A 72,089-nucleotide genomic window follows, 5' to 3' on the forward strand; every position below is an offset into this window, starting at 1 on the left:
ATGTGCACAGTGACTGCACCAGCAGAATAGTGAGTGCAGCTCTGGAGTATAATACAGGATGTAACTCAGGATCAGTAATGTAATGTATGTACACAGTGACTGCACCAGCAGAACAGTGAGTGCAGCTCTGGAGTATAATACAGGAGGTAACTCAGGATCAGTAATGTAATGTATGTACACAGTGACTGCACCAGCAGAATAGTGAGTGCAGCTCTGGAGTATAATACAGGATGGAACTCAGGATCAGTAATGTAATGTATGTACACAGTGACTGCACCAGCAGAACAGTGAGTGCAGCTCTGGAGTATAATACAGGATGTAACTCAGGATCAGTAATGTAATGTATGTACACAGTGACTGCACCAGCAGAACAGTGAGTGCAGCTCTGGAGTATAATACAGGAGGTAACTCAGGATCAGTAATGTAATGTATGTACACAGTGACTGCACCAGCAGAATAGTGAGTGCAGCTCTGGAGTATAATACAGGATATAACTCAGGATCAGTAATGTAATGTATGTACACAGTGACTGCACCAGCAGAATAGTGAGTGCAGCTCTGGAGTATAATACAGGAGGTAACTCAGGATCAGTAATGTAATGTATGTACAGTGACTGCACCAGCAGAATAGTGAGCGCAGCTCTGGAGTATAATACAGGATGTAACTCAGGATCAGTAATGTAATGTATATACACAGTGACTGCACCAGCAGAATAGTGAGTGCAGCTCTGGAGTATAATACCGGATGTAACTGAGGATCAGTAATGTAATGTATGTACACAGTGACTGCACCAGCAGAATAGTGAGTGCAGCTCTGGAGTATAATACAGGATGTAACTGAGGATCAGTAATGTAATGTATGTACACAGTGAATGCACCAGCAGAATAGTGAGTGCAGCTCTGGAGTATAATACAGGATGTAACTCAGGATCAGTAATGTAATGTATGTACACAGTGACTGCACCAGCAGAATAGTGAGTGCAGCTCTGGAGTATAATACCGGATGTAACTGAGGATCAGTAATGTAATGTATGTACACAGTGAATGCACCAGCAGAATAGTGAGTGCAGCTCTGGAGTATAATACAGGATGTAACTCAGGATCAGTAATGTAATGTATATACACAGTGACTGCACCAGCAGAATAGTCAGCGCAGTTCTGGAGTATAATACAGGAGGTAACTCAGGATCAGTAATGTAATGTATGTACACAGTGACTGCACCAGCAGAATAGTGAGTGCAGCTCTGGAGTATAATACAGGATGTATCTCAGGATCAGTAATGTAATGTATGTACACAGTGACTGCACCAGCAGAATAGTGAGTGCAGCTCTGGAGTATAGTACAGGATGTATCTCAGGATCAGTAATGTAATGTATGTACACAGTGACTGCACCAGCAGAATAGTGAGTGCAGCTCTGGAGTATAATACAGGATGTAACTCAGGATCAGTAATGTAATGTATATACACAGGGACTGCACCAGCAGAATAGTGAGTGCAGCTCTGGAGTATAATACAGGATGTAACTCAGGATCAGTAATGTAATGTATGTACACAGTGACTGCACCAGCAGAATAGTGAGTGCAGCTCTGGAGTATAATACAGGATGTAACTCAGGATCAGTAATGTAATGTATGTGCACAGTGACTGCACCAGCAGAAGAGTGAGTGCAGCTCTGGAGTATAATACAGGAGGTAACTCAGGATCAGTAATGTAATGTATGTACACAGTGACTGCACCAGCAGAACAGTGAGTGCAGCTCTGGAGTATAATACAGGATGTAACTCAGGATCAGTAATGTAATGTATGTACACAGTGACTGCACCAGCAGAACAGTGAGTGCAGCTCTGGAGTATAATACAGGATGTAACTCAGGATCAGTAATGTAATGTATGTACACAGTGACTGCACCAGCAGAATAGTGAGTGCAGCTCTGGAGTATAATACAGGAGGTAACTCAGGATCAGTAATGTAATGTATGTACACAGTGACTGCACCAGCAGAATAGTGAGTGCAGCTCTGGAGTATAATACAGGATGTAACTCAGGATCAGTAATGTAATGTATGTACACAGTGACTGCACCAGCAGAATAGTGAGTGCAGCTCTGGAGTATAATACAGGATGTAACTCAGGATCAGTAATGTAATGTATGTGCACAGTGACTGCACCAGCAGAATAGTGAGTGCAGCTCTGGAGTATAATACAGGATGTAACTCAGGATCAGTAATGTAATGTATGTACACAGTGACTGCACCAGCAGAACAGTGAGTGCAGCTTTGGAGTATAATACAGGAGGTAACTCAGGATCAGTAATGTAATGTATGTACACAGTGACTGCACCAGCAGAATAGTGAGTGCAGCTCTGGAGTATAATACAGGATATAACTCAGGATCAGTAATGTAATGTATGTACACAGTGACTGCACCAGCAGAATAGTGAGTGCAGCTCTGGAGTATAATACAGTAGGTAACTCAGGATCAGTAATGTAATGTATGTACAGTGACTGCACCAGCAGAATAGTGAGCGCAGCTCTGGAGTATAATACAGGATGTAACTCAGGATCAGTAATGTAATGTATATACACAGTGACTGCACCAGCAGAATAGTGAGTGCAGCTCTGGAGTATAATACAGGATGTAACTCAGGATCAGTAATGTAATGTATGTACACAGTGACTCCACCAGCAGAATAGTGAGTGCAGCTCTGGAGTATAATAGAGGATGTAACTGAGGATCAGTAATGTAATGTATGCACACAGTGAATGCACCAGCAGAATAGTGAGTGCAGCTCTGGAGTATAATACAGGATGTAACCCAGGATCAGTAATGTAATGTATGTACACAGTGACTGCACCAGCAGAATAGTGAGTGCAGCTCTGGAGTATAATACAGGAGGTAACTCAGGATCAGTAATGTAATGTATGTACACAGTGACTGCACCAGCAGAATAGTGAGTGCAGCTCTGGAGTATAATACAGGAGGTAACTCAGGATCAGTAATGTAATGTATGTACACAGTGACTGCACCAGCAGAATAGGGAGTGCAGCTCTGGAGTATAATACAGGATGTAACTCAGGATCAGTAATGTAATGTATGTACACAGTGACTGCACCAGCAGAATAGTGAGTGCAGCTCTGGAGTATAATACAGGATGTAACTCAGGATCAGTAATGTAATGTATGTACACAGTGACTGCACCAGCAGAATAGGGAGTGCAGCTCTGGAGTATAATACAGGATGTAACTCAGGATCAGTGATGTAATGTATGTACACAGTGACTGCACCAGCAGAATAGGGAGTGCAGCTCTGGAGTATAATACAGGATGTAACTCAGGATCAGTAATGTAATGTATGTACACAGTGACTGCACCAGCAGAATAGTGAGTGCAGCTCTGGAGTATAATACAGGATGTAACTCAGGATCAGTAATGTAATGTATGTACACAGTGACTGCACCAGCAGAATAGTGAGTGCAGCTCTGGAGTATAATACAGGAGGTAACTCAGGATCAGTAATGTAATGTATGTACACAGTGACTGCAGCAGCAGAATAGTGAGTGTAGCTCTGGAGTATAATACAGGATGTAACTCAGGATCAGTAATGTAATGTATGTACACAGTGACTGCACCAGCAGAATAGTGAGTGCAGCTCTGGAGTATAATACAGGATGTAACTCAGGATCAGTACAGGATCAGTAATGTATGTACGCAGTGACTGCACCAGCAGAATAGTGAATGCAGCTCTGGAGTATAATACAGGATGTAACTCAGGATCAGTAATGTAATGTATGTACATAGTGACTGCACCAGCAGAATAGTGAGTGCAGCTCTGGAGTATAATACAGGAGGTAACTCAGGATCAGTAATGTAATGTATGTACACAGTGACTGCACCAGCAGAATAGTGAGTGCAGCTCTGGAGTATAATACAGGATGTAACTCAGGAGCAGTAATGTAATGTATGTACACAGTGACTGCACCAGCAGAATAGTGAGTGCAGCTCTGGAGTATAATACAGGAGGTAACTCAGGATCGGTAATGTAATGTATGTACACAGTGACTGCACCAGCAGAATAGTGAGTGCAGCTCTGGAGTATAATACAGGATGTAACTCAGGATCAGTAATGTAATGTATGTACACAGTGACTGCACCAGCAGAATAGTGAGTGCAGCTCTGGAGTATAATACAGGATGTAACTCAGGATCAGTACAGGATCAGTAATGTATGTACACAGTGACTGCACCAGCAGAATAGTGAATGCAGCTCTGGAGTATAATACAGGATGTAACTCAGGATCAGTAATGTAATGTATATACACAGTGACTGCACCAGCAGAATAGTGAGTGCAGCTCTGGAGTATAATACAGGATGTAACTCAGGATCAGTAATGTATGTACACAGTGACTGCACCAGCAGAATAGTGAGTGCAGCTCTGGAGTATAATACAGGATGTAACTCAGGATCAGTAATGTAATGTATGTACACAGTGACTGCACCAGCAGAATAGTGAGTGCAGCTCTGGAGTATAATACCGGATGTAGAGCTTACGCTATTGTAATAACCTGATTATTGATTTCTCATCTCACAGGGAGACTCTGGAGGACCTCTTGTGTGTAAAGTCAGTGGAGCCTGGTACCAGGTTGGCATTGTGAGCTGGTCAGTGGGTTGTGCTCTTCCAAATCTTCCAGCGGTGTTCACCCTGGTGACCTCCTACCAGTCATGGATAGAGAGTTACATCCCGGATATGACATTTGCCAAACTGACAAACATCCCGATGCCGCCTGTGAAAAGTTCAGGGACCCTCAGCATCCCGGATCCCATGTGGGCATTGCTGTGTCTGGCGGCATTAATAATCCATTACATGTAACTCATGTCCATCATCTTTCTCAGTGCAGAACTTCTGTCCCGTGATTTAATATTCACCATAAATAGTAATCAGTCCCTTCAGTCATCTGTGAGCGCCGTCACTGTCAGACTCATGGAATCTGTGACTATCCATCCTGTCTGCTCCCTGAATTAATAAACTGTTTGATACTTTTGCTTTTCACGCTCGGCTTTTATATTTGGTGGAGTTTTTATAACAACCTGCAGACTGGGCAGCATCACCAGCAGCGGCTGTAGTGTGTCCTCAGGCTGGATATCTGCCGCCATTACATCCTGCTAATCAGACGTCCATCTCACCTTCACGATGGAGCCAATGGAAACCAATGGGAACGCTACCGAAAACCAAGAAGTCACAGCTAAGATAAGAGCAAGTGTGAACAGCGGCAGAGAAAGTCTCAAGGAACGACAGAGGAAATGTGGAATCTCCCAACATCATGTAAAATCACTGCTTTGTGGGAAGAACGACTTCTGCAGAACCGACCCAGATTGTGTAGTGGTCTCCCTCCCAGCTCTAGCTTACATTTTGGCTAGTCACTCACCAGCAGCACACTCCACTCTGCTCAGCAGACTGATACCTCTAGTGTACACTGCCCCTGGTTCTCGTAAAAATCTAGCATCTAATCAATACCTGCAGTGCTAGGATTTAACTCAGTCTTACCTGTCTTTGCTCCACTGTCCATTGTCATTGTAGCTTATTCTTTTACAATTCATTCTCTACAACACTATAACTATAATTACCTTTTAACAATGTTTTCAACTCTAACAACCCCCATCAGGAACGGTGTAACAAGAAATGCTAGATATGCACTTGCAGCGCCGGCGTCTCTGCATTCTCCCTTCCCCTGCAGAGTCGCTGACTCATTCACCACCGCAGCCTCTGTCTCGCTCCTCCTATTTCTGCTGCTGCCCAGGTTCTGCGCACTGCTTGCAGATCTCAGGGCACTGTACTTAAGGCGCTTCCTCCCTCTTAAAGGGCCAGTGCTCGCCATCCTAAAGTGTCCTCAGCCAATCGCTGGGAAACACTTATTATTTAAGGAACCTCCACCTGGTGGGAGGTGCCTCAGCAATGTTGTTAGTCTGCTCCCTGCATTCTGCCTGTACTTGCCCGTATTCGCTTGGTCTTGTCTCGTTCCTACCTGTCCTTGCTTGTGCCTTCCAGCTGTACCTGCCTGTGCCCACCTGTTTACCAGCCATCCATGCTCAGACCTGCCTGAACCCAACAGTATACCAGCCATACCTGCCCGCATCTACCTGTATACCAGATGCCCCTACCTGTATACCAGCTGGAACTGCATGTACCAGTCTGTGCCCACCTGTATACCAGCTGTTCCTGCCTGAACCTGCCTTTGCCCACCTGTATACCAGCTGGACCTGCCTGTGCCCACTTGTATACCAGCCGTACCTGCCTGCATCAACCAGCACCTGCCTGTCTACCATCATGTCCCACCTTACTGGCGAAGCTCTGGCATGGCTCAATCCCCTATGGGAGAGATGGGATCCTCTAGGTTCTAGTCTCCAGTTGTTTCTTGAGACCTCCCACAAGGTATTCAATGTGCCAGGCCACATTTCCTCCTCAGCATCCTTCCTCCTCAGATTGCGCCAGCGAAACCTCACCATGGGCCAGTACGCTATCTGAATTCTGTCCTCTGAGCTGGCCTGCAACAAAGAGGCACTAGGCCTTCTAGGAGGACTTTCTGGGAGAATTTAGGACAAGCTGGCCAGTCGTGATATACCTACCTCACTGGATCACCTGGTTTCTCTGGCAACTCAGATCGACATCATGGTTCAAGGAGTGCTCCAAGGAGGCGTCCCTCGAGAGACCTGTGCCTTTGGCATCTGTTACGCACACACCCAGACTGACTGGCGTAAACATGGTTAGTGATCCCACTGGACCATGAACCGAGGAGTGCCTGGAGGGGCGTGACTAAGTATCAACTTGGTCTGACCAAGGTCGCACAGCAGCTCAGTCGACTCCGTGAACCAGGGAGGAACCGAGCAGAGGGACCAGGTGCCACTCCAGGTCAGACCCCGGTCACAGCTGTTGACCCACACCGGGGAATGCAGGAATGGGCAGGCATGGCTGGTATGCAGACAGGTGGGTACTGGCAGGCACGGCTAGTATGCAGACAGGTGGGTACTGGCAGGTACGGCTGGTATGCAGACAGGCGGGTACTGGAAGGCACGGCTGGTATGCAGACAGGTGGGTACTGGCAGACAGGAACGCAGGCTGGATAGGGACCAGTACAGATTGGGATACAGGAACAGAGCCGCAGGTGCAATAGACAAGCAGAGCAGAGCAAGAGCCGCAGGTGCAGTAGACAAGCAGAGCAGAGCAAAACCCGCAGGTGCGGTAGACAAGCAGAGCAGAGCAAAAACCGCAGGTGTGGTGGACAAGCAGAGCAGAGCAAAACTGCAGGTGCAGTGGACAAGCAGAGCAGAGAAAAACCCGCAGGTGCAGTAGACGAGCAGAGCAGAGCAAAACCCGCAGGTGCGGTAGACAAGCAGAGCAGAGCAAAACCCGCAAGTGCGGTAGACAAGCAGAGCAGAGCAAAATCCGCAGGTGTGGTAGACAAGCAGAGCAGTGCAAAACTGCAGGTGCGGTAGACAACCAGTGCAGAGCAAAACCTGCATGTGCGGTAGACAAGCAGAGCAGAGCAAAACCCGCATGTGCAGTAGACAAGCAGAGCAGAGGAAAACCCGCATGTGCGGTAGACAAGCAGAGCAGAGCAAAACCGCAGGTGCGGTAGACAAGCAGAGCAGAGCAAAACCCGCAGGTGCGGTGGACAAGCAGAGCAGATACACACAAGGTACTTACAATGAAGTAGCGAGTGGACACTAAACTCAAAAACAGAAGTACAGAGACAATGACTTGGAGTTAGGTGAAAGCTCAGACACTGCAGGAAAAGGGAAGGTACGGACATAGAGACAAACAGGTAACGGGCTAGGACACTGTACAGACAGGAACTGAACCAGGATCAAGATACAGGAACGAGCCTGGGAACTCAGCCCCCAGGGAGGCGGAAATAGACTAGAAGTCACAGATACAGGTAACGGGCCTGGGTATACAGACCCCAGGGTGGCAGAAACAGACTAGCAGTCACAGGTACAGGTAACAGGCAGGCCTGGGTATACAGCCCCCAGGGTGGCAGAAACAGACAAGCTACAGGACAGGACCTGGTAACTCAGTAGCAAGGAACACACTGAAAGAAAGTGTTGCTCAGGCACCTCCTACTGGGTGGAGGGGGTTTAAGTATCCAGTGACTCATAGCAATAGGCTGGGGACGCAGTAGGAGTGCACACACAGTAACTTTAAGAATCAGGCAGTAACCGTGCGCCACCCTAAGCAATCAGACAAGAGACATGCACACAGCAAGTACTGGAGCAAAGTGTGCAGCCTGGACAGATAGGTAAGATGGCGGTCTTGCATGGTATGAGGTGGTAAGCCATGCCAGCACACCGCCAGAGAAGTTACAGCTTCTACCTTTCCTCTCCTTCACTGACTCATTTCCTGCAGCAACATCCAATTTGTTGAATCAGCCTATCTGGACTCTAGTTCTACAGGAAATTTCATTCGACAGGCCCTTGTGGAGCAAAATAAAATCTTGCCCCGACGTCTACAGAATCCATTGGTAGTGTTATCCGTAGATGGGAAACTCTATTCGAGGCCGTTCTTCTGGTTTCCAAGCCGGTGGAACTTCGGGTCAAAATGCTGCACTCGGAGAGAATCTATATTTATGTTCTGTCTGGTCTATCCCATTCCCTGCTCCTGGGCCTACCATGGCTACGAAAACATGAGCCTGTCTTAGATTGGAGATCTGGAGAAGTACTCTGTTGGGGTCATGCCTGTCATTAGAGGTGCCTTGTCCCCATTCACCCTGCCATTCCTACAGCTACTCCATCAAATTTACCTGGCCTGCTTCCCGCATATTGGACTTACCCGGATGCCTTTGATAAAAAGGAGGCAGAAACACTACCCCCACACAGGCAGTACGGTTGTCCTATATACCTCCTGCTTGATTCTTCTCCTCCTTGAGGCCGTATCTACCCTCTGTCCTAGGCTGAGACCCGAGCCATGTCCAAATGTATCAAGAAGAACGTAGCTAGGGGGTTTATCCAGAAGTCCACCCCCCTGCTGGAGCAGGCTTCTTCTTTGTAATGAAAAGTGATGGTTCACTTACTCCCTGTATTAACTACAGGGGTATCAATCTGGTCAAAAAGAAATATTCCCTGCCTCTAATATCAGAACTGTTTGATTACCTCAAAGGTTCCAGAGTCTTTACCAAACTTGACCTGCAAGGTACATATAACCTAATCTGACCGCAATCCACGGGTGGCGTAGTCGGACATTCATAACTCTATAAATAGACTGCCACAGCATTTGGTCTGACCACCCTGAGCCACGGGATCGGGTTGCCACTACTACCCCCAGCATCGCACAGAAGCCCGATTCCGGGTGCCCCACGGCCCAGGGGGCGAGTCATTTGCCTTCCTAAAACAGGTCTTCTCCTCCGCTCCAGTGCTGCGCCGGGCAGACAACAACAGGCAATTCTTTTTGGAGGTGCCGAAGCTGTCCTCATCCAGAAGTCTCCCTCTGGCAGTATGGTGACCTGTAGTTTCTTCACTAAAGCCTTCTGAGCTCCTCAATAGGCGATCGTGAACTGTTTGTCATAAAACTAACCCTGGGAGCTCACTTGAGGGAGCAATTTATCCTGTGATTATCTACACAGATCACAAGAACTTGGCCTATCTGAAGTCTGCACCATGCCTAAAACCGCACCAAGTCAGGTGGTCTTTGTTCTTTTACTGCTTTGATTTTGTCCTCCACTTCCGGCCAGCACACAAGAATATCAAAGCGGACGCACTTTCCTGGTCTTTTCTGTCTTCTGATCAGGAAGAGGAGCCTCAGAGCATCATTGAACCCTCTAAGATGCTTACTGTCGCTCCACTGGACTTATCACAGGTCCCACCTGGAAAAACCTTCATCTCTGAACTGGGCAGGAAGCTGGTGCTTCACTGGGCTGGTCAAATTGGCTGGTCATGCTGGGCAGAAGAAAACAGCTCTACTCATTTCACGGCACTCTTGGTGGTCATTAGTGATGAGCGAGCGTGCTCGCATCTGTTCGGTACTCACCCGAGCATCTCACTGCTCGAGATGCTCGGCGTTCGGCGAGTACTTCCGGGATGCTCGGGAGGAAGCTCGGACCCCCCTCCACATGGCGCTAAACATGCAGGGATTACCTGCCACTCATTGTAATGCCCTAGCCAAGTTGGTTGTGGCATGACAGTGATTGGCTGGCCACATAGCGTCATTGGATCTATGTAAGACCTGGTGGCCCTATGCTCGTCACAGTGTACCCCGGAAACAGGCTGAGTAGGGAGAGGTGCTGCTGAGTGAAGGAGAGAATTGGCGGTTTATTAGTTAGGTATAGGTATAAAACAGCAAGAGATATATCCATCTGCACTAACAGTCCTTCTAAGGACTAATCCAGCTGCATATATTATATTATATAATTATTATTATATATTATTATACCATGAGGAGGAGAGCATAGACAGTCATCCTCTTGGTCAGAACAGGGAGGACTTGGCTGTTAGCAGTCTGGCACACATGGCTGACTTTAGGTTCTTCTGCCTTTATCGTGACCCTTGCGTTGTACAGATTTTGGGTGACAGTCATTACTGGTTGGTGACACTTTTAAACCCACGCTACAAGAAGAACTTTCTATCTCTCTTTCCTGTGGCAGAGAGGTCTAATAAAATGTTGCAGTACCAGAAGGCCCTTGCTGCAGAACTATTAAAAAAATTCCCATCTGAAAACTCTGGCGGCAGAGGTCATAGTTCCTTGAACAACCAAGGAGTACAGGCGAGGGAGACACAAATACAATGCAGCAGAGGCAGGGGAACACTGTCAAAGGTGTGGGACAGTTTTCTCAGCCCCTCCCAGTGCCCAGGCCCTGATGCGCGGGGTACTCTGACAAGGAGGGAAAAGTTTTGGAAGATACTGAAGAAGTACCTTTCCGACCGTACAAACATCCTCCGTGATTCCTCTGTGCCTTATAATTATTGGGTATCCAAGCTGGATACGTGGAATGAACTGGCTCTCCACGACTTGGAGGTCCTGCTCTGCCGCTAGCGTTTTGTCAGAGAGGGTTTTTAGTGCCAACGGGGACATTATAACTAGGCATCCGCCTGTCAACTAAAAAGCCACCAAACTGGTAAGAGCAGTGGATCTGTGGAGTCGATTCCTCGGGAATATAATCCTCATTGGATTGTGGATTTAGTTTGTTCATCACTTGGGATTTTAGGGCAGATTTTTCAATGCCTCGTGGGTTTTTTGCCTGACCATTTATATGGGTGGCACAGTGACCCTGTTCTCTTGGTTGGTGAGGCAGTGCGATCATAGACCTATAGTAAAATCCTCTTTAGGGTTCAAGATTAACCAATAGGAGCAAAAAAAAAGCAAAATGGTCCACCAACAAGAGATTCAACATTGCAGCTCTCACCTACCATGGTCTGGCCCGACACACAAACTGCAAACTGATAGATCTGATGAATAAACTATGGATTTGGAAAACTATCTCTGATGAATATTCCTCCTACGTTGTAAGTTTGCAGAGAGAAGGGGGTTAACATTATGGAAAATAGGGGATAATTGATGGTTGACACTTTTTATTGACAAGTTTCTAAAATATATGGAAAAAAATAAGTTTCATAGTTATTAAAATTGGCCGTATTTACAGACATGGGACAACTTCTTACACAACCTCCAAAATTCTGATCAACACAAAGACCCCGAACAAAAGACTCATTGGCGTTTGGAGCTTCTTTCCAGTTGCGAGGGTGCCTCGATTGGTCACTTTAGATGAGGAAACAGTCTGAGGGTCTACTTTTGTCTTCTCTGTGATAAGGGTGGACAGGTGGACAGTTTGAGGGTCTACTTTTGTCTTCTCTGTGATAAGGGTGGACGGGTGGACAGTTTGAGGGTCTACTTTTGTCTTCTCTGTGATAAGGGTGGACGGGTGGACAGTTTCAGGGTCTACTTCTGTCTTCTCTGTGACGATGGTGGACAATTGTTTAGTCATTGCATCCTTGTTCACTGCTGAAACTGAAATCATGCCAGATTCATTTTGTATCCAGGAGGAAAAGTTGCTGACTTTCGTGTAGACTCCCGGATTGCCTGGCCGGGCACAGCCAATGCCCCAACTCACAATTCCAACCAGTATCCAGGATTCCCCATTTTTGCAGACTAAGGGTCCTCCAGAATCCCCCTGCAGAATGCAAAATTATAAAGTTATATTGGGTAAGTCACACAGAAGGCGATCTACCTGTGTAAATGAAGTGCGCTCACCTGGCAGCCATCTTTCTTTCCTTCGGGATAGCCAGCACAGATCATGTCTTTTTTTACAAAATTAAAAGGTAAACTCGTGTTGAAAGCCTTTTGGAACATTTTATTACAGTCCATATAATTGATAAGAGGGAGGTCGACCTCCTGTAACGTCTGTGGAGCCGCCAGTTTAGCTGAAACCAAACAAAGGACGTATTAATACCATGCGCCATGCGATGTGCGGAGCACGTCCTGAGGCTATCCTATATACAGCATGGAGATGGGACCGGTGATGACAACTATCCCTAAAGCCTTGGACAGTCCATAAAAGAGGGGATTTGTTAAAAAAAAAGAGTCATGTTAGTGATTATAGAAGTGACCTGGGTTTGATTCCCTTCCTAACCAGACACATTTTCGGGTTTCATCCTACATGTGCTTTTAACGGGTAGAATTTTTTCTTTTTATCTTTTTCTTTTGATATATGGGGCTTAGTTATTATGTCATTTTTGTGTTCTTTTTTTCAGATATTGGGGTCAAATGTAAAAGAAATATCTCAAAGTTGTGTCTATTTTTCACATTTTTTATTTTTTGTTTTCAAACCCCAAAGGACTGTTAAAAACATTTCTTTCCCGTAGAAATTATTTTTATATATTGAACAATTTTTATAGTGATTTAGACTGGCAGGGTCTCATTTTTTTAAAAAAAATTGTGCTTTTCTCTATTTTATTGTTGCTATTTTAATTTTTGTTTTCATTTATTTTATACTTTCTGCCTCCCGTAAGATGATAAAAGACCTTTATTTTTTTTTGCAAGGGAGGGGGCTTTTTACATATCAATACTTCCTTTTCTTTGCTGACTTCCCCTGTAACTAGGGCTGGTATATTATCCCCAGTTACAGGGGAATTTCAGTCTTCTAGCTACATAACAGCTAGGTTTCAGCAGCTCCTTATCCCTCGCTACATCCAGTAAAGGTTGGAGAAAGCAGGGTAACCTGCAATCAAGCCTCATTCAGATCACATTGAATACATTGAATTTCATCGCCAAATTTGAGTTTTTGGCTCATTTGCTCTTGTGACAACTAATTGTATCTAAAAGCTAAATTCAGTAGATGGGAGTCTGACCTCTCGGACCTTCACCGATCCTGAGAACAGGACCATCCACTTCCATATGGAGATAAGGAAGTATATGGGGACACGTTAATGAACAATGGCTGACACCAGAATGTGGACATCTCTACGAGACAAATGTCCTTTCACTCAGCATCGCATTGGAAGAATCAGAAGAAAATTTAAAATAATCAAATAAGTTTTGGCTGTTTTTTTGGGTTCTGTTCCTTTAGAGCACTGGAGACCACAAACCAACCAAGGTCGACTTCTCCATGGAGCTTTCGGATTCTTCTCAAGTTCACTTTGAATTTATCCAATTAAAAGGAATCTGTCATCAATTTTTTGCTATGTAATCTGACAACATAATGATGTAGAGACAGAAACACTGATTCCAGGGATGTATCACTTGGTCTACTGGGTGGAGAAGTTGTAACAGAATAGCAGTATTATCTGCTGCAGATCTAGCAGAGCTTGAAATGCTGAGCTGTGTATAACCCCGCCCACAACACTGATTGACAAAAAGCTGCCAATCAGTGGTGGGGGGGGCGTGGTTGGACTAGGAGGCACAATGCACCTAGTCCTGTAGTGATAATATCAGTGTTTAATCAGCAGGACTAGGTGCCTGGTGCTACCTAGTCCAACCACGCCCCCCACCACTGATTGGTAGCTTTTTCTCAAATCAGAAGGCTTCCAATCAGTGGTGTGGGCGGGGTTATACAGAGCTCAGTATTCCAAGCTCTGCTAAATCTACAGCAGAGAAAACTGTCACTGACTAGGCTGTGTGATACATCCCCGGAATCAGGCTTTCTGCCCTTACATTATGGTGGTTGATTGTCTTTTTTTTTTTCCTCTTTCCAGAATAATCAAATGAGAAAATAAAAATAACAGAAACTGATACAAAAGGTTTTAGATTTTTTTGCTTCCCCACCTTTTTCCCCAGTCTGTCCCCAGCCGGTCAGCCAGCAGACCTTTCCATCTGGAAACTCCTGGTCTTGGTATGGAAGAGTAACAGGCTGTATATAACTATTATATGTGGCGGGGGAGGCCAGTTGTAGTAGCGCCATGTCTCCACTGGTTCCATCGCCTTCGAATATGGGATGTATGATTATTTGTTTTACTGCCACTGATACTTTGGTGGGACTCGCTCCAGTGAGGTTCAGCACCCCCAATATAACTGTGAATTCGCTGACATTTCTGTAACTGAGATAAAAATAACAAAGAGCAACGTCAATATACACGATAAAAAAGTCATTGTGATGATCATCATTGGTGATTGTACTTGTTGGTTGAACCAAAACAATCAGAATATTCTGAAAAATATACTGCAGTTACCTTACTACCACAAGGTGGCGCTTTAGAGTGTTGTACAACATGAGCCCCAATGGAAACACTTTGTACCCCATATGGATCAGAAAGTTGATTCTTCCTAACAGCACACCAGGTGGCCAGGAGTGGTATTACATGTTAATATGATAGGAGCCAATCATATGAAGTCTTATTGCTTAAAGGGTAACTAAACTATTTTCTTAATTATTATTTTATTTATTTTACTATCTTATATAAATATTTATTTACTCATGGATCAACTTTTGCAAAGTTAGAATCTTTGTACTAAACTCAATTACTAATTTTGCTTTCCACTCTTTTAAACTCCCTGCTGAAAGTGCTGTTTAAACTGCCTAGTTCATGCTCTTTTACAAGCTGCTTTGAACTGCTACTCTAGCAAAAACTGTAATCAAACACTATGCAGAAACACTTCACTGTTTGGGCCTGTCTGCTCTCCTCCGCCCATGCTCATGCAATTAAAGTGTTTGTGAATAGTGTTTGAGTACTGATTCTTGGTAGAGCAGCAGTTCAAAGCAGCTTCTAAAAGAGTATGAACGAGGCAGCTAACACTACCCTTATTACGATATAATGATAAATGTAGGTAAATATAATAATAAAGTAAGGTAATGGAGTATGATACAAAGATTCAGAACTTTTCAAAAACAGATCAATAATTAAATATAAAACAAGTTTAGCTTCTCTTTTTAAAATGCTTTTCTAATGCAAAACATAGCAAAAACTGCAAAATATCAACCTGGTACAAAAAATGAGAGGCAAAAGGACTCTTTCCAGAAAATACTACTAGCATCTGACTGGAAGGATTTGGCCTCACCATAGAAAAATTATTCAAAACTTCATGTCTAATTGAAAGGGAATCTGTCACTCGTGTTAGCTCCTCATCAGAGAGCTGCATGATGAAGGGGCAGAGATGTTGATTCCAGTGATGTGTCATTTACTGGGCTGCTTGCTGCTATTTTAATAAAATCTCTGTTATCTCTGCTGCACATCTACCAGATCTCTGAATGCTGATCTCCATATAACCCCGTCCCCATGTCAGAGTGTAAGAGTGTGCTGATCTCCGTATAACCCCGTCCCCATGTAAGAGTGTAAGAGTGTGCTGATCTCCATATAACCCCGTCCCCATGTCAGAGTGTAAGAGTGTGCTGATCTCCGTATAACCCCGTCCCCATGTCAGAGTGTAAGAGTGTGCTGATCTCCGTATAACCCCGTCCCCATGTCAGAGTGTGTCCAGGACAAACATACTCTTCCTCCGTCACTACTAAAACGGCCAAACCGTGAGTGTTATCTCGTACACACACACCTCCAGGGAGACGGGACATTATCTACTTTTGGGTGCCAGGGTGTGGTAACACAGCAGCCCCTCACCCATGACTACCGCCCTGCTCACCTTACAACCACACCACTAATTGTCAGCCTTCTGTGAGAACTGCATAGGCAGAAAGCTGCCAATCAGTGGTCGGGGGGTGTTACACAGAGCTTATGAATATGGAAGACTTCCTGGCAGCAGGTTTACTAGTCCTCTAGTGATAATCTCCTGCTGATAAAAGCCCATAAAGCGACCCATCACTGGAATCAGGATCTCAGTCTCTACATCATGATACTCTCAGATTAGGTGGCAAAAAACTGGTGACAAATTTCCTTTGATTGCTCTCACATGGACACATCATCCTTCCACAGGTCAGATCATTACATTTTCTTCTGCTGGACCATATGGCCAATGGTTTTACGTACATAAATCCCTGGCAGAGGATCCTTGCGTGGACCATCCCTGGCAGAGGATCCTTGAGTGGACCATCCCTGGCAGAGGATCCTTGCGTGGACCATCCCTGGCAGAGGATCCTTGCGTGGACCATCCCTGGCAGAGGATCCTTGCGTGGACCATCCCTGGCAGAGGATCCTTGCGTGGACCATTCCAGCCCTAAAAACTTCTCCTACAAGTAGATTGGACCAGTGAAGAGGTAGAAAGATTGTAAGAAAGAAAGGAACTTACTCCACACAGTGCGCTGCACTCACCACCCAGGTGGGGGAGATAAGAGCCCCTCCGCACACAATGGATGCTGCATACTTGAGGCTGACCTGCCAGGGCCATTCCCCGGGGTCCGCATTCTGCCCACCCACAACACGGGACATCATCTGATGACCGTCCACTGCAAGAAAGAAAATCATAATGAATCTCATCTCTAATCGCATTTATAAAAAACAATCAAAATATTAATGGGATAGATAGCTGGATAATCCATAGATAGATAATAGATAGATAATAGATTATAGATAGATAGATGATATATGATAGATAATAGAGATAATAGATGATAGATGATATATAGATAATATATAAATGATAGATATTAAATAGATAGATAGATAATAGATAGATAGATAATAGATGGATAGATGATTGATAATAGATAGATAATAGATAGATAATAGATGATAGATGATAGATAATAGATAGAGGATAGATAGATAATAGATTATAGATAGATAGATAGATAGATAATAGATAGATAATATATAAATGATTGATGATAGATAGATAATAGATAGATAGATGATAGATAGATTGATAATAGATAGATAGATGATAGATAGATAGATGATAGATAGATGATAGATTAATAGATATATAATAGATAGATAGATGATAGATACAGTAGATAGATAGATAGATAGATAGATAGATAGATAGATAGATGATAGATACCTGAAGTTGTTGTCATCACAATACCTGGAGGATGAGAACAATGAGCCATTAGTTGTTGAGCAGATATATAAGATACTGATAATACAATGAACATAATACAAATAACTATAAGTTTTTCCTGTTCCCCTGAATCATCACAGAATGTAGAATTCAGAATGAAGAAATATTGTGTAAATGTAATGTATGAGAAGAGAGATGGAGAAGAAGGTCCCCAATACTGTCCTGGGAGGTAACTCTACCATCCTGAGGTCACATACTGTCCCGGGAGATAACCTCTACCATCCTGAGGTCACATACTGTCGTGGGAGGTAACCTCTACCATCCTGAGGTCACATACTGTCCTGGGAGGTAACTTCTACCATCCTGAGGTCACATACTGTCCTGGGAGATAACCTCTACCATCCTGAGGTCACATACTGTCCTGGGAGATAACCTCTACCATCCTGAGGTCACATACTGTCCTGGGAGGTAACCTCTACCATCCTGAGGTCACATACTGTCCTGGGAGGTAACCTCTACCATCCTGAGGTCACATACTGTCCTGGGAGGTAACCTCTACCATCCTGAGGTCATATACTGTCCTGGGAGGTAACCTCTACCATCCTGAGGTCACATACTGTCCTGGGAGGTAACTCTACCATCCTGAGGTCACATACTGTCCTGGGAGATAACCTCTACCATCCTGAGGTCACATACTGTCCTGGGAGATAACCTCTACCATCCTGAGGTCATATACTGTCCTGGGAGGTAACCTCTACCATCCTGAGGTCACATACTGTCCTGGGAGGTAACCTCTACCATCCTGAGGTCACATACTGTCCTGGGAGATAACCTCTACCATCCTGAGGTCACATACTGTCCTGGGAGGTAACCTCTACCATCCTGAGGTCACATACTGTCCTGGGAGGTAACTCTACCATCCTGAGGTCACATACTGTCCTGGGAGATAACCTCTACCATCCTGAGGTCACATACTGTCCTGGGAGGTAACCTCTACCATCCTGAGGTCACATACTGTCCTGGGAGGTAACTTCTACCATCCTGAGGTCACATACTGTCCTGGGAGATAACCTCTACCATCCTGAGGGTCACATACTGTCCTGGGAGGTAACCTCTACCATCCTGAGGTCACATACTGTCCTGAGAGGTAAACTCTACCATCCTGAGGTCATATACTGTCCTGGGAGGTAACCTCTACCATCCGGAGGTCACATACTGTCCTGGGAGATAACCTCTACCATCCTGAGGTCACATACTGTCCTGGGAGGTAACCTCTACCATCCTGAGGTCACATACTGTCCCGGGAGATAACCTCTACCATCCTGAGGTCACATACTGTCCCGGGAGATAACCTCTACCATCCTGAGGTCACATACTGTCCCGGGAGATAACCTCTACCATCCTGAGGTCACATACTGTCCCGGGAGATAACCTCTACCATCCTGAGGTCACATACTGTCCTGGGAGATTACCTCTACCATCCTGAGGTCACATACTGTCCTGGGAGATAACCTCTACCATCCTGAGGTCACATACTGTCCTGGGAGATAACCTCTACCATCCTGAGGTCACATACTGTCCTGGGAGATAACCTCTACCATCCTGAGGTCACATACTGTCCAGAGAGGTCTCCTATTTATGCTGCATAGCGCAATTAATTCCACAGCTTTGCAGACATCATCACTGCCCCCGTTGGGGCTCACAATGTTGTCTCAATAGGAGGACCAGACTCTCACAATCTTTGGGTCTCCTCTAGGAAATAGGGCACCCCGGTGAATGCCTCTCAGCAGCCTTGTCTTACATGTAGGAAACTCTGTAACCATAGAATATGATATTAGCCGTCATGTGTGACCACTCACCTAGAGCTAGAAGTAAAATGGCAGAGGTGGTCCTCCAGGTCACTGGTTCTCCTTGTCCATGGAGACATCGGACACCATTTCTCAGCCAATGGGTCTCCATCATCAGTGCAGATGTGTCCTCGATAACTGAAATATGCCGAGCTCGGAAGACCCTCACTGGATATATTTCACACCGGTGACTAACTGAGATCTGCTGACTATGGGCATCACCCGCCTAGCCCCAATATAGTCTTCTCCCTCTATATCTTTGTAAGGATCTCTTCTAGCCCTCCAGCCTTCGTGGTCGCTCCTCGTAGACCCCAACAGTGTCCCATCCTCCTCCAGCAGGTGAATGACTGGCTGCACCGTCTCCACCTGCATTTTGTAGCCTCCTGGCTCCCTGAGGCGGTGTCAGTCCAGGGAACGCTCCATGTCCTCACTTGGGGACTGAGCCTTCATTGTCTCCCAGCAGAACTGCTCCAATTTTCCTACATAATAGCAATAATTCATAAATGACAGTGTCCAGAGATTATCACATCAACAATTAGAAGAACAAACATAGAAATAATTTGGCTGATCTCTGCCGTGCATGACTACAATAAAGCCAGAAGCTCCATCATCACTGGCTTTACAAGGAACTACCTGACGCCAGAGGACTTTTCCACTGCAAAGTAACTGCAAAAAGTGAGGACGTATGTGACAGAGCAGTGATTGAGTTGTTGAAAAAAAAAAACACTAAATAGTGTCTCCACGGTACCCTCCACATAAATGGTGCCCTTCTGTACCTGACCACTGGCATTGAGGTGCTCCTGGGGGCACAATGTCCCACATCTGGGGGAGCGGCCTCAGTTTACAGGTATTTTGGACATCACTCCCCTAAATGATCTGCAAACTAACAGGAGTCTCTGTATCGAATCCTCCTGAGATGTCCTACCCTGCGGTAGATAGACCATTGTTGCAGCCTGGACAGCCGAAGAGGGGCTCAAGAGGTAAGGGGGCCACAACCACCTCCAAAGCAGGTGGAATTGTGCATTATGAGGACTGCAAAGGGCCCATGTACTGTTCTTGCACAGGGGCTTCTCCTGTCTGTGTCCGACCCTTCACATTTTACTCTCCCATTACCTCACCCAAGTGTTCCCTGGTTCGCCATCTTCTACAAGCTGCAAAGTCAGTTATTCTACCAAAATGAAAGTCCTCTTGAATTTGGAAAACAAAACAAAAATAATGTCAGAACATTCTCCGTAATGTTCCGTAAAACGGCAGCTCAGCGGTGACCGGACGTCGGCGGCATGTGGAGCCAAACACTCTCCTCTGGGGTCCATTACTTTGGATGCAATGATCTCTTAATAAGACATTATGAGACAAAAGTAGAGGCGCTCCATAGTGTAAAACAAAAATGTGGTGATCACAATCAATTTTGCACTCACCTAAATAAGTTGTTGTCAAAGATCATCGGCTTGGAGGTCACACAGATCCACCCGCTGTTATCTTTTTGTCACCGCTGTTATCTTTTTGTCACAGTTCTGTACTGCCCCTTATCATCCAGACAATTACATGATTGACTAATGATTAACGGAGGAAGCCGCATGCTGTTTCCACTAATAGGCCAGTTATTGGGAAACTAACAGTGAACGTATGGTATATAAACCTCTGATTTCAACGCATGGAATATTTATATACCCCGGTATGGTCACTGCTAACTCCATGATAACCCAAGAAAGATTATTAGCTTCCACCACCAGTCATTTTTATGCAGGCTGACTGGACACCTGATTTCTGATAGTGTATGGCTCCAGGATGCAGTTTACAGAACAGAAGGAACACAACTATTACATTTTATATTTAATCCAGAACAATAGGCAGTGTTTATAAAAAAATATACAAAAGATTTTACAAAGGGGACAAAATAATATAGCAAATAGTCAATTAAATAAAATAAAACAGGATTAACAAAAGAACTTACTGCGCCGGTCACAGAGATGATTCAAGTTAACGAAAGAGAGCACTTCGATTGGAGATGTTCAGTGAACAGGATTCATGCATTCACTGACATGTATCTTTCTACAGGAACGCAGATCATAATTCGGCTTGACCTTTCATCAGCATCTAAGTTACACCCACACTCCTCCTGTTGATGACTCATAGGCTGGTCAGCGAATGTGGCTTCAGTGTCAGAAAATTATGATACTACCAACATTAACAATATCTTCACTCCTGACACTCACAGATGCTTGATATCGCCATCATATTTTTTATTGGGATTTTACTGTTACCCAGAGACCAAACATGACATGGATGTTGTCAGCGATCTGGGCACTATTGATTTTGGGGTTTATAGGCAGGTCTTACAGTTTTGTGAAAATATGCATGTTCTTCCCTGATTAGCCCTGAAGCTGAAAATGTATGTCCCATATAAATCGTACAAACCTCAACATCTCTATCTAGACCTCGGAGCCGGGCTGGCTATCAAAGATGTTTTGATGAAATGAAGCTCATCCTGGTGGAACAATAGCTATCTCAAAGGGTGTTAAGACATTAGCTTCCCTTCCTTTCAAAAGTTAAGAGGTCTTTCCTGCCTAATTACCTGTCCAATTTATAAATCTCAGTCTTTCCCAATAGACATCCTCTTAGCACTGTCTGCAAGGGTCTTCTGCTTCAAAGGGGATTTTAATTAGATTTGTCCCTTCCCTGTGTCCACCGTGCAATTCTACACCAAGGAGGCTTAGAGTGTCAGCTCTTTTTCCTACTGGAAATTCTGTGTGAGAGAGGAGGAGGGAATGCCGCCTTCCAGGAGAGCTCTATCGATCTTAATATTTTCTGTGACAGTTGTAGAAAGGAGAAGAACAACTCTGGGAATGGGAGATATTGGAAGAATCCCGACTTCTGCTCCACAGCCAGAAATGGCTCCAGAATAAGGTATTCACAAAAAGGAGTTTGAAGTGAGTGCTGTCAGTCAGGCTGTGGGAACCAGCCAAAACATTTTAGGTGTCATCTGATTGGCCACTTTTAAACCGCTTTTCCCTCAATATGATGTTGTGCTTGTGATATAATCTAATGACGTGATCAGACATGGAGCCCCCCACTGTATATTGGGCTGTTGTGGGGGTTTCTGTGTTATTCTGGGGTCACGTTGCGCAGTCACAGAACGCTCTGTAATTTGTCAGTCATTATTAGAGATTTGCACATGTTTCTGGGAGGAGGGATCAGGGCTGACAACACTCCATCACCTGAACAGACGCCTGCGGCTACACTCGTGCATTGTGGCCAGAATACCTGGAGGAAGCGGCTGCTCGCTTATGTAAGGAGGAGGATAATCAGCTCCATTCTTCTAGATGTTGTTGATGATTCTGGATAATGAAAGTCCCCATCATTCTCAGCCGTGTGTTACTGTCAGATTTTCCCCTCCAGAATAGCCCATGACATGATGTGCTGCCCGTGATAATGTAATGCTTCCCAGGAGAGCACTTGGGGAGTTTCTGATACCCTCAGCCCCCTCTATTACCACAATCCCCTCTAAGCTAAAAATCTACAACTACTTAGAGAAAGTGGATGCACAAATGCCCCAAGATCGGGACACAATGACTGGCCAGAGCGCCCCTGAAACACTCTGCCTGATCTTAGCCAGAACTGAAGAAATTAGAAATGAACAATGTGACATTCCCAGACCACCAGGGATGCTGACTTTAACTGTTCACTACCCCAGATCACCAGCTTTGCTGACTTTAATCTTTCACTTTCCCAGACCACTAGGTATATCCTGACTTTACCCCTTCACTAACCCAGACCACCAGCTATGCTGAATTTACTTCACTGCCCTAGACCACCAGATGTGTTGACTTTACTTCACTGCCCTAGACCACCATGTATGCTGACTTTTACCCTTCACTGCCCTAGACCACCAGGTATACTGACTTTTACCCTTCACTGCCCTAGACCACCAGGTATGCTGACTTTTACCCTTCACTGCCCTAGACCACCAGGTATGCTGACTTTTACCCTTCACTGCCCTAGACCACCAGGTATGCTGACTTTTACCCTTCACTGCCCTAGACCACCAGGTATGCTGACTTTTACCCTTCACTGCCTTTAACCACCATGTATGCTGACTTTATCTCTTCACTGCCCGAGACCACCAGGTACACTGACTTTACCTCTTTACTTCAGATGGATAAGCCAATGATTGGTGAACGGTTGATTAGTAGGTTGGATGGGAAGTAGTAAGTGAACAGTTGGAGGTTAGTACATGACTGGTAATAAATAGGTGGTTGGTGGTGACCCATCTGTCCAGAAACGATTGTATACAGTGTAGTCACCATTGTTGATCAGTACAAGAGTCCTCAGGTTATCTTTTGTTTTCATATATTTCTCAGCCATGAAGGAAATGTTCTGTTGAGTTTTCCTTAATTTATGACACGAGTCGTTCTTCTTACCATGAGTTCAGGACAAATCCATTTGAGATCATTGAGTTTCATCTGTTGTTTAGCCAACGCTCAATGGCTGAACCTTGGTCGGATAAGATCCTTTCATGTATGGGCTGTATCAGTGTCATATACTAGTGGTCCTAGGGGAATATTAGGATACAGGTAAAAAGCTCTGCCGACTGGTAGGATGCAGCAGGAAGCCTTACCCGCCATGATGTGCCATTAAAGGACTCTTCAAGGTTTCTTTCATACCGACACACCAGACTCTTACTGGTTATCCTGCATATTTGGAGACCATAGGTCTATTCCGCCAACCTCGAGGTCAAGAGGCTCCAGTAATGAGACATCTTCTCGGCACCAGTTTCCAGTCTCTGGCAGTCATCATATGATTATATGAGGATTAAAGGTTTGAGTTTACTATCCGTCATAATCTATCAGTTAGTCTATAACACAAAGTCTTCAGATCCCTCGTCTATACTGGAGTTTACCTAATAAATCCGAGCAGACAATTGCTTTATCCTTCCCTTATAGGACCAGACAATGGATGATGGCCGCTCATCTATATCACAATGGCTTCTGGGCTTTTCTGGCTCATTGGTGACATATTATATAGGAGGAAGCCGGGAACATCTGCCCTATTCTCCAGACTTGTCATACATGACGGCTCTGTACAGAAAAGACTGATAACCAGAGACAATGGCTTTACAGTGAGTGTGGAGAACGTTCTGAGGATAAAGAGCCCCGGCCTCACTATTCTTCTATGGAACAAGTGATCTGTGAATAGAAGTTTCTATGGAGCCATCAGATATATCCGACCACAAATAGCCACAATCAGAAGAAGAATAAACACCAGCATCTTATCCATGACAACACAGCTAAACGAATATAATATAGATAGAGCTAATCAGAATAAGACAACCCTTTATAAACAAGAAGCCACCAGGATGATAAAGCTAAGAGCTGATGATATCTTTTTATGGTTTTTCTAACACAAAATAGGGTTAGGGCTAGGGTAAAGGTTAAGGCTAGGGTTAGGATTAGTGATAAGGATCAAGATAGACTAGGTTTAGGGCTAGGGTTATAGAAAAGGCTAGGGCTACTGTTAGTGTTAGGGATACGGTTACAAAATAGGGTTAATAATAGGATAAGGGTTAGTGATAGGGTTAGGGCAAGGATAAGGATTAAAGCTAGGCCTAGGTTTATGGTTATGGCTAGGGTTAGAGAAAAAGATAGTGCTAGGATAAGGGTTAGTGAAAGGGTTAGGGCTAGGATAAGGGTTGAAGCTAGGTTTAGGGTTGTGGCTAGGATTAGAGAAATGGATAGTAGTAGAATAAGGGTAAGAGCTAGGTTTAGGGCTACGGTTTGTGATAGGGTTAGAGCTAAGATAAGGGTTAAAGCTAGGTTTAGGTCAAGGGTTAGTGATAGGGTTAGGGCTAGGATAAGGGTTAAAGCATAGTCTAGGTTTAGGGTTATGGCTAGGGTTAGAGAAAAGGATAGTGCTAGGATAAGTGTTAGAGCTTGGTTAAGAGTTATGGAGAAAGGGTTAGCGCTAGGATAAGGGTTAGAACTAGATTTAGGGCTAGGGTTAGAGCTAAGTTTAGGGCTAGGGTTAGCAAAAGGGTTAGCGCTAGTGTAGTAAAATAGTTACATTAAAAAAAAATTATTAAAAGGCCTAACAACTAATTCATAATGCATAATTTTAAATTTTATGCAAAATTTCAGCAAAAGAGTGGAATAAAAACAACTTTCTGACAGTTTATGCTACAGTTCTTTGCCATTTCCTAGATGTCTGAGTGCTATCATTGATCATTCCTTTTTATATCCAGAGGCAAATACTGACATTCACATTTTCCTGCTTTTACAGCTGAGGAGTAGATTCAAATCTATCCAGTCTAGACCATTCATGAGGCTCAGGTCAAAGAGGAGCAAAACTCAGACTCCCAGAAGAGTTGAATTGTGCCTCTCTGAAACCTTCAAGAAATCTGCAATTCCTGAAGGCTTCGCCTGGCTCGTAGTCTCGGAGGTGAGGTTGTGAGGGGTTAGACACTGGGCATGGAGAGGCTGGAGCATTGGCTGCTTGGTATTTGGCATTCTGCACACCACATTTCTGGACCTCTCCCCGGATGCCAACTTCAAAAACTTGGGAAATATGGTCAAGACAACGCAGTACACGCAAGCAGCAGCAGCAGAAACCTCTAGTTTGTTTCAATGTATCATGAGGTTGTGTAAGGGGGAAGACCGGGGTGTAAGTACTTTCAGAACAAGGGATCCAGAACTGCCAGGGCCGTGCCTCTTGTTGCAGGGGGAAGATAGACTGCGAGACACGAGTCAGGTGACTGGGAAGCTGGGGGTGTGTCCAGAGAGAGAGCTGAGGAGTCAGGTGACCGGGGAGCTGAGCTCGTGTCTAGGAAGAGGGTGGAAAAGGAGTTTTTGCATGGGAAAAACGGCAGTAGACAGTGGGAGTCAAGCTCGACTAGAGGGAGAAGAGATGCAGGATCCCTGGAGCCGAGCAAGTGAGGTGCACTGTTATGGACTAGGGATCAGCGGGCCAAACCGGAGACCGCCCGCTGCCGCCAGAAGACAGAGCATTGTTTAGGCGGGGAAGCCTGAAGAAAGCGACACCAGCACCAGCCGGCAACTGCCTTGTGAGGAGCAAGAGTCAGCTAAGTGTAAAAACTGGCGATTACAACCGTGTCGACTCTGCTACATCTAGCCCAACTGTGGATTGTCAGTTATAGCATATTACCTGCTACTTCCCTTGTTGTCCCCATATTTTCCCTCTTACGCCTTGCGTGGAGATTGACCCTGTTACAGTAAATCCCCCTTGTTTATTAACCCTGTACTGGCTGCTCTGTGTTTCTGTGTCACTGCATCTAAAGTACCCGTGTTACAGTTGTTTAGCTCACAGAGCATTGTCTACTCCGGACAGTTGTATCACTTCTCAGCTGAGGGCAGGACGCGCTCCCTATAGGATTACTGCCTGGATCCCTCCTTGGCCTCCTTCAGACAGTCGCCCCCTAGTGGTGAGCAGTGATATTCACTTTGATGTATAATTTTTTATTACTATTCTTTCCGTCTTACAGATAATAAAGCTCCTTATATTCTCCAGATAAGATAGAAGATTCAGCTGTCAGGTGGCTCAGTAGGTAAGTACCCAGGATGATTAGTGCAAATATCTCATTACAGCAGAGGAGTAATTGGCGCAGATCACAGGAAGAACAATTATCCTCTTCTTCTAATCGCTGCTCCTGGATCTCTGGGTGAGAAGCCTCATTGATCGGGACCTGGAAGGACAGGTTCTGCCAGAACCCAGACCTGCCGGAGGTGAGGACCACGTGACGCCAGAGCCATGGCACGTGCTGGCGGCAGGACACATGGGGAAGACCCACATGGAAGTAAGAGGCACAAAGTCTGCTTATAGAAGAACAATAAGTAACTTATAGACGGAGGTGCAGAAGTTACATAACGGAGGTGAAGGACGTTCTCAGAGGGAGGAATCGGGGACGGAAAGTGATGATGAGGACGATGTTACTTCACTGCTGTGTGTTACATAACTTACTGAACTCCTTCACTTCCCAGAATTGGAGCTCATCCCAGTCCCCAGTCCTGTACGACATCACTCTAAGAACAGCCCGTAATGACCATAGCAATACAATTACAGGGACTTATCCTTAGGGTGGGCTATCAATATCGGATCTTGGGGGTCCAACCTCAGCGATCAACTATAATCAGCTTCTAATGAGGCATGAAATACACAGAATGGAATCAGAACAGCACAGCGCCACACACTGTGTAGTGGCTGTCCTCAGAACTGCAGCTCAACTTCCATTAAAGTTAATGTGATCTGAGCTGCAGTACCAAGAACGGCCACTGCTCAGTGTACGGCGCTGTGCTGTACAGGCTCCATTGCTGATCGGTGGGCTTCCACGTGGTCTAATATTGACCTATAGTAAGGATACACCATCAATGTATAAATCCTGGAAAACCTGTGTAAGAAGTCTAAAAAGGCGCAGACATCCAGATCAATGAGACCATGAATCCTTAAGAGTCAGAGAGATTTATAGGTTGCCAGCAGGAGGATCAAGGGGACCTGCAGGGTGTTAATGATCAACTGCAGAGGATTAAAGGGGTCCCCAGGGAATTAAAAATAAAATTAAAGTCTGCACACGTCTTGGCCATGATCTCTACTAATGTGTGCACCCTGTCCTGTCCGCTACACCCAGCTCACAGGGGGATTGACCAGGGGGCATTTCCAGTGTGTCCAGGACAGGACCCGGAGCAAGGACCATTAGGGACCTGTGAGCGCTTGTACAGGACCTGTGGCATGGAGGGTGGGGACATTTTTTAATTTATTTCTCCCCTTCTGTCCTCGGGACACAAATGTTCCAGGACCTTCATGACGGAGGACAGATCTGTTACATTGTTACAAATGTGCTGATCAGAACAATGCGGAGCAGTAACTGCGCCAGGTCCATGTCAGGCCTCTGCCCGGCTTGGTTGGTCTCTCTGCGGATATTTTTCAATAAGGAGAAGTTTTGTGCGTCGGTCGCTGACTCCCTGGTGCTGAATGTATTGATGTTGATGGTTGTCTCATTGACCTTTCCCTCGGATGTTGCAGTGAGATCAGTGTTTTCCTGGATCCAGGCTGAGAAGCTGGAGACCTTGGTGTAGACTCCTGGTTCTCCTGGCCTGGCACATCCATCTCCCCAGCTTACAATTCCAGCAAGAAACCAGAAATTACCAATTTGACATGCAAGCGGACCCCCCGAATCTCCCTGAAATGTAAAAAAAAATAAAAGTTATTGCAGGTGTACCAATTCCTATGATAGCTCTGGTATAGAATTATTCAGTAGTATTCAAAATAATAGTCATGTGTTCAGAAACATGAGTTAAGCACAAAATCTTTCTACTAGTTGTTATTTCCAGCATTGGGAACATTGCACGCTGTTTTCTAATTCAAAACATGAAGAGAAATGTAGATAATTTTTAACTACTTTACAGAAAATAACAAAAAATGAACATTGTTCTGTTCTATAAAATATCAGTGTCTGCATTTGTCTTTACAAACTCACAATATGTCTTTTTTTGAGGATTTAACATTCCTGTGAATCACTAACATAATATTTAGCTGTTACCCACAGTTTTTTTAGAACTGCTTCATATCTATGTTGCATAGAGTTAACCAATGTCTGGCCCATGTCAGCTGTTACTCCAGCCCAGGATGCTTTGACTACATCCCACAATTTCTTGGCATTTGTTGGCTTTGCCTCAGAAATGGCATTTTTGATGTCACCCCACAAGTGTTCTATTGGATTAAGGTCCGGGGATTGGGCCGGCCGCTCCATAACCTCAATTTTGTTGGACTGGAACCAATATTTTTCTTATTTACTGGTGTGTTTAGGGCCATTGTCTTGTTGAAACACCCATTTCAAGGGCATATCCTCTTCAGCGTAAGGCAACATGACCTCTTCAAGTATTTTAATAAATGCAAACTGGTCCATGACCCCTGGTATGTGGTAATTAGGTCCGGCACTACAGTAAGAGAAACATGCCCATATTGTGATGCTTCCACCATGATTCACTGTCTTCAGACTGTACTGTGACTTGAATGCAGAGTTTGAGGGTCGTCTGACGAACTGTCTGCAGCCCTTGGACCAAAAATAACAATTTTACTTTCATCAGTCCACAAAATGTTTCTCCATTTCTCTTTAGGCCAGTTGATGGTTTCTTTGGCAAATTGTATCCGCTTCAGTACATGTCTTTTTAATAGTGGGACTTTGCGGGGACTTCTTGCTAAGAGATTATCTTCACACAGGTGTCTTCTCACTGTCACAGTCCTCACAGGTAACTGGAGACTGTCTGTGATCATCCTGGAGCTGATCATTGACTGAGCCTTTGCTATTCTGGCTATTCTTCCATCCATTCGAATGGTAGTCTTCCGTTTTCTTCCACATCTCTCTGTTTTTTATTTCCATTTTAAAGCATTGGAGATCATTTTAGCTGAACAGCCGATCATTGTCTGCACTTCTTTATAAGTTTTACCCTCTCCAATCAACTTTTTAATAAGTACGCTGTTCTTCTGAACAATGTCTGGAACGACCCATATTTTTCAGGCTTTCAAGGAGAAATGCATGTACAACATGTGCTGGCTTCACCCTTAGATAAGGGCCACCTGATTCACACCTGTCTCTTCACAGAGTGATTGACCTCACTAACTGATCTTCACACTGCTATTATATTGAACACATCCCCGTACAATTAATTATTCACATACACAGACTCAAAAACCTGCAGATCATGAATGCGGAGTCTGAGGGGTTTTTTTTTAGAATCTTCGGCACCAACTGGTAAATTGTTTGACGTGTGGTGATAGAATTTATACCAAAAACAGCGATTAATCTGGTTAGTTATATTGGACTGCTGGTATTTTGAACACTACTGTATCTGTACAGCTGATATAGACTATATTCTTAGATATAATTGTGAGTGAGCCCCCTCCATGGATGAGAAGCCCCGCACATAGTGAGGGATCCCCTCCATGGATAAGAAGAACCCACACATTGTGAGTGACCCCCTCCATGGATAAGAAAAACCCACGCATTGTGATTGACCCCCTCCATGGATGAGAAGCCCCTGCACATAGTGAGTGACTCCCTCCATGGATGAGAGGCCCCCACACATAGTGAGAGATCCTCTCCATGGATTAGAAGCCCCCACACATTGTGAATGATCCCCTCCATGGATTAGAAGCCCCCACACATTATGATTAAGCTCCCATAAATGGATGAGAAGCCTCTGCACATAGTGAGTGACCCCCTCCATGGATGAGAAGCCACCACACATTGTGAGTGAGTCCCTCCATGGATGAGAAGTTCCTGCACATTGTGAGTGATCCCCCTCCATGGATGAGAAGCCTCCGCACATTGTGAGTGAGCCCCTCCATGGATGAGAAGTTCCTGCACATTGTGAGTGACCCCCTCCATGGATGAGAAGCCTCCCCACATTGTGAGTGAGCCCCTCCATGGATGAGAAGTCACTGCACATTGTGAGTGATCCCCCTTCCTGGTTGAGAAGCCTCCATACATTTTAAGTGATCCTACTTAATGGTTGTAGCATCGGCGTCTCTGCCTCCTGCCGGGCAGAGACGCCGTTCCCCTCACCGCTGCGGTCCCGGTCTGGTGTCCTCCAGCTCCCCAGCTGCTGTTGCTGTGGTGCGCACTGCGCGCAGCTTCCCGGACACTGTGCTTAGGGCACGCGTGCACGCGCACGCGCTCCCTCCCTCTTAAAGGGACCACGCGCACCGTCCTAAAGAGTCCCCGGCCAATGGTCGGAGGACCACTCCTATATAAAGCATCTCCTCCAAAATGGAGGTGTCTGTGTAAGGTTGTTGTTTGTGTGCTAACACTCTCCTCAGCCCTCAGGTTTCAGTACCTGCCAGGCTGTCTATCAGCCGTGCCCGCCAGCCTGCCTGTCAGCCGTGCCCGCCTGCCTGTCTACCTGGATCACCTGTCAGGCGACCTGACGTGTCCGCCTGCCTGTCTACCCGGATCACCTGTCAGGCCACCTGCCATGTCCGCCTGCTTGCCTACCTGGATCACCAGTCTGGCTACCAGCCGAGCCCGCCTGACTGCCTAGCTGGACCACCCGTCAAGCTACCTGCCGTGCTCATTCGCTGAAGCGATCAGCTTCAGCCATCTGACCCGTGGGAGTCGCCGGCTCTCACACAAGGTCGGTCCCAGAGTGGCACCTGGTCCACCTGCCCGGTCCCTTCCTGGTTCACGGAGTCGATTAAGCCGCCGTGTGGACAGGGTCGGTCCGAGTTGGCACTTAGTTACGCCCCTCTGGTCCCTCCTTGCAACTCAGCACGGAGGTTCCACCACCCGGACCCGTAACAATGGTTAAGAAGCCCCCACACATTGTGAGTGATCCCCTCCATGGATGAGAAGCCCCCACACATTGTGAATGATCCCCTCCATGTATGAGAAGCCACCACACATTGGGAGTGATCCCCCTTCCTGGTTGACAATCTCCCACACATTGTGAGTGAGCCCCTTCATGGATGAGAAGCCCTCACACATCGTGAGTGATCCCTTTCATGGATGACAAGCCCCCATACATGGTAAGTAATCCCACTTACTGGTTGAGAAGCCTCCACACATTGTGACATTTTGGATCCACATTGTGATAATTTGGCTCCATGGCCATAAACCCCCCAGTTTTCTTTTCATTGAGAACCTGCGGTCAATTCTTAAAAAGGGATAAACAAAACCTAGAAATTGTGTATAACTCCGAGCTCTGATGAGACAAGAACAGGCAGCCATCATTCAGGATCTGACCTGAAGCCGATATCCAGCTGCCAGGTGAAGGGCAAAAGTCTGGAGAATAAGGGGCAGGACTGTGGAGAATAAAGGGCAGCAGTGTGGAGAAATAAGGGGCAGGACTGTGGAGAATAAGGGGCAGGAGTGTGGAGAAATAAGGGGCAGAAGTGTGGAGAATAAGGGGCAGGAGTGTGGAGAATAAGGGGGCAGGAGTGTGGAGAATAAGGGGCAGGAGTGTGGAGAATAAGGGGGCAGGAGTGTGGAGAATAAGGGGGAAGAAGTGTGGAGAATAAGGGGCAGAAGTGTGGAGAATAAGGGGCAGGAGTGTGGAGAATAAGGGGCAGGAATGTGGAGAATAAGGGGAAGAAATGTGAAGAATAAAGGGCAGGAGAATGGAGAATAAGGGGCAGAAGTATGGAGAATAAGGGAAAGAAGTGTTGAGAATAAGGGGCAGGAGTGTGGAGAATAAGGGGCAGAAGTGTGGAGAATAAGGGGCAGGAGTGCGGAGAATAAGGGGCAGGAGTGTGGAGAATAAAGGGCAGAAGTGTGGAGAATAAGGGGCAGAAGTGTTGAGAATATGGGGCAGGAGTGTGGAGAATAAGGGGCAGAAGTGTGGAGAATAAGGGGCAGAAGTGTGGAGAATAAGGGGCAGGAGTGTGGAGAATAAGGGGCAGGAGTGTGGAGAATAAGAGGCAGAAATGTGAAGAATAAAGGGCAGGAGTATGGAGAATAAGGGGCAGAAGTGTGGAGAATAAGGGACAGAAGTGTTGAGAATAAGGGGCAGGAGTGTGGAGAATAAGGGGCAGAAGTGTGGAGAATAAGGGGCAGAAGTGTGGAGAATAAGGGGCAGAAGTGTGGAGAATATGGGGCAGGAGTGTGGAGAATAAGGGGCAGGAGTGTGGAGAATAAGGGGCAGGAGTGTGGAGAATAAGGGGCAGAAGTGTGGAGAATAAGGGGCAGAAGTGTGGAGAATAAGGGAAGAAGTGTGGAGAATAAGGGGGCAAAAGTCTGGAGAATAAAGTGCAGGAGTGTGGAGCATAATGGGCAGGAGTGTGGAGAATAAGGGGCAGAAGTGTGGATAATAAGGGCAGGAGTGTGGAGAATAAGGGGCAGAAGTGTGGAGAATAAGAAGCAAAAGTGAGGAGAATAAGGGGCAGAAGTGGGGAGAATAAGGGGCAGAAGTGTGGAGGATAAGGGGCAGAAATCTGGAGAATAAGGGGCAGAAGTGTGGAGAATAAGGGGCAGAAGTGTGGAGAATAAGGGGCAGAAGTGTGGAGGATAAGGGGCAGGAGTGTGGAGAATAAGGGGCAGGAGTGCGGAGAATAAGGGGGAGGAGTGTGGAGAATAAGGGGGAGGAATGTGGAGAATAAAGGGCTGAAGTGTGGAGAATAAGGGGCAGCAGCGTGGAGAATAAGGGGCAGAAGTGTGGAGAATAAGGGGCAGGAGTGTGAAGAATAAGGGCAGGAGTGTGGAGAATAAGGGGCAGAAGTGTGGAGGAATAATGAGCAGAAGTGTGGAGAATAAGGGGCAGGAGTGTGTAGAATAAGGGGCAGGCGTGTGGAGAATAAGGGGCAGGAATGTGGAGAATAAGGGGCTGAAATGTGGAGAATAAGGGGCAGGAGTCTGGAGAATAAGGGGGAGGAGTGCGGAGAATAAGGGGGAGGAGTGCGGAGATTATGGGGGAGGAGTGTGGAGAATAGGGGGCTGAAGTGTGGAGAATAAGGGGCAGGAGTGTGGAGCATAAGGGGCAGGAGTGTGGAGAATAAGGGGCAGGAGTGTGGAGAATAAGGGGGAGGAGAGCGGAGACTAAGGGGCAGGAGTGTGGAGAATAAGGGGGAGGAGTGTGGAGACTAAGGGGCAGGAGTGCGGCGAATAAGGGGCAGGAGTGTGGAGAATAAGGGGCAGGAGTGCGGAGAATAAGAGGCAGGAGTGTGGAGAATAAGGGGGAGGAATGTGGAGACTAAGGGGCAGGAGTGTGGAGAATAAGGGGGAGGAGTGTGAAGACTAAGGGGCAGGAGTGTGGAGAATAAGGGGGAGGAGTGTGGAGAATAAGGGGCAATAGTGTGGAGAATAAGGGGCAGGAGTGTGGAGAATAAGGGGCAGGAGTGTGGAGAATAAGAGGCAGGAGTGTGGAGAATAAGGGGCAGGAGTGTGGAGAATAAGGGGCAGGAGTGTGGAGACTAAGGGGCAGGAGTGTGGAGAATAAGGGGCAGGAGTGTGGAGAATAAGGGGCAGGAGTGTGGAGAATAAGGGGCAATAGTGTGGAGAATAAGGGGCAGGAGTGTGGAGAATAAGGGGCAGGAGTGTGGAGAATAAGAGGCAGGAGTGTGGAGAATAAGGGGCAATAGTGTGGAGAATAAGGGGCAGGAGTGTGGAGAATAAGGGGCAGGAGTGCGGAGATTATGGGGGAGGAGTGTGGAGAATAGGGGGCTGAAGTGTGGAGAATAAGGGGCAGGAGTGTGGAGCATAAGGGGCAGGAGTGTGGAGAATAAGGGGCAGGAGTGTGGAGAATAAGGGGGAGGAGAGCGGAGACTAAGGGGCAGGAGTGTGGAGAATAAGGGGGAGGAGTGTGGAGACTAAGGGGCAGGAGTGCGGCGAATAAGGGGCAGGAGTGTGGAGAATAAGGGGCAGGAGTGCGGAGAATAAGAGGCAGGAGTGTGGAGAATAAGGGGGAGGAATGTGGAGACTAAGGGGCAGGAGTGTGGAGAATAAGGGGGAGGAGTGTGAAGACTAAGGGGCAGGAGTGTGGAGAATAAGGGGGAGGAGTGTGGAGAATAAGGGGCAATAGTGTGGAGAATAAGGGGCAGGAGTGTGGAGAATAAGGGGCAGGAGTGTGGAGAATAAGAGGCAGGAGTGTGGAGAATAAGGGGCAGGAGTGTGGAGAATAAGGGGCAGGAGTGTGGAGACTAAGGGGCAGGAGTGTGGAGAATAAGGGGCAGGAGTGTGGAGAATAAGGGGCAGGAGTGTGGAGAATAAGGGGCAATAGTGTGGAGAATAAGGGGCAGGAGTGTGGAGAATAAGGGGCAGGAGTGTGGAGAATAAGAGGCAGGAGTGTGGAGAATAAGGGGCAATAGTGTGGAGAATAAGGGGCAGGAGTGTGGAGAATAAGGGGCAGGAGTGTGGAGAATAAGAGGCAGGAGTGTGGAGAATAAGGGGCAGGAGTGTAGAGAATAAGGGGGCAGGAGTGTGGAGAATAAGGGGCAGGAGTGTGGATAATAAGGGGCAGGAGTGTGAAGAATAAGGGGCAGGAGTGTGGATAATAAGGGGCAGGAGTGTGAAGAATAAGGGGCAGGAGTGTGTAGAATAAGGGGTAGGAGTGTGGAGAATAAGGGGCAGGAGTGTGGATAATAAGGGGGCAGAAGTGTGGAGAATAAGGGGCAGAAATGTGGAGAATAAGAGGCAGAAGTCTGGAGAATAAGGGGCAGAAGTGTGGAGAATAAGGGGCAGGAGTGTGGAGAATAAGGGGCAGGAGTGCGGAGAATAAGGGGCAGGAGTGTGAATAATAAGGGGCAGGAGTGTGTAGAATAAGGGGCAGGAGTGTGGAGAATAAGGGCAGGAATGTGTAGAATAAGGAACAGGAGTGTGGAGAATAAGGGGCAGGATTGTGGAGAATAAGGGGCAGGAGTGTGAAGAATAAGGGGCAGGAGTGTGAATAATAAAGGGGCAGAAGTGTGGAGAATAAGGGGCAGAAGTCTGGAGAATAAGGGGCAGAAGTCTGGAGAATAAGGGGCAGAAGTGTGGAGAATAAGGGGCAGGAGTGCGGAGAATAAGGGGCAGCAGTGTGGAGAATAAGGGGCAGGAGTGCGGAGAATAAGGGGCAGGAGTGTGAAGAATAAGGGGCAGAAGTGTGTAGAATAAGGGGCAGGAGTGTGGAGAATAAGGAGCAGGAGTGAGGAGAATAAGGGGCAGGATTGTGGAGAATAAGGGGCAGGAGTGTGAAGAATAAGGGGCAGGAGTGTGTAGAATAAGGGGCAGGAGAGTGGAGAATAAGGGGCAGGAGAGTGGAGAATAAGAGGCAGAAGTCTGGAGAATAAGGGGCAGAAGTGTGGAGAATAAGGGGCAGGAGTGTGGAGAATAAGGGGCAGGAGTGCGGAGAATAGGGGGCAGGAGTGTGAATAATAAGGGGCAGGAGTGTGTAGAATAAGGGGCAGGAGTGTGGAGAATAAGGGCAGGAGTGTGGAGAATAAGGAACAGGAGTGTGGAGAATAAGGGGCAGGAGTGTGAAGAATAAGGGGCAGGAGTGTGGATAATAAAGGGACAGAAGTGTGGAGAATAAGGGGCAGAAGTCTGGAGAATAAGGGGCAGAAGTCTGGAGAATAAGGGGCAGAAGTGTGGAGAATAAGGGGCAGGAGTGTGGAGAATAAGGAGCAGCAGTGTGGAGAATAAGGGGCAGAAGTGTGGAGAATAAGAGGCAGAAGTGTGGAGAATAAGGGGCAGAAGTCTGGAGAATAAGGGGCAGAAGTGTGGAGAATAAGGGGCAGGAGTGTGGAGAATAAGGGGCAGGAGTGCGGAGAATAAGGGGCAGGAGTGTGAAGAATAAGGGGCAGAAGTGTGTAGAATAAGGGGCAGGAGTGTGGAGAATAAGGAGCAGGAGTGAGGAGAATAAGGGGCAGGATTGTGGAGAATAAGGGGCAGGAGTGTGTAGAATAAGGGGCAGGAGTGTGAAGAATAAGGGGCAGGAGTGTGTAGAATAAGGGGCAGGAGAGTGGAGAATAAGGCGCAGCGCTGCTGGGAATATTAAGGCATCACAGAAACTTCATGGATTTATCAAAAAAATGTAATAATGTGCGTAATGTTTAAAATTCTTCTTCATTAACCCCAGAAACAGCGACTAAATATGCGAAAACACTGAAAATGCAAAATGTGAAAACCCAAATGTGTGTCATTCTCAGCTTTAGGACTGTACAGATATTTATATATGACGTGAGTTGCCATATTGCTGAATCTCGCGTGTGCCCACCTGGCAGCCATCCTTCTTGCCCTCACTGTAGCCAGCGCAGATCATGTCGTCTTGCACAATGGCGATGGAGGAAGTGATGTTGTAGACGTCTTTGAACATATGGTCACATGCGGAGGAGTTGATGAGAGGCAGCTCCACCTCCTGCAGGACGTACGGGGTCGACAATGTCACTGGAGAAAAGAGACGCCAAAAAAACCTTTACTTACAGATCATGTAACACATGATACATTGTAACCCTGACAGCAGGAAAGAGAGACTTTACCCTGCGGCAATGCCCACATCCATTCTCCCAGATCACTGGTCAATGGCCATATAACTCACCACCTTCCGCGGCGTCCCCCCAGCCGGTCACCCAGCACATGGCTCCATCTGGAAACATATGGTAGGGAAAGGGGAGGCAGATGGGCTGGATGTTATTATTAAAGGTGACCGGACCCTCCAGTTCCATTAACGCCAGATCTCCGCTGGTCCCATCTCCGCTGTAGATTGGGTGGATGATGATGTTCTTAACTGGTACAATAACCCTGGTGGTACTGACGCCTGTTAGGTACAACGTGCCCAACATGACGTAGAACCCTCCGGACCTGGGAACCACAAGGAGAAGAAAGTATAAAGGAAATATTACCTGATATGGTATCAACATGTTTCAATGTGAAGTACGAGAGACATGGTCAACAAATAATGACCTACAACAAGAAGACACTCAAGGGCCAAGGTGCTAGAGGTACAAAAAATTAGTGGGAGATGTCGAATAAAGAAGGCGCCCGTGTGTGATCTCTGGTATCAAATTCATTGGTTAGTTCATGATCGAGCTGGAGGGGGTAGGAGAGATGCCTTACGGAGCAGAGGAGATAGGAAGAAGCAGTGAAAACGTTCAATATGTGATTAAAAAATGTGACTGAGGGGGAGCATCCCAGAGTACAGGTGCACCACAGGAGAAGTACAGGAGAAGATTCAGGTAACTAGCAGAAGGGAATGCAGTAAATATAGAAGAGTGTAAAATGACTGAAGAAGAGCATCCCAGACAACAGGTGCAGCACAGGAAAAATTCTGAAGTTTGAGATTACTAGCAGAATGGAAGGCTATAAAATGAGATAAGTGGTAAGTGACTAAAGAAGCGTATTCCAGAGAACAGGGGCTGCACCAGAGGGGTCAAAGGGAAGTTTCAGGTTATTTGTGTTGCACAGCTTCTGGATACCCACAGTTGCAGTAGAAAACTTCACAGAGCAGGTTACTTGGGACAACAAGGTTTTACTTCTCAGAACATGAGGTAAAGGAAAAAACGCACAGTCACTCAGTACTGCGCCAGGAAGTAAGAACAAAACAGAAAGTACAAGAGAGACCTTTTTTTTTTACAATGCAGTAAACAAGGAAACTTTACACAACATCGCCATCTACTCTCAGATCAGCATAAAGTCCTCCTTCACACAAACAAAGAAGTCCACAACTGTTGCATATACCAACAATTTGCAGAATAAAAGAGGGTAAATTGAGATGACTGGTCATTGACAGAAGAGGAGCATCCCAGACAATAGGTGCAGCACAGAAAAAGTTTAAGGTTATTAGCAGAATGGAAGACTGTAAAATCTAAGGAATGGTAAGTGCATGAAGAAAAGCAGGTGAAAACATCCAGGAGATGTTGCAGGTTATCAGCAGAAGGAATGTCAGTAAATTCAGGTGATTGCTAATGACTGAAGAAGAGCATCCCAGAGAACAGGTGCACTGTTGTGTCTTGTCATAAAACTATTACAGTAAAACCCCTTTATTTCTGCACTCTTGTGATATCGTACAGTAGAGATCTCACCGTTCTGCTGAAAGTACTCACGTCTGTCGCTTCTGATGTCTTTTTCTGCCCATGGAGTTTCGGTGGTAGCCATTGCTTCTTCTGTCTTCTCTTACTGTCTCTGCGCCAGACTCTGAGCTCTCTGGACTGCACAGACAAAGAAAAAAGGGGGGCGATCATGGCGGCAAGATCAAAGTGAGTAATGTGAGGCTCAGCCCTGACACAGCTGTGTACTCTATGGATGAAATGTGGCCAACGGTTTGGGGACCATCCTCCATACAGATCGTCTCCTCACCTCACACAGTGTGCAGCGGTCACCACCCAGCTCCTGGAGATCAGGGATCCTCCACATAGATGGATGTCACCACGCTTCACGCTGATCTGCCAGGGCCACTTTCCTGGGACGGAGCTCTGACCACCCACAATGCGCTGCGAGAACGGGGGCTGCCCGCACACTGCAGGAACAAGGAGAAACGTCAGAAGACGACACTGGTCAAAATGTTTCCGTTGTGATGATTGGCATTGTGATACAAGGATAGAGAGGGTAGAACAATAGATAGACAGATTGATAGATAGATGATCGATAGATAGCTAGATATATGGATAGATAGATGATTGATTGCTTCCCTGTTTTGAGTGTTAATGACTGAAGAAGAGCATCCCAGAGAACAGGTGCAGCACAGGAGAAGTCCAGAGAAGTTTCTCATGTATGTGTGACACCCCAGGGGTCTGGTTGCCACAGTGATAGAGATATTACGTCTGAGAGCAGGTGGGAGGTCCTTTGGTCAGGGATCCTGTGCATGCCACACCTCCTGCCCAGTCTTGGGAGGGGAAGGACTTCCCCTATATAAACCTGGGGCTGAGGCAGGGTAGGGAGTTCTGAGAGGAGAAGACAGGGAGCAGAGCTGCTCTATGGGCTCTGCTCCACAGGCAGGCCCTGTCCAGGGGCCTGAGCCTGGAGACAAGGAGAGTGGAGAAGAGAAGCTGCATAGGAAACAGCAGAGTTACAAGGAGTCAGGGGCTGGCAGCTACAGAGCTCGCCCTGACTAAGAAGATTCTTTACCGGACCCGGAGTCCGAGGCTGTGGGGACTAACTCCTACCCAGCAGCAGAATCCGTCGGGCAGGGGATTTCAGGTCCTCTGGCCCAGAAGCCCGAAGGCACGGTCACACGCGTGGGACCAGCACCGCCATCGTGGAGCGGAAGCCATTAGAAGGCCCCGAGTCACCGGCCATACGGGTGAGCACCACACGGTACACTCAGGGATGTGGGCTACTTACATCAGCTTCTAGCAAGGTAGCCAGAAGAGTACAGTCAGTTTGGGAGGCCTACAACTACGCCTGGCCAGGGGAGATCCCATCTGCTCAAAGACTGACCAGGCCCCGTTTGCTAGCAAGTACTCCGGGAGGGTCTGTCGTTGTTACCAGTAAAGACCCTGAACTACACCGTACCGTCTCTGAGTGGTTCCTGCTACCCCCATCATCCACGTCGGCTGCCCTGAGGCCATACCCCTCCCGTTGGGGGTTATACTATCACTCTGCACAATCCTACCACCGGCCTCAGCGGTCTGCCCTGCAGCAGCAGCTTCCTGGCTGCACTCAACGGGTGGCGTAGTCATCAACTATTTACTACTAATAGACTGCCGTCTAGTTTGACTCCCTGGGCACGGACCGGGTCACCGCCACGAGATTACAACCCTCCACGGATCCGGCTCCGGGTAAGCGCCCGCGTGCGCACCGCAGCGCGACACAGGCCCAGGGGCGCGTCAACTTTGGCGTAGTCGGCAGGATTTCGTGCCCGCAACCACCGGGTACTGCGTGCCTGAAAAAGAGACTTTTCAAACTTACCAGTGGTGAAGATTCCCGCCATCTGTGAAGATTCCCGCCATCCGTGGAGTTTTCCCGCCATCCGGCGCCATCTTCTGCCTTCTTCCCGCCATCCGAGGAGTTTTCCCGCCATCCGGCGCCATCTTCTGCCTTCTTCCCGCCATCCGAGGAGTTTTCCCGCCATCCGGCGCCATCTTGGAGACGCCGCGCGGGAAGAAGAGGGGCGTGGACTCCGAAAGCGCGCGAGAACTGAAGCCCCGCCTCACGTCCGGACGTTGCGTAAGGTCCTGGAAGGAGCCCAGCAGACGCCGACGTCACAGGAGCGCGACGCCAGGTCCTCTACCCCGACGATTGACTGCGGAGCCGCGGCCTACGGAAGAGGATCTCCGGAAGGTAGGCCACGGTCCACTAGGGGGGAGGAGGACACCAGGAACGGACAGCAAGATGGCGGACCGGCAGCAGACTAAGCTGCCCAGCATCGGCAGTGCCCCAGTCGTCGCCGGCCCCGACCAGCGCCGGGAGAAGACGCGTGACGCAGGAGCGGTCGCGGGAGCAGGTAAGAGGAGTCTCCCTGTCCCGGACGCTGCCAGCGTCAGCCTGCTCCCGGGCCCCCTGGTGGAGCCGCCGATTCCGGGCGCTGCAGACACCGACCTGCTCCAGCCCCCGCAACAAGCCCTGCGGCCAAGCCCTCCAGCCCTGGGCACTACCACCACCAGCCCGCGCCCAGGCCCAAAGTTGCACCCTCTGACCCCGGGCGTCATCAACGGCGACCCTCTCTACGCCTGGTCGCAAGGCCTGAACTCCCCAGGTGCAAAAGGACTGTACGCCCTCCACGTTAACCAAGGAGGAGCTGCAGTACTACCAATACGAGGAAAGCCAAGAGGACCCGGACGGGTCTGAAGCCTACACACAAGAAGGAGCAGGAGGATGCCGTTACTGAAGTACGGTAAAGTGGAACTGTACATAGTTACCCGTAGGGGTACTTGTGTTGCTAATTAAAATATGGTCCCCGTTGGGACAAGTGTGAACTGTTCCCGTGTGTCCCCTATCCTTAACCAGGCTGAGGACTGTGAGCAGCCATCCCATCTCCCCACAGGCTGAGGACTGTGAGCAGCCAATCCTTATCCCCACTGGCCGAGGACTGAGAGCGGCCATATCTTGTAAATATTATGTGTTTCCAGTTATTTATAGGAGTCCTTGGTGGATTTACCGGGAATCCTTTGTACAGTTAGTGGAGCGTAACCCAGGATGGACTAAAAGACTGTTAAGGACTCGGGGTAGGACAGACCCCTACCTGGTTACGTCTCCCTGTTTTGGTGAAATGGACACCTTGCTTTCTTCAAAGACTGCACCCGGTTACGGACACGCCGTGACCAGCTTTATGCGTTTCCTTATTGTAATGTTATTGTTTATACTTTGTTATGTTACAAAAATATGTTTAGTCCCGGAGTACTAAATTTCACTAGGGGGGAATGTGACACCCCAGGGGTCTGGTTGCCACAGTGATAGAGATATTACGTCTGAGAGCAGGTGGGAGGTCCTTTGGTCAGGGATCCTGTGCATGCCACACCTCCTGCCCAGTCTTGGGAGGGGAAGGACTTCCCCTATATAAACCTGGGGCTGAGGCAGGGTAGGGAGTTCTGAGAGGAGAAGACAGGGAGCAGAGCTGCTCTATGGGCTCTGCTCCACAGGCAGGCCCTGTCCAGGGGCCTGAGCCTGGAGACAAGGAGAGTGGAGAAGAGAAGCTGCATAGGAAACAGCAGAGTTACAAGGAGTCAGGGGCTGGCAGCTACAGAGCTCGCCCTGACTAAGAAGATTCTTTACCGGACCCGGAGTCCGAGGCTGTGGGGACTAACTCCTACCCAGCAGCAGAATCCGTCGGGCAGGGGATTTCAGGTCCTCTGGCCCAGAAGCCCGAAGGCACGGTCACACGCGTGGGACCAGCACCGCCATCGTGGAGCGGAAGCCATTAGAAGGCCCCGAGTCACCGGCCATACGGGTGAGCACCACACGGTACACTCAGGGACGTGGGCTACTTACATCAGCTTCTAGCAAGGTAGCCAGAAGAGTACAGTCAGTTTGGGAGGCCTACAACTACGCCTGGCCAGGGGAGATCCCATCTGCTCAAAGACTGACCAGGCCCCGTTTGCTAGCAAGTACTCCGGGAGGGTCTGTCGTTGTTACCAGTAAAGACCCTGAACTACACCGTACCGTCTCTGAGTGGTTCCTGCTACCCCCATCATCCACGTCGGCTGCCCTGAGGCCATACCCCTCCCGTTGGGGGTTATACTATCACGCTGCACAATCCTACCACCGGCCTCAGCGGTCTGCCCTGCAGCAGCAGCTTCCTGGCTGCACTCAACGGGTGGCGTAGTCATCAACTATTTACTACTAATAGACTGCCGTCTAGTTTGACTCCCTGGGCACGGACCGGGTCACCGCCACGAGATTACAACCCTCCACGGATCCGGCTCCGGGTAAGCGCCCGCGTGCGCACCGCAGCGCGACACAGGCCCAGGGGCGCGTCATATGGTAAGTAGGATGGAAGGTGGTAAACAAAGAAGGAGAAATAGATTCATTACTCAGGAGACAGTTGTGCTCACTGGATGTCACTATTTTACCATATATTTTGTTGGATCTACTCTAAGAACAATCCTAGAATTCAAGAGAAAACTGAAAAAGACCCAGAAAGAGACTTCTAGTAAATTCCATAACTTTTTGCTGTGTGATCTGTTTCCCTCTCTGTTGAGCCACAGCCCGGTCCATCTCTGTCCTAATGCTGATAGTTCTTTTGTCATTGCTTTCCTTCTCATGGTTTGCTTCCCTTCAGGAGTTTTACATTTTCTCTTTTGGTTCCGTCTAGTGATGAGCGAACGTGCACGGTGCTCGCCCGAGCATCTCACTGCTCAACATGCTCGGTGCTCGCCGAGTATTTCCGGGTTGCTCGGCGGGAGCTTGGGTCTCCTCCCTGCATGTTTGATGCTCTTTACAGAGCAAATGAACATGCAGGGATTGCCTGCTACTCACTGTAATGCCGCAGCCATGTTGGTTGTGCCATTACAGTGATTGGCTGGCCGCACAGCGTCATCAGGTCTATATCAGACCTGGCGCTGCCATGCTCGTCACAGTCACTCCGGAATCAGACAGTGTAGGGAGAGCTGCTGCTGAGCTAGGGAGAGATTTGCTTGTGTATTAGGTAGTGTAGGGAGAAAAACCGTACATTACACATATCCATCTTAACAAACAGTCCTTCTGAGGACTAATCCATCTGCAGAGATATCAGGCAGGCAGTGTATATAGGCAGGCAGGGTATATACCAGACTGCAGTGCACATAGGACAAGAGGCTCCATTCCAGTTCTGCCTTCTGCTGCTGTTAGATATTTCTATTCATAGGCCCAGGTCTCAGGGGCCAGGAATACTTTTCTTTGGATCTTAATCCTCATTATTTGCTTAAAAAGCAATCCAGGGAACACCATTTTTTCTGCGCCATTTGCTTGTTGGCACTGCAGAATACAGCCAGGTCCTTTCCATATTACAGCGCTAAGAATCCAGCTATTTAAAACTGTGTTTTCTCCGTCACACGGATCACATATACGTTGTCAGAAAATACTGCCATGTGTCAGTGAAACAATTCACAGCAGTTTGCTGTTCAAACTACTTACCTACAGGCCAGGTATTTAAAACTCTGTTTTCTCTATCACACGGATCACATATAAGTTTGCTCCAAACTCACTCATTTGTAGTGATCGTGGAAGATACTGTCCTCCATTTAAAATGGGCAAGGCACGTGGCAAGAGACGGGGAACTGGACGTGATGGTAATGGTGCATGCAAAGGCCGAGGACAAGGCCGTGGGCAAGCTGAAATTGTGCCACAACAAACACCCACATCTTCTCGCCTGACCTTCCTGTCCCAATTTCAAGGGGACCGCAGCACACCACTATTGAACCCAGAGCAGTGTCAAAAGGTTGTTGGTTGGATAGCGGATAATGCTTCCAGTCACTTAGCCACCACCACCACCCTGTCTTCCACACGGTCAAGTCTCAGTAGCCGTGAGTCTGGGCCGCATATTCCTCACCCTGATCCTCCTTCCTCCCACCATGCCAAGTGCCCAGAGACAACTGATCCCATACTTGGACACTCTGAAGAGCTGTTCACTTTTCCATTTATAGATTCGGGCCTCTCGCCCGGTCCACTTGAAGCGGGGCAAGAGGAGATCACATGTAGCGATGTCCAAATATTTGAGCAGCCACGGTCACACGAAGGCGACGGTGGGAAAGTGTCACAAGAGGTGGACGATGATGAGACACAATTGCCAGAAAGTCAGGAGGAGGACCAGGATGCGGAAGTGGAAGACGAGGTGGTGGATGATATAGTAACTGAGCCAACCTGGCAGGGGAACATGCAGGGCGAGGACAGCAGCACACAGGGGGAGGGAGGCAGAGCACCCCAAAAGGAAGGAAGAAGCAGTGTGGTGGCCGCAGACAGAAGGCAGGCAACTGTTCCCAGTAACACCAACACGAAGGAAGTTGCCAGTACAACAGTTAGGTCTTCCAGAGTCTGATTGTTTTTTAAAGACTCTGCCGATAACCCCAAAAAGGCCATTTGCACCACCTGCCAGGCCAGCATCAGCAGGGGTGGCAAAACGACCAGCCTGACCACCACCAGCATGATCAGGCACATGGCAGTAAAGCACACGACATTGTGGGCCGAACCCCAGGGTCCAGGAAAAGTGTCTGCGGGTGGCACCATTGCTTCTTCCGCTGTTGTGCATGCAAGCCAATCCCCTGTCCATGGTGCATGCGAAGATGCCTCCTGCCCTGCACCTGTCGTTGCGCACTCTCAAGTAGCAGCATCAGGAAGCATGGCCATGTCCTTGTCCCAGCGCAGCGTTCAGTTGTCCATACCCTAGTCCTTGGAACGCAAGCGCAAATATGCAGACAATGCCCCACAGGCCACACTACAAAATTCTCACATTTCACGACTGCTTGCGCTAAAAATGTTGCCTTTTAGGCTTGTGGAGAGGGAAGCATTCCGCAACCTGATGGCGGCGGCCATCCCTCGGTACTCGGTCCCCAGCCGCCACTATTTCTCCCGGTGTGCCGGCCCCACATTACACATGCACGTGTCCCAAAACATTAGCCGTGCCCTCAACAACACAGTTACTGGGAGAGTCCACCTAACCACAGACACATGGACAAGTGCTTGTGGGTAGGGAAGTTACATCTCGCTGATGGCAAACAGGGATAACATAATGGAAGCCAGGACCCAGTTGGACCTTGGGATGGAACACGTCCTCCCGACGCCAAGGATTGCGGGCCCTAGGTCAATCAGGGTTGTCCCCACGGTCTACAGCTCCTGCACCTCATTCTCCTCAGCCTCCTCCTCCTCTTCATCCTCCATCTCCGAAATGACCACATCAGTCACAAGCTGGAAGCACTGCAGCACTGCCTTGGCCAAGCGGCCCTATAAAAATAGGCTTTATGACTTTCAGAGTCCCTCCATCATAAATAAAGCAGGATGTGTCTGATGATGTGTCACACACCACATTGCCAGATAAGGTTGTAAAATGTTAAAATGACAACAGTGGCGGCTGGGGACCGAGTATGGACACCCAGCCGCCGCCGGCATGAGGTTGTCAAAAGCTTCCGCCTCCACAAGCCTAAAAGTCCATATTTCAAGTGCAAGCAGCTCCCCAGAAATCTGGCAGTTTAGTGTTGCTGCCTGTAGGTGGGTGGGTGGCTGGCTGCATACTTGCGCTTGCATTCCAAGTAACAGAAAACTAAGCAGATGGTGGCCTCTATCATCATCATGGCCTCACCTCGGCACTATGAACTCTCCTGAAGGAGAAGCCAGGGCCCACCGGAGAAGTCCAACCCTGCCGAGAAGCAGCCCTGGCTAAGAAAAGTTTGGGGGATGGTTCCCGGACACTCTATGGCTGCTTTTTAATGTGAATCGGCCATGCTTATGCATGTTATTTCTCAAACCGCATTGCAGATCAGGCCATTGTCCAACTCTGTATTCATGAAATTAAATGCGCAAAGAAAGATATTTGTTTATCAAAGCACCACCGACAAGTGCGAGTTGATGTTGGACGGGCTGCCATTGCTTCTGCAACAAGCTGCATTAGAGGACTTCCTGGGAGAAATGACACCCAGGGTAGATATGGTTTCCCTCTATGCCAGTCCTTTCACCAAGCTAAATACAACTCTCAGCAAAAAAAGCTGTGGACTGGCTCCGTACCGTCCCTGGCCACATTCCCCTGTCCACGTGTTTGTGGTTAGGCGGTCCTTCCCAGAAAGTGCACTGGGGAGGGCACGGGTCATGTTGTGGGACCCGTGCTTGTGGAAGATAGAGACAATACCAGGAAAAATAGTGGCGGCTGGGGACCAAGTCTCCGGCTCTCTGGTGGGACCGTCCAACCCTGCCGAGAAGCAGCCCTGGCTAAGAAAAGTGTCGGGGAAGGTTCCCGGACACTCTATGGCTGCTTTTTTAATGTGGACTGGACATGCTTATGCATGTTATTTCTTAAACCGCTTTGCAGATCAGGCCATTGTCCAACTCTGTATTCATGAAATTAAATGCGCAAAGAAAGATGTTTGTGTGTCAAAGCACCACCGAAAAGTGCAAGTTGTTGTTGGATGGGCTGCCATTGCTTCTGCAACAAGCTGCATTAGAGGACTTCCTGGGAGAAATGACACCCAGGGTAGATACAGTTTCCCTCTATGCCAGTCCTTTCACCGAGCTAAATACAACTCTCAGCCAAAAAAGCTGTGGATTGGCTCCGTACCGTCCCTGGCCACATTCCCCTGTCCACGTGTTTGTGGTTAGGCGGTCCTTCCCAGAAAGTGCACTGGGGAGGGCACGGGTCATGTTGTGGGACCCGTGCTTGTGGAAGATAGAGACGATACCAGGAAAAATAGTGGCGGCTGGGGACCAAGTATGGACACCCGGCCGCCGCCGGCATGAGGTTATGAAAAGCTTCCGCCTTCATGAGCCTAAAAGGCCACATTTCAAGTGAAAGCAGCTTTAGAGGATTTTCTGGGAGAAATGACAGCTGGGTAGATATGGTTTCCCAAGTCCTTTCACCAAGCTAAAGAATATGGCTGTGGTGAAATACAACTCAGCAAAAAAAGCTGTGGACTGGCTTCGTACCGTCCCTGGCCACATTCACCTGTTTGTGGTTAAGCGGTCCTTCCCAGTAACTGCATTGGGGAGGGCATGGGTAATGTTGTGGGACCCGTGCTTGTAGAAGGCGGAGACTACACCGGGAGAAACTGTGGCGGCTGGGGACTGAGTGTGACACCCAGCCGCCGCCGGCATGAGGTTATGAAAAGCTTCCGCCTCCTCGAGCCTAAAAGGCCACATTTCAAGTGCAAGCAGCTGTCAAAAAATTGGCAGTATAGTATTGCAGCCTGTGGGTGGGTGGGTGGCTGGCTGCATACTTGCGCTTGCATTCCAAGGAATGGGGTAGGGACAACTGAACGCTGCACTGGGACAAGAACATGGATGGTGATTGTTGCAAGTCTTCAACGACAGGTGCATGGAGGGAGGCATCTTGGCATGCGCCAAGGATCACTTACGATGGGCACACTTTTAGGCAGTGACCTGGGAGTCAGAAATGCTTCCAGAGGTTTTCTCCATGCTGTTCCCATGTCTTTTCAGCACTGTATGCATGTGTCTGATGATGTGTCACACACCACACGGCCACATTAGGTTGTTAAATGTTAAAATGACATTTCCCAGTAAATGCATTTGTCATGGTTGAAAGCAATGCAAAAGTGAAAAAAACTCATCAAAAACGCTATTTGTGAACATAGCCCAAGGTGTGGAGGAGTATTTTTGTTTTTGGTTATTTATTTTGCCTTATATACAAGTCATTACCCTGGAAAGGGTGTTCCTTAACATATTTCCCAGGAAAATCCATTTTGGTTTTGTTTTTGTATGTTTTATTGTGAGTCCGTAAAAGTGGCGTAATACTCTGACAACGTTGTTGACAGCAGTGACCTGGGAGTCAGAAATGCTTCCAGGGGTCTGCCCCATGCTGTTCCCATGTCATTTGAGCACTGTTCCCATCGATTTGGGCAATTTTTAAGCTCTCTGCAGACCGCCGGGGGAGCCGCCTGAAAAATGCTGTAGTTTCCCATAGACTTACATTGGGCTCGTTGCTGAGTTTCCCATAGACTTACATTGGGCTCGTTGCTCGGGTCGAGCACCCGAGTATTCCAATTTGCTCGACCCGAGCAACGAGTACCCGAGCAATTTAGTGCTCGCTCATCACTAGTTCCATCCTATCACATTTTGGGATGGGCTTTATATAATCACCGCTCACTGACTTTCTTTGCTGGCTATACTTCTATGTAAATGATGTTAGGAGTTCCAGCTCCTCAACTAGAGATTATCTTGCTTGATTAACCCCAGTTGCTTTTCCTGTGGTTTGTCTGAGAGTCATCCTCCCCAGCACCCTTCCCTTTCTGTTATGTTTGGGGTCTGAAAGGTTTTCACTTAGTCCATTTGTTTTTTGGTCCCCTACAGTTTTCCCTGACTATCTTGTGTAAGCGTGTTTGGTTTCTTACCCTGGGTTCTCGTGTCTTCCTGCACGCTGTGTTTTCCCTTTGTAAGATTTGTGTTTTGGCCTCCCCTCTGGTTCTCCAGGAGGTACAAGAAACCTTTTAGGGAGACAGGTTGAGAAGGCGATTTTTAGTTGTGTGGTTAGGGACTTTCTCAGTCTGTGCAGGGAACAGTTGGGTACAGATACAGCACCTCTCTTTGTAAGTCCTTTCCTTCTACCATTACCTGTGTGAGTGTGTGAACACGTTCATAATATAGATATATGATAGATAGATTGATAGATGATGCATAATATATATATATATAATAGATAGATGATAGATAGATAAATGATAGATAGATAGATAGATGATAGATAGATAGATGATAGTTAGATAGATAGATGATAGATAGATAGATGATAGATAGATAAATGATAGATAGATAGATGATAGTTAGATAGATAGATGATAGATAGATAGATGATAGATAGATAGATGATAGATAGATAAATGATAGATAGATAGATAGATAGATAGATAGATAGATAGATAGATAGATAGATATTGTATATACCTGAAGTTGTCCTCTTCACAAGACCTGCGGTAACAGAGAATCATCATGTTAGTGGCACATGTCGTACACATTTTAGGGTCGGTGCTCTCAGGTGTGTGGCGGTACAACATAGTGTGTAGTGGGATCCTGTGCTTGGCTCCTCTTGTCCACAGTGTCTGGAATATTAGTAAGACCTTGTACTTCTTCCAGGGTTTTTACCTTTCCATCTGACCTGTACTTTATTTTATTATGGTATTTATGATCATCATTCCTTCCTCTATGCTTTACACTGCAGCTCTCCTGCACCAGATTGGCTGTGGAGCATGAGGACAAGCTCAACTGTCAGAGCATGGAGGGATGGTGACATTACAGTGATGACGGGAGATTATAAACTGCAAGGAGGAAATAACTAGTAAGAAAAAGAGGAAAGGAAAAGGGAGTTCGTCGGCACATCCAAGCGGAAAATAAAACAAATTCCATTATTCCTGTTTAAAAACATGGAAACCTTAGAGTCTGACGCGTTTCTGGTATACAGCGACACCCTTATTCATAGGATAAAGATTTCTCTGCTATATATATCGTCTGCTTGACACAGATGAAAACGATTATTGTAATTGGAAGAAACGTCAGCTGCATAGGTGCAAAGAATTGCTAATGTATAATTGTAACTCGTGTTAGGGCTAGAGTTAGGTTTAGGGTTAGGGCTAGACTTGAGTTTAGTGTTAAGGCTAGAGCTGGAGCTCAGGTTAGGGCTAGACTTGAGTTTAGTGTTAAGGCTAGAGCTGGAGCTCAGGTTAGGGCTAGAGTTGAGTTTAGTGTTAAGGCTAGAGCTGGAGCTCAGGTTAGGGCTAGAGTTAGGTTTAGGGTTAGGGCTAGACTTGAGTTTAGTGTTAAGGCTAGAGCTGGAGCTCAGGTTAGGGCTAGAGTTAGGTTTAGGGTTAGGGCTAGACTTGAGTTTAGTGTTAGGGCTAGAGCTGTTGCTCAGGTTAGGGCTAGAGTTAGGTTTAGGGTTAGGGCTAGACTTGAGTTTAGTGTTAAGGCTAGAGCTGGAGCTCAGGTTAGGGCTAGAGTTAGGTTTAGGGTTAGGGCTAGACTTGAGTTTAGTGTTAGGGCTAGAGCTGTTGCTCAGGTTAGGGCTAGAGTTAGGTTTAGGGTTAGGGCTAGACTTGAGTTTTGTGTTAAGGATAGAGCTGGAGCTCAGGTTAGGGCTAGACTTGAGTTTAGTGTTAAGGCTAGAGCTGGAGCTCAGGTTAGGGCTAGAGTTAGGTTTAGGGGTAGGACTAGAGCTGGAGCTCAGGCTTGAGTTAGGTTTAGGGTTAGGGCTAGAGCTGGAGCTCAGGTTAGGGCTAGAGTTAGGTTTAAGGTTAGGGCTAGACTTGAGTTTAGTGTTAAGGCTAGAGCTGGAGCTCAAGTTAGGGTTAGAGTTAGGTTTAGGGTTAGGGCTTGAGTTAGGTTTAGGGTTAGGGCTAGACTTGAGTTTAGTGTTAGGGCTAGAGCTGGAGCTCAGGTTAGGGCTAGAGTTAGGTTTAGGGTTAGGGCTGGAGTTAGGTTTAGGGTTAGGGCTAGACTTGAGTTTAGTGTTAAGGCTAGAGCTGGAGCTCAGGTTAGGGCTAGATTTAGGTTTAGGGTTAGGGTAAGAGCTCGAGCTCAGGTTAGGGCTAGAGTTAGGTTTAGGGTTGGGCTAGAGCTGGAGCTCAGGTTAGGGCTAGAGTTAGGTTTAGGGTTAGGGCTCGAGTTAGGTTTAGGGTTAGGGCTAGACTTGAGTTTAGTGTTAAGGCTAGAGCTGGAGCTCAGGTTAGGGCTCGAGTTAGGTTTAGTGTTAGGGATAGAGCTGGAGCTCAGGTTAGGGCTAGAATTAGGTTTAGGGTTAGGGCTCGAGTTAGGTTTAGGGTTAGGGCTAGACTTGAGTTTAGTGTTAGGGCTAGAGCTGGAGCTCGGGTTAGGGCTAGAGTTAGGTTTAGGGTTAGGGCTAGACTTGAGTTTAGTGTTAAGGTTAGAGCTGGAGCTCAGGTTAGGGCTAGAGTTAGGTTTAGGGTTAGGGCTAGACTTGAGTTTAGTGTTAGGGCTAGAGCTGAAGGTCGGGTTAGTGCTAGACTTGGGTTTAGGGTTAGGGCTAGAGCTGGCGCTCAGGTTAGGGCTAGCATTACTTCTAGGGCTAGGGCTAGAGGTAGGTTTAGTGTTAGGGCTAGAGCTGGAGCTTGGGTTAGGGCTAGACTTGGGTTTAGGGTTAGGGCTAGCATTATTTCTAGGGTTAGAGCTAGAGTTAGGTTTAGGGTTAGGGCTAGGGTAAAAAGAAAGGACATAAAGTATATGTAATAAAAATATCAGGTAAAAAATTGGTAACAATGTCTAACTTTTCATTTATACATAGAAAAAACTAGAGGACCAAATGGGCAAATTATAATTACATCAGTATTTGTGTAAAGTATGATACATGTGCAGGTGGATAATAGGAGTTCAATACTGGTCAGGTGAACAGGACTTAGGTGGTGCTGATGGTGGTGACACAATCCTTGCCTTGCCCTTGGTGCTGGTAACCCATGCTACACCACTAGGGAGGAGAAGCCCAAAGTCTGGTGTGTCCTATCCACCATAATCTGCTTTTTAGTCTATGGATCCCTCGTCCACTCTGGAGTTTACCTAATAAATCCCAGCAGACAATGGCTTTATCCTTCAGGCCGCTGTTCCCTTATAGCACCTGACAATGGATGGCGGCCGCTCATCTATATCACAATAGTTTCTGGGCTTTTCTCAGAAATTGCGCTCATTGGTGACATATTATATAGGAGGAAGCGGGAACATCTGCCCTATTCTCCAGACTTGTCATACATGACGGCTCTGTACAGAAAAGACTGATAACCAGGGACAATGGCTTTACAGAGAGTGCGGAGAACGTTCTCCTGAGGATAATGAGCCCCGACCTCAGTATTGTGCTATGGAACAAGTGATCTGTGAATAGAAGTTTCTATGGAGCCACCAGATATATCCGACCACAAATAGCCACAATCAGAGGAAGAATAAACACAAGCGACTTGTCAATGTCCACCGGAAAAATATGGGAAAGGTTTCTGAGAAGTTGCCAAGCAGGCGGGATCCAGTAAAGGCCGAAGTCATGTTGAACATTCTAGTAACTCTATAATATCTGATCATTATCTTAATTTTTTCAATGACTCAAAAGTATCCAAAATCCAAGTAAGAGATATACATGATCAGACATCGTAAGACTGATATGGAAGGAAGAACCTGCGCCAAAGAGCTTACAATGCCAATGACACCACAGTCAACTACCAAGTTATAGTGGACTTATACCCCCGGCCTTGAACTAGACAGATGACCCCATAATTCTTGAGCTTCAGTTCGGGGCGTTTTTCCCATTACTGCTTTAACATTCAGTGGGACTTGTCTATGAGGACCATAACTGGACGAGTAATGGTGACGAGATTACTATTGATCCAATTATCAGGATCATTTATATACAATTCGATAGCGTCAACTCACCCAGGACCAGGATGGATGTCAACAAGTGAAGCTCCAACAGCCGAGACTTCATATTATCGAGAAGAGCAGAAGATCAAGAAAGAGGTAAGACGTTCTCCACCGACACCTGTGTACATAAGTTACATGAGCCCAGTTCACATTATGGTCCTGCAATGTGGATCCAGAGGAAGGAAAACAACCCCCATGGGGGCATCAATGGTCATAAGTAAAGAATTACTGTAGACAATGAATGTCATCAGAATAAAACTCAACCAATCGCTAATATCATGTGTGTTACGTCTACTCAACCCTGGACTATCTACAGATACATGTGGAAGATACAAGTCCTGGAAATATCACTGTAAGATACTGTCACGTGGTTGTAGGTGATACATGTGGTGATAGAGATAAAGGGATAATATCTGGAAGAGATGGACACGGGATCTGTGTGTCAGATGTATCTCATGATGGGCGTGTAATGAAGAACTGGCACATTGTATCAGAACATAATAGTAACACAGTGTGACATGTTTATATAAATTGTAATATTTGAAAAGACTGAATAATCAGAATAAATCTCCGGAGAGAGGTGATGTAGTGGAGATAATGGTGTGAGTCAGTAACAGATTTATACAAACCAAGTGCCATATTTGTAAAGAACACTGCCTCTATACCCCCCGACGAAGCAGCACGCAAAACGCGCGTTGGGGTACGAGGCAGCGTGGTTCTTGGAAATCCTGCAAATACCTCTGTGACATTTGGTTATATGTCCTAGAGATAGTGATGGAAATGTATTGGAGATAACTGTCTGACGTGTGAGGATCTACTGGTGTTATTGGTGGAACTGAGATCTCCGTGTGAGAAGCAGAGAAATATCGAAGAAAGCATGAATATCCCAGGACCTCATCATTGTCCTCAGAGATTCCTGGTAAATGGCATGATGGAGAGGAGACTTCTTACCTCGGTAGGGCTGAGATGTAGCAGCGTTTTCCCTGTGCAATCCCGGTTATTGGCAGACAAGCAGACACAGAGATCAATCACTTCCAAGTCCTAAGTGGTTAAGGACAGGTTGTCTACGTCCTCTAATATCCCTCTAATCACTGCACCACCCATCATCGTGTCCCGTTGTTGTGCTGACAGAGGATTATGTTACCTGCAGAGCACATCCCCATGACTAGCACTACATCAGTACCATCCAGGAGGAAAAGGCGGGTGTGGAATTATCATGTAATCCACTAAACCTAAAATTTTTGTGCCGAGTCCTATCAAAGATCTGCATTCGTTATGAGAAGTTGAAGCCATCCACAACCTGTGGCCTCCATACATCTGTGACCTAGTCTCTTGGTACTTACCTGCATGCAACCTCCGATCCTCACAAGATCTCCTTCTCTCCTCCCCTATTATCTCCTCTTCCCACAATCGCATACAAGATTTCTCCCATGCATCCCCCCTACTCTGGAACTCCGTACCCCAACACATCAGACTCTCGCCTACCATGGAAGCATTCAAAAGGAGCTTGAAGACCCACCTCTTCCGACAAGCCTACAACCTGCAGTAACCACCGCTCCACCACATTACTGCATGACCTCCTCTACCCTCACCTACTGTATCCTCACCCATCCCTTGTAGACTGTGAGCCCTCGCGGGCAGGGTCCTCGCTCCACCACATTACTGCATGACCTCCTCTACCCTCACCTACTGTATCCTGACCCATCCCTTGTAGACTGTGAGCCCTCGCGGGCAGGGTCCTCGCTCCACCATACCGCTGCACGACCAGCTCTACCCTCACCTACTGTATCCTCACCCATCCCTTGTAGACTGTGAGCCCTCGCGGGCAGGGTCCTCGCTCCTCCTGTACCAGTCGCTGACTCGTTTTGTTAAGATTATGTAAATGCTTTTGCTATGTATACCCCTATCACATGTAAAGCGCCATGGAATAAATGGCACTATAATAATAATAAATAATAATAATAATCTTGATCCAGTCTTAATTAAATTTAGAGGTAAACTAGGCTCCTGGTCTAAGTTACCGTTGTCGGGGGTGGGCCGTGCTAACCTGGTCAAACTGATCTGGATGCCACAACTGCTGTATGTTCTGCACATCTCTTCAATATGGATAAATCGGAGATTTTTCTTTAAAGTCAGTCAGGAGTTTAGAAAATTAATATGGGGCAAACAGACTCCGAGAATTAAACTGGAAACATTGCAAAGAAACAAAACAATGGGAGGGCTTGCAGGTTCCTAAACCACAGGTGTATTATGTGGCATGTCAGCTTCAACATATTCGGGGATGGGACGACCCTGGAAAGGGGGAGCTCAGCGTATGTGGAGATGGGACGACCCTGGGGGAGGGGGAGCTCAGCGTATGTGGAGATGGGACGACCCTGGGGGAGGGGGAGCTCAGCATATGTGGAGATGGGACGACCCTGGGGGAGGGGGAGCTCAGCGTATGTGGAGATGGGACGACCCTGGGGGAGGGGGAGCTCAGCGTATGTGGAGATGGGACGACCCTGGGGAAGGGGGAGCTCAGCGTATGTGGGGATGGGATGACCCTGGGGAAGGGGGAGCTCAGCGTATGTTGCTACAGCATTATTTCCAATCAGATAAACTCTATGAGGTATTGTCGCATAAGTTTGCGACACTTGGAGGCAAAATACCGACTATGCTGTTATGTCACAAACTTTGGGGGACGGTGAAAAATTTACAAGGAATAGAAGGTGTTTCGCAATTTAATTCATTATGGAACACTCCATGGCTTCCAAGTCTATACCAACTGGTGGGATTTGGCTCCTGGAAAACCAAGGGTTTAAACAGACTTAATCAAGTGCTGATAGGTGATGTGATTAAGGAACTCTCACAGCTGAAAAACGAATATGGGCGACCGCCCTCTGAATTCTATGGACATTTACAATTTAGGCGCGCATATCGGGGGGGAGGCATTGTTCTGGAAGTAGGGGTACCCCGAAACTCAATAATACAGAGAATAGCTAATCCACACACAATCTACATCTGACTATTGATGAGTATGCCAAAAGTCGGCGGCTAGTATGTTATATATGGCAAGAAAATTGATAGCCCAAAATGGATAGCAGATAAGGAGCCTATGATATCAGAATTTATTGATAAAGTTAACTGGCTAGTAAATTTGGAAAAAGGCATATACCTTAAAAAGAGATGCTATCTCTAAATTTGACAAGATATGGGGTCTATGGATTGATGGCTCTGGTTTGACATCGCCTTGCTTTGAGTTACGTTTATATGAAGCCTCAAATTAAACTTCTTTGAAAATGAATTCAAATGTTATTAGCACTTCCACCAGTTCTATGTAATTGGATCGACTATTGTTACTATCTTCAAATATTTGTTCATCTAATTATGCTGGTTTTGTAGAGCCAGGATATATAAGTAACTGATGTTTAATGCTTCTTAAGGTTGAGGGGTGGAGAACTGTGTTTCTCCAATGTTTGTCTGGTTGTTGTTGTTTTTTCCTTCTATTTTTTCTCCTTTGCAGCTGGTGCCGGTGGTGGTGATTAGCAGATCCCACAGTCTTAACCGTGGAATAGGGTTTTATTTTACATTTCCCCGTTGTAGGAATTCACGCTCTCAGGTAGGCATTAGGGAGCGTTCACACAGGCAATGCGGTTTGGTCTAAACAGGTGCAGTTTTATTGTTTTCATAAAACTCCATAGATTCAAAACCAAAATCAGCCTCTTCTGGTCACAAAGGTATCACAGCAAACGACCAGTCCATCCAGTAGCAGATACGTGTCAGTGTGGGTTCACCCCAACAGATTACAGTCCTTTCTCCAGAAGCAAACTTCATACGCAGAAGAGGCCGATCCCACAGTCTCAGTCTCAGCTTGAGTCCGAGCTCCAGTGTCACGCCCAGGGGATGGAGACGACTCGGTACCCGGGCCTTTGCCTGGTTTGGGGGTGTCGCGATGGTCGGCTCCCGGGCCCATACCCTGGGGTCACTTCTGAAAAAGGGGATTGGAACTTGGATAAAATAAATAAACCCTTTGTGACGCCACCTGTGGTACCTGGTAATGATTACCAGCACTACTTCAGACCTCCGGGGGTGTAGGGATGGCAGCTGAGGTGTTTCTGCTCCCCACAGGTGGAGCGGACCGCCGGGGCAGTGTGGAGTTTGATGGTGGGTGGTGCTGGGACTTGTAGTGCAGGCGGTATGGATGGTGCAGCTGAAATAATTGACTGAGGAAGTACAGTGCAGTCATCCGAGTCTTTACTCACAGTTCTTGTACAAGGTTCTCAGGTACACTGTACGGGTGTCCGCCTCCACGTTGCACTGCGTCCACCAGACCAGGGGTTCAGCAGAACCCTGCTTTCTTTATGTTCCTATCTAGACCGACTTCCCACGCTGGGTCTTCTCCCTCCTACCCAGCGCTTCCCACTCACAGTCCCGATCGGGTGCTCTGGAGTTCCTCTGGGCAACCTGGAGTTCCCGGACCTACTTGACCCTCACGGTGACTAGGATGAGACTGTGGCGACTGCACCATGGCTCCTGAAGAGAATCTGCTCCCTGACTGACTACTCTCTATTCTCCATTGACTGACCTGCCACCCTAAGATGTCTTCCCTTTATATACCTCCTACAATGATGCTCCCCTACTCTACATCCTCCACCCACACCCACTACTGGTTCCCCCTACCTTTGGTTCCGCCCACTCCAGCCAGGGACAGGGCTCAGCAGGGAACACAATGCATCTTGCCCTTCCAGCCGGCCTGGAGCAGTGTAATGCTGGATGTAGGTGTTGGGGTTCCGGGCAGCACTCCCTCCTTACCTGAGAGAAGGAGGCACCACATCTGTGGGTGAGGTGCAGTACCTCTGTGGGGCGACTGAACCCTCAGGGGTGCCACACCAGCACGAAACAGAAATGGCCCTATATTCATTAATGATAATCAATCACAAAAATAATTACATAGAGACAATCTATTTAATCTTGGATGCATGCTTTAGCAGTAACCATGCCGGGCTCTTTTTATCTGAGCATTATCCTTTTTGAGACATTATATATATCGGCCTCCTGAGGAACCTTGACACGGAGAAGAGCGTTGAGGCAAATGTTGGACCCATATGATTGTCAAATTAAACTAGTAAAACAGGTGTGAAAAAACAGGCAGGCAAAGTTAATAAAATATATATATATATATTTTTCTTTGTTTTACCAAAATTCAAGCTCTTTCCCCAAAATGACAATATAAGAAATGCTGGGTAGATGCATGTCCAAAAATTCAGCGCCTGGATCAAGTAGCTGAATTTGAGTTGTGTCTAAAGATGTAAAATTTGACTAGTAAAACAGATGTATAAAAAAATAATTGTGATACGCACACTTTGTGAGATAGACAGTCTCAGTTACAGGTCTGGATCATCTTCAGAAAAAGGATTCCACGAGAAATGCAAATTCTCAGTACAGTCACTTGTGGAAAGTAGTGATGAGCGAGCACTAAAATGCTCGGGTGCTTGTTGCTCGGGTCGAGCACATTGGAATACTCGGGTGCTCGACACGAGCAACGAGCCCAATGTAAGTCTATGGGAAACTACAGCATTTTTCAGACGGCTCCCCCCGGCGGTCTGCAGAGGGCCTAAAAATTGCCCAAATCGATGGGAACAGTGCTCAAATGACATGGGAACAGCATGGGGAAGACCTCTGGAAGCATTTCTGACTCCCAGGTCACTGCTGTTAACAACATGGTCAGAGTATTACGCCACTTTTACGGACTCACAATAAAACATACAAAAACAAAATGGATTTTCCTGGGAAATATGTTAAGGAACATCCTTTCTAGGGTAATGACTTGTATATAAGGCAAAATAAATAATCAAAACCAAATATACTCCTCCACACCTTGGGCTATGTTCACACGTAGCGTTTTTGATGCATTTCTGCACTTTTGCATTGCTTTCAACCAAGACAAATGCATTCACCAGGAAATGTAGTTTTAACATTTTACAACCTTATCTGGCCATGTGGTGTGTGAGATATCATCAGACACATCATCAGACACATGATGAAAAGACACGGGCACAGCATGGGGAAGACCTCTGGAAGCATCTCTGACTTCCAGGTCACTGCCTAAAACTGTGGCCATCAAAAGTGATCTTTGGCATATGCGAAGATACCTCCCGCCATGCACCTCTCGTTGCAGACTTGCAACAATCACCGTCCACGTCCTTGTCCCACTGCAGCGTTCAGTTGTCCCTACCCCATTCCTTGGAATGCAAGCGCAAGTATGCAGCCAGCCACCCACCCACCCACCGGCTGCAATACTATACTGCCAAATTTTTGACAGCTGCTTGCACTTGAAATGTGGCCTTTTAGGCTCGTGGAGGCGGAAGCTTTTCACAACCTCATGCCGGCGGCGGCCGGGTGTCCATACTCGGTCCCCAACTGCCATTATATTTCCCGGTATCGTCTCCGCCTTCCACAAGCACGGGTCCCACAACATTACCCGTGCCCTCCCCAGTGCACTAACTGGGAATGACCGCCTAACCACAAACACGTGGACAGGTGAATGTGGCCAGGGACGGTACGGAGCCAGTCCACAACTTTTTTTTGCTGACAGTTGTATTTAGCTCAGAGAAAGGACTGGCATAGAGGGAAACCGTATCTACCCTGGGTGTCATTTATCACAGGAAATCCTGTAATACAGTTTGTTGCAGAAGCAATGGCAGCCCGTCCAACATCAACTCGCCCTTGTCGGTGGTGCTTTGACACACACACATCTTTCTTTGCGCATTTAATTTCATGAATACAGAGTTGGACAATGGCCTGATCTGTAATGCGGTTTGAGAAATAACCTGCATAAGTGTAGTGCCCCGAGGGTTCAGCCGCTACAGGGGTATTGCACCTCTGTCAGAGGTGTGATATTCCACTCCCGGGTAAGGATGGAGTATGGACCAGGGCTCAGTTAGCTGCATACAGCACACACACCCCATTTCCGAGGGACAGCTCAACGGTGCTCCCACTAGACAGAAGTGTAGGCACGACCGACTATGTCCCTGCCTGGAGTGGAGAGGGGGGTGGAACACCCAGTGCTGTAGGGGCAGATAGGGGGCGGTTCCTGAGCGTAGGAAGGAGCCCATTGGTTGCTGGTCACCTGGGCTCATGGTTAGAGGGAGGTATAAAAGGTGGGCACCATCTTAGAACAGTGTTCAGTCTGTGAGGAGAAGTTGAGAGGAGAGCTGACAGGAAGCAGCAGCTCAGGCTGAGTGCTGCTCCAGAGGCAGGCCTAGAGAAGAGGCCGGGGCCTGAGAAGAGAAGGAACAGAGGAGAAGAGAAGGAACAGGAGGAGAAGAAGGAACAGGAGAAGAAGGAACAGGAAAGGAGGAGGAGAGATAGAGGAACAGGAGGGCTCAGGAACAAGAAGGTGGAAGGGACCCTAAGAACCCACGAGAATACCGGGTGAAGGGTCAGGCAGATTAAGGGTACCGGATCCCAAGTTGGTGGAGGAGAAACTACTCTCAGCCAAAGACCGGACGTCGTGATCATTTATTGGTGTGACACCTCATCAAACCTGCTAGGAAGGCACCATATAGGACAGCGGGGAACGGGGGCCACGTTTACCTGCGCAGGTCCGCGGCAGCTGGACAAAAGTGGGTCACTGGTGAGGAAGGCCAGAGAAAGGAAAGAAGGGGGTCCTGAGCCATATTCCTGAACTGCCTGGGAGTTGACCGAGCCCCACACCTGGTGGACGCAGCACGGCTCGGGCGGTCACTACCTGTACAAAAGTGACCCGGAGTAACTGAACTGTGAGTAAAAGACATTGGACTGCAGTACGTTGTCTGTGTGCTCTTTCGCTCCTCCAGCACTAACGGCACTGGGACTCTCACCACCATCACCCCCACCATTCACTACACTGCCCTGGGGCTGCACTCTTCCCGTGGGGAGTCACACCACCTTAGCTGCACCCACCATCAGCCCCAGCGGTCTGCCCTGCAGCGGCGGTTCCTAATGACCGCAAATCCACGGGTGGCGTAGTCGGACATTATCATCAGTACGTAGCAGACTACCATTGGTCTGACCACCCTAGGCCACGGAACCGGATAGCCACTACTACCCCTATCATTCCCCTATTGCCCAGATCCGCGTGCCCCACGGCCCCCTGGGGGGGGGAGTCAGCTTTGGCGTAGTCGGCAGGATTACGTGCCCGCTAAAAACGTGTACTGCGCGCCTGAAGAGAAAGAGACTGTTTTATTGAAAATTGACTGTGATGAAAATGGCGCCCGCCCTAGAAGAACGAGCGCCAGAATGTGCGCGCCAAAAGACCACAGGAGGCCGCCTCCCATCGTGGGCCAGGTCCCAGAATGGCGCCAGAGAAGGAGCCCACCCCCAACAGCCATGAGTGCGGCTGGGGAGATGTCCGTCAACGTGGGGGGGCTGCCCCTGAGAGTGATTATCAGCAGAATGCTCCAGGACCACCCCTCATGGGGGCGGAAAGAGAAGAAAACTGCGGGGCAGGGGGTGGTCTGCATCAGTCTGGACAGGCCGCACCCGAAGGTAGAGACAGGAACCAGTTCCAGCGCCCTGGCGCGTGGCCTGCTGCAGGCCGAATCCCCATGCAGCTTCACGGAGCTGCTAGCGCAACTCCCCAAAGAAGACCCAGAGTTCATGCAGACTGCGCTGGTGGAGCTGGACCGGAGAATGGTCCGGGCGCAGGGGGACGTCATCGCCGGGTGGAAGGAGGAGGTGGCCCAGCGGGCCGTGACACAGCCGCAAGAGACACTGCCAGCACCCGACAGCGCGCCTGCCTCTGAGGACGGTGCAGGAGGAGTGAAGGCCAAAGACAGCGTCGCGGAGGTAGCCACGAGGACCGAGGCAAGTACAGGGGACGTTACCACCCCAGGCCCAGCAGCCGCAAGCCTGCCCCAGCCTCCCGCCGCTGAACCTGAAGCCCCACTCACCGCACCTGTTGCCGCGCCCTCACTGCTCCCAGCTAGGCCTCAAGCGGCGAGCGCCGCGGCCATGCCCTGCCCGGTGCCACGCCCCTTGACCCCGGGAGCCGTAAAGAGAGAAGCGTCACCAGCCCGGTCGCAAGGCCTGAACTCCCCAGTCGCCTCTCAACCGCGTGCGCCCCCGGTCCCGAAATCACCACCCCTTGGGACTGACCTATACCCAGGTGATGTGGTCACCTTCACCCGACACGAGGGCGCAAAAGGACCATACGCCCTCCATGTCCATCGACTCACAGAAAAAGAACTGCAGCACTATGGCTGTGAGGAGAGCCAAGAGGACCCGGACGGGTCTGAAGAACCGTATGAGGAGTAGAGATGAGCGTTGTTCTACTCGAACTGTTCGCCAATCTCAAATTCGAGCTGTTTTGGGCGGTGTTCGAGCCGTTCGGCGAACACGAACGATTTGAGAAAAATTCGGCTGTTCGAGGTTATGTTCGATAACTGTTCGTGCACCAAAATCATAACTGGATTTTTTCTCAGTAATGATGAAAATTAATGTTAATACGCAGTTTGAGTGTACAGCGGGGTGGGGGGAGGGGCAGGGGATGGATCTCTGCAGAAACAATGAAGATCTCCATTTTTTTTCTCTTTCCCGCATTTACAGTGGGGAGGTGCAATCTGTCAGCCTATCAGCAGCGCACACACGGAGCGAAGTGCTTTTTTTCACACAAGCAAGGGCATGTGTCATTGGCAGTGTATGTCACATGTCCTTGCCCTATAAGACCAAGCCATTTTCCCCGTCGCCACCATTTTCTCACTGCTGCAGCTGCGTGTTAGACGGCACCGCTGTTGCTGTGTGCGCTATACCTTGTTCATTTCAAGCCAATTTTCGCACAAATCTACAGCTAGCTTGGGAGTAGGGAATAGTTGTGATTGCAGTCCTTTTAAGGACTAGGTTACAGCATTTCCTACGACTTTTATCAGGCAGGTCTGTGCTCTTAAATAGATAGATTGTGGGAGTAAAGACTAATTGTAATTGCAGTCCTTTTCAGGACTAGGTTACATCAGTTCCTATCAGTTTTTGCCAGGCAGGTCTGTGCCAGTGCTGTGCAAGTTTTTTTCACAGCATTTGGCTGAATCTAGCAAAGCTAATCCTTTTTGGCCTATTGCAGAGTGTGTTAGTCAGTGGAGTAGTCTATCTGTGTTGCAAGATATACCACCTGTGTATAGAATACCAATTTTTTTACTGCACCTAGTGAAGTAAAATCTTTTGGGCATAGCATCATTCTATTAGTCCATCTATACTGACCTCCATCAGGTTGCAAATTGAATATAATTTTTTTCTGCATCTAGCTCTGAAAAAATATTTGGTCTTCTAGCAGTGTGTGGGACTTGGTCTATTAGTCCATCTATACAGACCTCCATCAGGTTGCAAATTGAATATCATTTTTTTCTGCATCTAGCTCTGAAAAAATATTTGGGCTTCTAGCAGTGTGTGGGACTTGTTCTATTAGTCCATCTATACTGACCTCCATCACGTTGCAAATTCAAAATAATTTTTTGTCTGCATCTAGCTCTGAAAAAATATTTGGCCTTCTAGCAGTGTGTGGGACTTTCTCTATTAGTCCATCTATACTGACCTCCATCAGGTTGCAAATTGAATATCATTTTTTTCTGCATCTACTTCTGAAAAAATGTTTGGGCTTCTAGCGGTGTGTGGGACTTGGTCTATTAGTCCATCTATACTGACCTCCATCAGTTTGCAAACTGAATATCATTTTTTTCTGCATCTAGCTCTGAAAAAAAATTTGGGCTTCTAGCAGTGTGTGGGACTTGTTCTATTAGTCCATCTATACTGACCTCCATCAGGTTGCAAATTGAATATAATATATATCTAGCAGTGTGTGGGACTCATTGTATTAGGCCATCTATACCAAGCTCCACCAGCTTTGAAATTAATAATAATTTTTAGCTGCATCTAGCCCTGAAAATAATTTTTCCCAATAGTGGTAGCAATAGAAATATGGGGCGCGCGCCTGGCTAACAAAAATATACGCTTCATAACACAAAACACCAGCCTAGCGCACTGCATTAATAAGATGGCATCATCGTCTCTCCCAGTGCTAGGCCTACTACGCAGGCTAGCATTCCTGTGCCTAAAACACAATGTATGGGTCCGCGCTAGCCACTATGCTGAGGGGTATAAAGCTGCTGCTAACGCTTTATAACAATTCAATTGGCAGATTTTCACAGAGCTCTTCCACAACGCCCACCCATCGGGCAACAGTTGCCCACCCTCCCTATGGGATCTAGTGGCGAATAGTTGATGCCATTAATCAGAGCGTCAGTTGCCCCGTCAACGTGGCAAGCATACGGTAAGGCATGGGAAGAGTGGACACGACTAGTAGCAGGCAGACGGGTTGACCAATGTGAACAAGCCAGATCACTAGTCACCATAGAATTTCTCCACCAGCTAATGATGAGGGGCATATCAGGAGCGTCAGCGTAGCGGTGTCTGACCGGAGTAGCATTTCACTTCCAACTACTGAATTGGGGAGATGTGACAAAGGTTCATCATCAGACAATCCATAAAAGGGTGGAAAAGGGGTCAGCCAAGTCAGGAATGTAGACGTCCCGTCCCGTGTCACTAAAACTGATTTCTCACATCATATCCCTAACACCATTAACATGACACTCACAATTTGAAGCAACACTAATGTCTACTGCATTTGTGATCGCCTTCTTCGGGGCGCTATGTATAAGCGAATTAGTCCCTCAATCCAAAATTACCACCAGTGGAGGCTTATTACACCAGGACGTAGTCATAGCCAATAATGCAATACGTCTACGCATACACCAATCGAAAACGGTTCCAGCGGGCAGGGGTACTTGGGTACCTCTACAACCCACAAACGGTACACTGAGTCGGGTAACAATAGTAAAAACATATCTAACCATCAGATCACAAAGTAATTTCTTCCTATCACACATTGATGGAACGCCATTATCAAGATACCAGTTCCAAGCTATATTTAATAAATGCATAACATCGGCAGGGAACCACCCCAAAGATTACAGGACACACTCATTCCGCATAGGTGCGGCCACGGAAGCAGCAAGAGCAGGACTGTCAGAAACGGAAGTTCAGAGGATAGGGAGATGGCGATCCACGTGTTTGGCGAGATATATAAGACCAGACTTGTTATCCTAACTTGGTTTGTTTCTTTTACAGGTGACGCTAAGCCAACAGTGTGAGTGATAGGCCACTCGTATATATATTGGGCACAAAAAAGGGCGAAAGTCCGCCCAGGCGGGAGGAAATTAGAGTTTCATAACACATATTTCAACTGGAGAGGTATTAGAGGCCTGCTATGGCCACAGGTACTAATGGGGGTAATCAAGGTAGGGAGAGAGGCAAGAGGTCCGGTAATCTTAGTTATACAGGCCGGGGGAAACAACCTAGGTCATCACAAGAGCGCATAACTAATGGCAATAATGAAACTAGACACTGAGCGCTTCAGAGAATTTTTCACAAAATTAGCTATAGTATGGTCAGAGATTGTGCCGATAGCGGTATGGCAAGGTGCGCGAGACATCACGGCCATCGAATGGACAAGGTGGGTAATAAATATTCAGATGGCAAAATTTAGAAGAGACAGAGGCGGTGTAGTGATACGACACCGACAACTGGAAGGAGATAAAGCAGGCCTCATACGGCCCGACGGTGTTCACTTAATAGATATTGGACTGGACATATTCCTGTCAGGACTCCAGGACGGAGTGGAACAAGCGCTAAGAGTGATGGGTGGGGGTCAGAGTCCTGCATACGAGTACGCTGGATCCTCCGTGGCCTGGAAATAGAAAGGACATGTTGGAGAGTTACACTTGTTGGCCAACTTGCCGGAGTGGGGACCCAGGGCATGCTGCAACAAGCTGAATTATTTTAGAAATAAAATGCCTTTCTAATGGAATGAGTATAAAGAGTTAATAAAGCTGTGACCGATCCTCACCCAACCAGTTGTAAGAGTTACATTATTGTATTGTCCATGAAAGGGGGGCGGTAGGGGGGCTGAGCGTCTGGGTTTGGTTGGGGGTCCCCACAGTCTGCCTAGGCTAGATTCATTTAAAAATTCTTATTAGATACACAGGCGGTGCAGCTTGCTTCGCAGCTGGGCTACTACGCCCAAAGTATTGCCTAGGCTAGATGCAGTTAAAAATTCTACGCTGACTAGCAGACACTGAAGATTTGGAGCAGACCTCTGAGTAAACAGCTCTTCAGACTCAACCATCTGTGTTACCCCAAGCCATAGTGTATGTAGTTTCTTACAGTTAAAAGGGGGGGGGGTGCGACCCAACCCACCTGGAATTGACGATGCCAACGTCACGTAAGACACAGCAAGGGGACTCCCAAAATTGTGGCACAGACACCACTTAACCCTAGAACGCATACCTGTGGCCTTGCAGGCCCGCCCAGTTAATTGTTTTCTATTTTCTGCAAGATTACTTTAGTTAGAATTTTGAAACTCTAGGTATTCTTCATGTATATAGTTGTTTGTCATTTGAGTTTGAGTTATTCCATGTTATTTGCACACGGGCCTAAAGGGCCCCAGGTATGTGAAAGTGTAGATTTTTATGGTCATGCGTTCTAGGGTTAAGTGGCATCAACTGCCCCACTGTTGCTTAAAACGGTTGGTGAGGTGATTTTACCAAATCCCCAAGCTTTTAGTCTCCCAAGGATGACACAGGGGTAGAAATGTCCTTGCGAATCCACGATTTGCTCATCTTTATGAACGTGAGTCTGTCTACATTATCAGTGGAGAGCCGCGTGCGCTTATCTGTCAGCACACCACCAGCAGCGCTGAACACACGTTCAGAGAGAACGCTGGCTGCATGGCATGGCAAGATCTCCAAGGCGTGAGTGGCGAGCTCCGGCGATTATTCCAGATTGGAATACCAAAATGAGCAAGGGTCCAGTGACACAGTCATGGCTTCGATGTTCACTTGGAGATTCTCCTGTACCATCCTCTCTAGGCATTGACTATGTGTCAGACTTCTTGTCTCCTGTGGCCTTGCAAAGGATGGTCTAAAAAAGTGGTGAAACGATTCCACAAAATTGCTGTTACCAGCAGATACTGTGTTACTGTTACTGTTTGAGTGATGAAGACTCGACAGTCCCACCGTTGGCAAGTTAGAACTGTGAGATTCACTACGTGCACCACTGGTGTTTTGTGGAAAAGCACATGTAAGATTCTGCAACAGCGTCTGCAGATACTCCTGCATTCGTCAATACCTTTTTATGGCAGGAATTATTTCGGCAAATATACTTTTGTACCGGGGATCTAAGAGTGTGGCAACCCAGTAGTCGGGATTACTTCGAATTCTGACAATCCGGGGGTCATGTTGCAGGTAGTGCAGCAAGAAGGTACTCATGTGTCTTGGGCATCCAGAAGTACCAAGTCCTTGTTGTGTTGGTAGCGAGGTAACAATCATGCTTCCTTCCTCTGCCCTCTCCCTCCAACCTCGCACAACAGAAATGTGATCAAGGTCTCCCTCATCTGATGAGTCTTCCATGCCCATCGCCAGTTCGTCCTCCACTTCTTCCTCGGCTCCTGCACCTTCCTCAACAGTTTGGCTGCTACCATGCGCCCTGGTTAATCCCTCTCCCCCACCCTCCCATGCCTGCAGCCTTGGTGCTGCCAACCGTCTGGACCTTGCAGATGTTAGCCCTTCCGCATACGACTCCTCCTCTACTTCCTCCACCTCCTCTTGTCCCACCACCTGACTCTGAATTCTGTTTAATGTGTGCTCCAGCATGTAAATCACCGGAATAGTCATGCTGATAATGGCATCGTCGTCAGCACTAAACATCTTCGTCGCCATTTCAAAACTGTGCAGAAGGGTGTGTGGCGCCCCTGAGGGTTCAGTCGCCACAGAGTTACTGCATCTCACCCAGAGGTGTGGTATCTCACCCTCAGGTAAGGAAGGCGTATGGCTCGGGACCCTGACTCCTGCATCCAACACATACCCGCAGTGGGGGTAGGGCGAGATTGCTCCTAAGGGAGAGCACAGTCCCAGGTCCCTAGCTGGTTTGAGGGTCCTATGTAGTGGGTGCTTAGGGGAGCAGCTTAGGGGAGCACATGACAAGGAGAGTATAAATAGGAAGCCATCTTAGAAAGAGCAAGCCAGACAGAGGAGGAAAAGTGACAGGAGCAGAGACTAGGCATGAGCTCTGCTCCGGAGGCGGGCCTAGCCTGGGAGGCCCAGGACTGAAGGAGAGAAGAGAGGAGTGGGAGCTGGAAGGCTCCGGAACCGAAGGGACCCTACGGCTACGGGCCGTGCAGAAGGCCACCCGTACTCCCGCTGCTACCAGGAGGTAGAGGGGTCAGGCCAGATGAGAAACAGCAAGGCTCAACTAGAAACCGGAGGCTGCTGCATTTCATGTACTGCAGGCCAAAGTCCACACCAGTCTCACTAAGAAGGTAGCCACATAGGACCCAGGGGACGGAACACACGTCACCCGCCAAGGCCCGAGGATACCGGATAGAAGTGTCACTGGGTGTGAGGTGCAGGGAGAAGGCCAGAGAAAGGACACACAGAAGGGGGTCCTGCTAAGTACTCTGGAGCTATCTGGGGGTGGACTGAGCCCCTCACTGAGTATGCACAGCACGACGGGGGAGATTGCTCTGGTACCTGTAATCTGGACTACAACAACTGTGAGTAATATCTTGAGACGGCATCACACGGACTCTGTGTTCATTACTGACTCCCTGCACTACAACCACCATCATCCACCCACACTGCCCTGAAGCTACACTCTTCCTGTGGTGAGTAATAATACCGTTGCTGCAAAACCACCAGCTTCAGAGGACTGTTCCGCAGCGACGGCCCCTTTGGCCGCACTCCACAGGTGGCGTAGTCAGACATTATAAAATCCATATATACAAATTACCCTTGGATTGACCGCCCTGGGTCACGGACTGGGTAACCGCCACAGTGACTACAACCCCCAGCGTCTACCGGCCCGGCTCAGGGTACCCCATGGCCCAGGGGGCGCGTCAACTTCATAGGTCCCTGATCTGAGACCACTCCTCCAGCGTGATTTGCCCCACCTCTGGATCTCGTTGGCCCAGGCTATACGTCAGAACGTATTGCACCAGGGATTGTCGGTGCTGCCACAGTCGCTGCAACATGTGCAGAGTTGAATTCCACCGTGTCGGCACATCGCATTTCAGCCGGTGAACTGGCAGGCCCAACGACTTCTGTAGAGATGTAAGTCGTTGAACTGCGGGATGCGAACAGCGGAAGTGAGCACACAGCGAACGTGCCCTCTGCAGAAGGCCATCTAGTCTGGGATAGTGGGCTAAAAATTGCTGGACAACCAGGTTCAACACGTGAGCCATACAAGGCATGTGTGTGACATTGCCCCGGCGAAGTGCCGCACCCAGGTTTGCAGCATTGTCGCACATGGCCTTCCCTGGTTGCAGGTCCAGTGGAGACAACCTTTCATGAAACTGGGTCTCCAGAGCTGACCCCAACTCCTCAGCTGTGTGACTCACATTTCCCAGACATTTCAAAGTAAACACTGATGCCGTTGAGCCCTGCTGCCAGCATAGTAAGGAGGTGTGCAGGATCCCTTCTGCGCAGTTAGAAAGCAGGTGGCATTACCAGACAGGCTTTGGGTGCAGGTGGAGGACCGAGAGGAGGTTGAGGAGGCAGAAGCAGTGGAGGAAGTTCGAGATAAAGAGGATTGACGCACAACTACGTAGATATAGTATATCTTGACTTCAGCAAAGCATTTGACAAAGTATCTCACACCATCCTTAATGAAAAAATGACCAAGTATGCAATGGACCAGGCAACTGTTAGGTGGATTCATAACTGGCTTAGTGATCGGACTCAAAGGGTGGTTGTAAATGGCTTCACATCCAGCTGGATGAATGTCTCAAGTGGGGTACCACAGGGCTCCGTCCTGGGACCTGTATTGTTCAACATCTTTATCAATGATTTAGATGAAGGAATTGAGGGTAAACTGATTAAATTTGCTGATGATACAAAGCTAAGAGGGATAGCTAATACTAGAGAAGAGAGAGAGAGGATTCAAAAAGACCTAAATAAACTAGAGCAGTGGGCAGCAACCAACAGAATGGTTTTTAACAGGGAAAAATGCAAAGTACTACATCTGGGCAATAAAAATGAAAAAAGCATATACAGAATGGGAGGAATAGAGCTAAGCAACAGTACATGTGAAAAAGACTTAGGTATACTAATAGATCATAGACTGAACATGAGTCAACAGTGTGATGCAGCAGCAAAAAAGGCAAATACAATTCTGGGATGTATTAACAGAAGCATACAGTCTAGATCACGTGAAGTCATTATCGGTCTTTACTCCTCTTTGGTCAGACCTCATCTGGAATACTGTGTACAGTTTTGGGCACCACATTTTAAAAAAGACATAGACAAACTGGAGCAAGTTCAGAGAAGAGCGACCAGAATGGTGACTGGTCTGCAAACCATGTCCTATGAGGAACGGTTGCAGGATTTGGGAATGTTTAGCTTGCAAAAAAGAAGACTGAGAGGAGACTTAATAGCTGTCTACAAATATGTCAAGGGCTGTCACATTGTAGAAGGATCATCTTTATTCTCATTTGCACAAGGAAAGACTAGAAGCAATGGGATGAAACTAAATGGGAGGAGACACAGATTAGATATTAGAAAAAACTTTTTGACAGTTAGGGTGATTAATGAGTGGAACAGGCTGCCACGAGAGGTGGTGAGTTCCCCTTCAATGGACGTCTTCAAACAGAGGCTGGACAGACATCTGTCTGAGATGATTTAGTGAATCCTGCTTTGAGCAGGGGGTTGGACCAGATGACCCAGGAGGTCCCTTCCAACTCTACCATTCTATGATTCTATGATTCTATGATAACTCGTGGGGACGGTAAGACTTGGACAGCAGCCCCTTGTCCTGCTGTCACCATAGTTACCCAGTGCCCAGTCAGCGACATGTAACGCCCCTGTCCATGCCTTCTCGTCCAAGTGTCTGTGGTGAAGTGCACCCTGTCACACACAGAGTTTCTCAAAGAAGCGGTGATGTTGTGTGCGACATGCTAGTGGAGCACAGGCACACCTTTCTTTGAGAAGTAGTGCCGACTGGGCATCTGGTACTGGGGCACTGTGACGGACATAAGGTCTTGAAAATCCTCTGTGTCCTCCAGGTGGAAAGGCAGCATTTCTGTAGCCAACAGCTTGCAGATGGTGAAATTCAACCTCTTAGTTTTCTCATGGCTAGGAGGAAATGGTCTTTTACTTTTCCACATCTGAGGGACCGAGGGCTGGCTGTTGTGCTTAGACGGTGTTGAGTAGGGTGTCCCCGGCAAACTGCCGGTCTGTGAGGAAGATGCAGGCGGACATGTTAGGTTGCCTTGATCCAAAGGTGGTGCTGTCGATGTCGGAGAGCGCTCAACACCAGCTGGTGTTTCCACTTCCCAATGAACTGACGACCTGCCAATCACACTGGCTGTTGCGGGTAAAGAGGTGGCAGGTCTGCGTCCAAAAACATGTGTGACTGCTGTCCCCCCAGTCACAGAGGATGAAGAGGCTGCGGATGCACAAGATGGGGCAGACGGTGGTTGGCCCAGCCGGCTAGGCCGCATTGTAGCACAGTGAGCTTCCCACTGCAACTTATGCTTCATATCCATGTGACGGTACATGCATGAAGTACTCAAACTATGGATTTTTTGGCCTCTACTTAGCTTTTGCTGACAAATATTACAGATAACACGAGTTGGGTCATCTTTATCGATCTGAATAAATGCCCAGGCTATGCAAGGCTTAGAGCCCATGTGACCTGAAGAGCCACTACGACTTGTGGTCAGAGGCAGAGTTGTGGTTGAGGATGCAGTTGTTGACGTGCTTCCAGTACTACGTCTCTGTCCAGGAAGGCGCAACCTAACCTCGTCGTCAATAGCATCTGTGATGCCCCGCTGCGCTTGGTATCACAGATCCTAGAAGAGTGCATTGATGGAATCCTCCACAAGAGGCCCCCATAAACATTCACACATCTCCACCTACCACCTCAGACCAG

At 47.7% G+C, this 72,089-nt stretch overlaps 1 protein-coding gene across 1 annotated transcript; it reads right to left on the bottom strand.

Moving 5' to 3' along the window:
• Positions 1 to 11,534: 11,534 nt before the first annotated feature.
• Positions 11,535 to 53,207, bottom strand: LOC141161430 (transmembrane protease serine 9-like). Its single transcript, XM_073646239.1, has 15 exons — positions 53,112 to 53,207; positions 49,635 to 49,658; positions 38,979 to 39,138; positions 38,726 to 38,830; positions 37,222 to 37,484; positions 36,901 to 37,070; positions 28,050 to 28,397; positions 23,515 to 23,626; positions 19,642 to 19,689; positions 19,223 to 19,348; positions 17,364 to 17,387; positions 16,650 to 16,806; positions 14,241 to 14,512; positions 12,231 to 12,400; positions 11,535 to 12,150 (listed from the first exon to the last, which is right to left on the bottom strand). The coding sequence occupies exons 1-15, from the start codon at positions 53,161 to 53,163 to the stop codon at positions 11,638 to 11,640; spliced, it is 2,544 nt and encodes an 847-aa protein (XP_073502340.1). The 5' UTR covers positions 53,164 to 53,207; the 3' UTR covers positions 11,535 to 11,637.
• Positions 53,208 to 72,089: the final 18,882 nt, after the last annotated feature.

The sequence above is a fragment of the Phyllobates terribilis genome, unplaced genomic scaffold (genome assembly GCF_046119375.1).
Source record: "Phyllobates terribilis strain yellow unplaced genomic scaffold, ASM4611937v1 Scaffold_9__5_contigs__length_417890890, whole genome shotgun sequence".
NCBI lineage: Eukaryota > Metazoa > Chordata > Amphibia > Anura > Dendrobatidae > Phyllobates > Phyllobates terribilis.

Bases quoted from the DNA above. Each gene is read 5' to 3' on its own strand.
- LOC141161430 (XM_073646239.1), bottom strand. From the start codon at position 53,163: ATGAAGTCTCGGCTGTTGGAGCTTCACTTGTTGACATCCATCCTGGTC. The intron at 28,398-36,900 runs GTGGGCACACGC...TTTACATTTCAG, and splicing joins GCAAGAAGGATGGCTGCCAG to GGAGATTCGGGGGGTCCGCT. The intron at 17,388-19,222 runs GTGAGTGGTCAC...CTCATCCTCCAG, and splicing joins CATTTTACTTCTAGCTCTAG to GTATTGTGATGACAACAACT.